At 37.6% G+C, this 72089-nt stretch overlaps 2 protein-coding genes and 1 pseudogene across 3 annotated transcripts; all 3 read left to right on the forward strand.

Moving 5' to 3' along the window:
* The first annotated feature begins 10042 nt into the window (after window positions 1-10042).
* On the forward strand, window positions 10043-10142 carry LOC127099117 (uncharacterized; annotated as a pseudogene).
* Window positions 10143-26962: 16820 nt separating this feature from the next.
* Window positions 26963-34232, forward strand: LOC127097944 (probable ubiquitin-conjugating enzyme E2 23). Of its 2 annotated transcripts, none has more exons than XM_051036441.1 (9): window positions 26963-27112; window positions 28086-30089; window positions 31189-31326; window positions 31832-32290; window positions 32645-32711; window positions 32829-32968; window positions 33140-33451; window positions 33570-33825; window positions 33919-34232. In XM_051036441.1, exons 2-8 carry the CDS (start codon window positions 28086-28088, stop codon window positions 33819-33821), a joined length of 3372 nt encoding a protein of 1123 aa, XP_050892398.1. In that variant the 5' UTR covers window positions 26963-27112; the 3' UTR covers window positions 33822-33825; window positions 33919-34232. The 2 variants fall into 2 exon arrangements, with proteins under 2 accessions (XP_050892398.1, XP_050892399.1); XM_051036442.1 differs by lacking the exon at window positions 26963-27112 and adding an exon at window positions 27172-27348.
* A 19233-nt stretch (window positions 34233-53465) lies between these two features.
* On the forward strand, window positions 53466-54506 carry LOC127097945 (basic blue protein). Its single transcript, XM_051036443.1, has 2 exons — window positions 53466-53715; window positions 54082-54506. The coding sequence occupies exons 1-2, from the start codon at window positions 53529-53531 to the stop codon at window positions 54441-54443; spliced, it is 549 nt and encodes a 182-aa protein (XP_050892400.1). The 5' UTR covers window positions 53466-53528; the 3' UTR covers window positions 54444-54506.
* Window positions 54507-72089: the final 17583 nt, after the last annotated feature.

Here is a 72089-nt window from a genome sequence, read left to right on the forward strand (position 1 = left end):
TCTAAAAGCTAAAAACGGGAAAGGTAAATTTGCAAGGGAAGAAGAAAATAAAACTTGCAAAAGAAATAAATAAAATAAACAATATTAAATCTGCTGGAAAAAGAAAAATAAGCAAAAGCTTGAACAGAAAATCGGCAGAGCTTCGGTGTGTGTAAACGGCAAAGAGAGGAGGGCAAACGAGAGGGATTAGGGTAGCTATTTATAGTAGTGCTACTAACTGCCTTTTTCTTCTTTTCCACGAGTCTTCAGCGTGCTAAATTCACGGCTTGGGAATAGGACACGAAGTCCTCAACGTTACTTCCATTCTTCTGAGAGCGTAACTTGCGCCAAAAAGCTAGTGGACTGGTGTGACGCTCGTCACACCATGTGTGACGTCCGTCACAAGGCTACTTCGCGTGACGCTCGTCACGCGTCCTGTGACGTCCGTCACAGGCACAGCATTGGTGACTTGTGCGCTTTGGGCTGGGCTTTGGCCTTTGGTTCCTTTTCTCTCCTTTTTGTTCCTTTTTACACCTCCTTTTCTTCTTTTCTTCACTTTTGCTTCAAAATGGGTACCTGATATAAATAGAAGAGGAATACTGCATAATATCTGATAAAATGAGATAAACTAGCGTAAATGATAATATAATTTAATTGAATTAAGTCTTAAAAAGCGATATAATTTCGCGTTATCAAACTCCCCCATACTTAATTCTTTGCTTGTCCTCAAGCAAAATTCAGTATAGAACTTGTTAAAAGTTTTAGCCAGATGAAATTTTAAAGCACACATCAATTCGTACTAGGTTGCCAATGGATTTTTGTTTAGGAGGACTTGAGTTTAATCTTGACATCAACAACTACCGTTACAACTTAGATAACCCTACCTTATGCCAATCAGTTCAAGTACCCTATGATAGCTATCCTGGTTCCTTTAGTCTTATTTTACCCGTTTTCATTCTAGCGAAATCACATTAAGCCCTTTATCTTTTCGCGCACATAGTGGAGTAACCGGTTAGTGATTATGATCCGCTTTTAGCTAGAAGTTCTGGTACATAAGTCGGATACCTTCATTATTCAGTCCATTGCAAATTGCGGGGGATCGAACCGTAGTCCGCCCTACCGAGTTCAGTACCAGATTCCTACTGAACCAACTCGTAATGGATCTTTCGTATTGTGCTTTTGCATGATCTGCAACCTTTAGATTAAATGATCTGGTAAGGATCACCTAATTTAATTAGTGCATTTCTTGATATATTCGTATATTTCATGTTACTTTGGGGATCATTCACTTATATTCATCGGCTCTCCACGTAGTTTGCTATTAAGATGGTGCTGACTTCTGTATAAACTACTTGGGGTTACCATAGAACTAAAAGTTCAAGGAGTTCTGTATAATAGGTACTTATCCTGATCTAACATATTGCGGTTCTCAGAGCGTTGTTATGGTAATGATTTTGTTTTGATTTCACTCAAATTTTATAAAGTAAGCAACCTTTATACTTATTGGGTGTGTTAAAATTTTTGTTATGGCTCAAGAAAGTTGAGGGAAATAGATAATAGAAAATTTTTCACATTCAGGACTTAACTTAAAAAAATATTTTGTTTTTTTTTTATAGGGAAATAACAATGAAAAGGGAGAGTACATACTTGAAACAAAGATGAGAATGGAAAGAATAATGTTTCCCCCCCATACTTGAACTAAACATTGTCCTCGATGTTTTAAGGGAAAGAAATACAAAATGGAGAAGAAAAGAAAAATACAACTAAGGCTGCCTTCCACCTCTGGTTCTTGGTCCTGGTGATCTTTGACGTATGTCTAAGCTGTCGAATCTGCTAAACAACTCAATAAACCGCTGGTCGGTTATGGCATTCCGAGCATCCTGTTGCTGTTGCATTTGACGCATCATCTGCATCATGTCTGCATTCTGTGCCTGCATACCATCGATAGCATCCATAATGTCGTCGTTGGTCGCAGGTCGTCTTCGTCGACGACGTTGGGAGGATGGGCCGGCTGCATTACTGGAAGGGTTTAGCGGGACTGATTGTTGTATTGGCGGATGATCACCTTGTTCCATTTCTTCAAACTCATCTGTTTGCTGGTTTGTTTGTGAAGGCTCGGTGGTTTCAGGAGCGCTGAGATCATAAAGGTGGCGGTTCGGGTTTGTGACATCCGTTAGGGTGGTATTGGGTAGCACAACACTTGGGACAGCTTGGTTGTTCACCATAAGATAGTATCCTCCGCCTACTCTGTTTTTAATCAGGCGGCTGGAGCGACAATAGCTGATATCCATAGACAGGGGTGGTAGGGATTCTAAAGTTTGGAGTTTATCCCCTAGGTTCAGGCCAAGTGCTATGGAGGTTATTAATCCACCAATTATGAATGGTTGCCGGCCTCTAGCACATAAAGTGCGGATATGATGAAAGAGAAAAGAGGCGGCGTTTACCTTAGTATCCGGTTCGAAAACGCACTGGAGGAAAAATAACTCCTTCGAGTTAACCTTACTGTTGTTTGGTCTTCCAAAAAGTGTGTTTTGCAGGATACGGAGAAAATAACGGATGGTGGGGTTATGGATGTGGGAGAGAAGGAGTTCTTCCCAGTTGTAGGTATTTATACCGGAAATTTTCTTAAAAAGGTCGAAAACTAGAACTGTGTTCCAGTTTGAGGTTGGAGGGATTCTGGCATGCAGCAGACCTTCTGTGGGAAATTGTAGCATGGCACTCAATTCGCGTTGGGTTAGAGAGTACTCGGTGTTAAACATACGGAAGGTTGCCGTACCGGTTAGAAATTCACCTTCACCGGCGGGAGTGGTGTAGTCGTAAGAACTTAGGAATTCTAAGGTTAGGGAAGGGTAGGTGGGTTGGTTATGAGTGCAAAGGAAGGTTAAATCGGCTTTACGGAGCATCCACTCGATACCTTGGAGTAAGCCTAATTGTTGCAAGCAAGTTAAATCGGGGTACCTGGTGGGAGCGACGCCTCGCTGTTGGAAGCGCTCGAATTGCTCTTGCTGATAGTTGTCATCTCCGGATCGGAAGATGATATTTCCGAAATTTTGATTTCCCGCCATTGTAATGAATTTTTGAAGGGATGATTTGGAAAGAAAAAGAAATGTATTTGATATGAGAGAATTGTTTTGTGGTGAATGAAGGAAGTTTTGGTAGGTATTTATAGGAGAAAAATGTGGGAGGTGAAAAGAAAGAGTGGTTGAAAAGTAATTAAATGTGGTAAATGAAAAATGAATGGGGAATGTAAAAAGGTAGGGGTGTAACGTTCGTCTCCAACGGCTCCCTAACGTTCACATGTCTGAGAGGCGTTACGCTCGTCACAAGGGTGTGACGCTCGTAACAAGAGTGTTGCGTGCCGTTCGTCATGGATTGTGTGACGCTCGTCACACAGTTCTTTTGGCAAGGCTTCTTCAGTAGCGCTACACAGACTTAATTAGGAGATGAATATATTTTGATTATTTTGTTTTTGTTTTATTTGGTTTTTTAGATTGTTCTAATTAATTTAGCTAATTAATTTGTATTGCATGCTATTCTACTTCACATAATAATAATTCATTCTAAGTAACAGTAGAGAACATAGCCATTGCATAAAATAAAAGCTTTAATAAAATTGACATAATGTAATACACGAAGGGAAAACAATGAAATGAAAAGGGAAAAAAATAAATGCGAACATGAATTCAAATAACATTAATGAAAAATCTAACCTAAAACTAAATAACTAAGAAAGAAATAACTAAATTCCATCTATCTTCGGATCTCTGGCCGGAGGAGCAAAAGAGTTAACATGATGCCGTAACATACGTAACTGACTTGCCGTGCTGCTCATGTGTTCTAGGACTGCAAGTCTCAAGCTGTGGAAATCTTCCCTGAGGGCGTTTTGTTCTGACATCAAAGCTTCAATGACGGTTTTAATATCTGTTCCTGGCATATGATGTCGGAGATCAGGCATAGCTGATTCTTCGGTCAGGACAGGCTGAGGAGGAGGATCAATATCATAGTAGCCGGATGGAGTCTGAGGGTCAGATTCAGCAAGAGAGATATGGTCAACATAGTGCTCATAGTCATCACAAATCTCATAATCCTGGATGGATTCAGTGGATCCAGCAGGAGTTGGGGTTTCATTCAGGTTATAGAGCCAGTTCCTTTGGTTATGAATACTAGTTCTAGGATCGGGCATGGTGAATAGGCAGAGAACCTGGTTACCAATAATAAGCTCGAACTCATCAGACCCTATGTTTGCTATAAACATAGTGTTGAAGAGGAAAGGTATACTCAGAGTAGTAATGCCACAAAAAGGGTTCAGGTCAAGCATAGGCTGACGTAATCCAATAGCATTACCTATCATAGTTATCAGGCCACCTATTCTAATGGGTGCTCGCTCATCCTGGATAAGGTGGTCCAAATTAGCTAACATAAAAGTAGCACCGTTTACTGGACGGTTCTGGGAAGCACAAAATATGATGAAGAGTTCATCACGTGAAACTGAAGTACTATTTGGCTTCTTCCCAAATAAAGTGTGGGTCAGGATCTTATGGAAATAGCGAAAAGCCGGGTTATGTATGTTTCCAGAGAGAAACTCGTGTTCTTCGGGCTCATCATTTCCAGTCAGCTTACCCCAAAAGTGTTCCAGCTCTCTATATTCAAAAAGTTCTTCCTGGCTTATAGTGAATGTATCAAAGGAGGTAGGAAAACCCAAAAGGTTGGTGAAGTCTCTAATATTAAATTGGTACTCCATATTGAACATTCTGAACTGGATAAAACCTCTGGTAATTCCTTTTCCATGGCTAGGTAGATAGATTAATGAACTAAGGAATTCTAGTGTGAGTCTCCGGTAGGTGGTGAAATGTCTCAGGATAGGGGAGGTCTCCCATCCTATCTGATTCAGCAAAAACAGGACACTCTGTCTCAGTCCAAGGGCAGTCATAGCCCAATCATCAGCATATAAACTAGGTAGCATCTCTCTAGCGGCTAGTTCTTCAAACCTTCGTTTCTGAGCCATTCCTCTGAACTTGATACCCATACGGTCAAAATGTCCCATCTGGTTAGTGTTAACTAGAGAAAAGAAAACATGAGTTTAAGTCAGGATTTGGCCAAATGCCGAAAGAAGAAAAGAATTATTATTATTATATGGATATATTTTTTTCTTTTTTGAATAAATCAATAATGAATACTAAATAGAAATTAAAAGAATAATTAAGAGAAAAATAGAGAAATGATAATAATAATAGAATAATAAAATAACAGAGTAATTTGTGGGTTGTCTCCCACTAAGCGCTTTGTTTAAATGTCGCAAGCTCGACAAAGAAACTGTTAAATATAGTCTATGAGTCCTGGGGGCGTTTCGTCTAAGTGTAGAATTTGCGAATCTTCGTTGGTTTCCGCATAGTGATAATGTTTCAGACGTTGCCCGTTTACGGTGAACGGTTCTGTAGATTGTCCTTTTATTTCTACCGCTCCACTGGGAAAGATTTTAGTGATATGGAAAGGTCCTGACCATCTGGATCGTAGTTTTCCCGGGAATAATTTTAGTCTGGAGTTAAATAAAAGTACTGCGTCGCCTTGCTTGAAGATTTTCCTTGATATACGCTTGTCATGGCATTGTTTTGTTCTTTCTTTATAGATTTTGGCATTTTCATAGGCGTCTCTTCTGAGTTCCTCTAATTCGTTTATGTCAAGGATTCTCTTTTCACCGGCGGCTTTGTAATTCAGATTTAAATTTCTAATAGCCCAATAGGCTTTATGTTCTAATTCTACCGGGAGGTGACAGGATTTTCCATAAATGAGCTTAAATGGGGTCGTCCCTATGGGAGTTTTATAAGCAGTTCGGTATGCCCATAAAGCTTCTGGTAGTTTCAATGACCAATCTTTCCTTGAAGTGGCGACCGTTTTCTCTAGTATTTGCTTGATTTCTCTGTTAGATACTTCCACTTGTCCACTGGTTTGAGGGTGGTAAGGTGTTGCTATCCTATGTCTCACTCCATATTTAAGTAGTAGTTTTTCGAGTACCTTGGATATAAAGTGCGATCCACCATCACTGACTACTATCCTTGGGATGCCAAATCTCGGAAATATTATATTTTTAAAGAGTCTAGTTACTACTCGGGTGTCATTAGTTGGAGAAGCTATAGCTTCGATCCACTTTGATACGTAGTCAACCGCCACGAGTATGTATTTGTTACCGAAGGAGGGTGGAAATGGTCCCATGAAGTCTATCCCCCACACGTCAAAAATCTCTACTTCCAAAATACCTTTTTGTGGCATCTCGTCACGTCTAGATATGTTTCCCGTGCGTTGACATCTGTCACACTCCTTAATAGCCGCATGTACGTCCTTCCATATAGTTGGCCAATAAAAGCCAGCTTGTAGGATTTTAGAGCAGGTCTTGGATGTACTTGTGTGTCCACCATAAGGCGCAGAGTGACAGTGTTGGATTATGTTTTCTACCTCTTCTTCGGGTATACATCGACGGAAAATACCATCGGGGCCTCTTTTGAAAAGTAAGGGATCATCCCAGTAATAGTGTTTTATGTCGTGGAAGAATCTTTTCTTCTGCTGGTAAGATAAAGTAGGTGGAACTATTTCGGCAGCTAAATAATTGACTAGATCAGCGTACCATGGTATGACAGATATAGCTAAGGTGGTTTCTACTTGCATGTCGGAGTTGTTCTCTTCCAAAGTAGCTATGAGTTTGTCATACGAGAAATCATCATTAATGGATGTTCTTTCTGGTTCAAGGTTCTCAAGTCTAGAGAGGTGGTCTGCTACTACGTTTTCAGTTCCTTTCTTGTCCTTGATTTCTAAGTCGAATTCTTGTAGTAACAAGATCCATCTTAGGAGTCTAGGTTTAGCATCCTTTTTTGTTAGAAGGTACCTGATAGCAGCGTGATCGGTGTAAACTATTATTTTGGCTCCTACCAAGTAAGAACGAAATTTATCTAGCGCAAATACCACTGCTAGGAGTTCTTTCTCGGTTGTGGCATAATTCATCTGTGCTTCATCCAGGGTTCTGCTAGCATAATATATAACATGAAGCTTTTTATCCTTTCTTTGTCCTAAAACAGCACCTACAGCATAATCGCTGGCATCGCACATTATTTCGAAAGGTTCATTCCAGTCTGGTGTCTGCATAATGGGTGCGGAGATCAATGCTTGTTTGAGAGTTTGAAATGCTTTTAAACAGTTATCGTCGAATATGAATTCAGCATCTTTCATTAATAGTCCGGTTAAGGGTTTAGTTATCTTAGAGAAGTCTTTGATGAATCGTCGGTAAAAACCGGCGTGTCCTAAAAAGCTTCGTACTTCTCTCACGGTTCTTGGGGGTTGAAGATTTTCGATTACCTCTATTTTGGCTTTGTCTACTTCAATTCCTCTGTTCGAGATGATGTGTCCTAAAACAATTCCTTCTTGTACCATAAAGTGGCACTTTTCCCAATTAAGTACTAAGTTTACTTTTACACATCGCTCAAGAACTCTTTCCAGGTTTTCAAGGCATTCTTCGAAACTTTGTCCGTATACAGAAAAATCATCCATAAATACTTCCATGATGTTTTCGAGAAAGTCGGCGAAAATTGCCATCATGCATCTTTGAAAGGTTGCAGGGGCATTACACAGACCAAACGGCATTCGTCTATAAGCGAAGGTACCAAAAGGGCATGTGAATGTTGTCTTTTCTTGGTCATCAGGGTGAATTGGTATTTGAAAGAAGCCTGAATAACCGTCTAAATAACAGAAATGTGAATGTTTAGCCAATCGTTCTAACATTTGGTCAATGAATGGTAAAGGGAAATGATCTTTTCGGGTTGCTTTGTTTAGTTTCCTATAATCAATGCACATTCTCCATCCCGATTCGATTCGTTTAGTTATAGTTTCTCCTTTTTCGTTTTCAATAACGGTTATGCCTCCTTTCTTTGGTACAACGTGTACAAGACTGACCCATTTGCTATCAGATATAGGATATATAATACCTGCTTCCAATAACTTGGTTATTTCTTTCTTTACTACCTCACTTAGGATCGGATTTAGTCTTCTCTGGTGTTCCCTAGAGGTTTTACCGTCTTCTTCTAACATGATGCGGTGCATACAAATAGAAGGGCTTATTCCTTTAAGATCGGTTATGTGGTATCCTAGTGCGGTTGGATATTTTCTTAAGATATGTAGGAGTTTTTCTGTTTCGAGTCTTCCTAGATCTGCATTGACTATCACAGGTCGTTCAAGTTCTAAGTCTAGGAATTCATATCTCAGATTTTTGGGAAGTGTTTTCAAATCAGGGGTTGGTTTGTTAAGACACTGCGTAGGGTCCGGTGTTATTGCTAAGCATTGTTTAGATTTGTCTTCTAAAAGATAGTCTGATGATTTGTCTTCTCCTGACTCTGCTTCTTTTATGCATTCATCGATGATATCCATGAAGTAACATGTATCTTCTATTGCAGGTGCTTTCAAGAATTGGGAAAGAATGAATTCAATTTTCTCTTCACCTACTTCGAAGGTGAGTCTTCCTCGTTTTACGTCTATGATTGCACCGGCAGTTGCTAAGAATGGTCTTCCTAGTATAATAGGTGTAGTATCATCTTCTCTAATGTCCATAATTGTGAAGTCAGTGGGAATGTAAAACTGACCTATGCGTACGGGAACGTTTTCAAGGATTCCTACAGGATATTTGATGGAACGATCTGCTAATTGCACAGACATTTTGGTCGGTCTTAATTCTCCCATTTCCAGTCTCTTACATATGGATAAAGGCATAACGCTAATTCCGGCTCCTAAATCGCATAAGGCTTTGTCGATGACAAATTTTCCTATGTGACAGGGTATAGAGAAGCTACCCGGATCCTTGAGTTTAGGGGGCATGTTTTGGATTATAGCGCTACATTCGGCAGGGAGTGTAACGGTTTCGCTATCCTCAAGTTTCCTTTTATTAGAAAGAATTTCTTTTAAGAATTTAGCATATGAGGGCATCTGCGTAATAGCTTCGGTAAACGGAATTGTAACGTTTAATTGTTTAAGGAGATCGACAAATTTTCTAAATTGGCCTACATCTTTGGTTTTAACAAGCCTTTGAGGGTAAGGTATAGGTGGTTTGTAAGGTGGTGGAGGTACATAAGGTTCCTTCTTTTCTAGGGTATCCTTATTACTCTCTTCCTTTTCCTTAGGTTCACTTTCCTCAGTAGATTTCTTAGGGTTTTGGTTTTCTATCCTTGGATCAGACGGTCCTTCCATTTCCGTTCCACTTCTTAATATAATTGCATGAGCTTGGCTTCTCGGATTAGGTTGGGGCTGTCCAGGGAATGTACCAGTTGGTGCAGCAGTAGGTGCTTGTTGTTGAGCTACTTGAGATATTTGTGTTTCTAACATTTTGTTATGGGTAGCCAAGGCATCTACTTTGCTTGCTAGTTGTTTAAGTTGTTCGCCAGTGTGTATGTTCTGGTTTAAGAAATCTTTATTGGTTTGTTGTTGGGAAGCTATAAAGTTTTCCATCATGATTTCCAAGTTGGATTTTCTAGGGGTATTATTGTTAGGATTCGGTTTCTGATATCCCGGAGGTACAGATGGGGTTTGATTCGGAGACTGTCCAGGTGCGTATAAAGCATTATTACTCTTATATGAAAAGTTTGGATGGTTCTTCCAATTTGGGTTATAGGTATTCGAATAGGGGCTTCCTTGAGCATAGTTTACTTGCTCTGTTTGGATTCCAGTCAAGAGTTGACATTCCGCAGGAGTGTGGCCTTGGATTCCACAGACCTCGCAATTCTGAGTTATAGCAACCACGGCGGTTGGAGGTGATACGTTTAAACTTTCAATCTTCTGGACCAAAGCATCCACTTTTGCATTAACGTGATCAAGGTTACTTATCTCGTACATGCCAGTTTTCGGTTGAGGTTTTTCCACTGTTGTTCGTTCGGTTCCCCACTGATAGTGGTTTTGGGCCATGCTCTCGATAAGCTGGTAAGCATCAGCATAAGGTTTGTTCATTAGTGCACCACCTGCAGCGGCGTCTATTGTTAACCTTGTATTGTATAAGAGACCATTATAAAATGTGTGAATTACTAACCAGTCTTCCAAACCATGGTGTGGGCAAAGTCTCATCATGTCTTTGTATCTTTCCCATGCTTCGAAAAGAGACTCGTTGTCTTTCTGTTTAAATCCGTTTATCTGGGCTCTTAACATAGCTGTTTTGCTTGGTGGAAAATATCGGGCAAGAAAAACTTTCTTCAACTCGTTCCATGTGGTGACTGAGTTGGAAGGGAGAGATTGAAGCCATCTTCTAGCGCTATCTCTTAATGAGAAAGGAAAAAGACGAAGTCGAATTGCCTCTGAAGTGACACCATTAGCTTTAACAGTATCAGCGTATTGGACAAATACGGATAAATGAAGGTTTGGATCTTCGGTAAGATTTCCAGAGAATTGGTTCTGTTGCACAGCCTGCAACAACGAAGGTTTAAGTTCAAAGTTGTTTGCTTCGATTGCGGGCGGAGCAATACTTGAATGCGGTTCATCTTGCGATGGAGCGGCGTAATCTCTAAGAGCACGAGCTGGTTCTGCCATCTCGGTTAAAGAAGGAAAAATGTTTTTGATATCAGGAAGGTTTATAGGAGGGAGATTGTTTTCAGCACGATATTCCCGAATTCGTCGTAAGACTCAGAGATATAGTTCGATATCGTTGATTCGTAAATAGAGCGGTTCGCCTTGAGAGCGAGTGCGTGGCATACAAATCAACGAAAGAAAGAATAGAAGGAAAAAGAAACCTAGTCTCTACAGCGTAACGGAAGAGTTACGATATCGATTGAATAAAAGTCCCCGGCAACGGCGCCAAAAACTTGATCGCTCGACTGTGTGAGTCGAGAATGGGATACAAACTGCAAGTGCACAGTTCTATCGCGTAGTTTTAAAAGATATCGATCCCACAGGGACTTATGAATCGATATACCGTTATCTAAGGTTACTTCGTAAAGCTAAGGTGAATAATAGTTGATTGTTTGGGGAAGGAAGCTAAAAACTAAACTAATATCTAGATTAAATATTAATAAAACGGATATCGGTATGTAGTTCGTCAAAACTAGGGAATCAATTCCTTGTCGGTCTCTCGGTCTTAAAATAAATCGTTTCGATTAACTTTATTGGTTAAAGGTTTTATCTCAAACTCTCGCTCTGTTGAAGAAACCATGATCTTATATTAATGTAGCTGTCACTTATAATTAAGTCAAAAATCATATTTTGAAAACAATAAAGTTGCAGAAACTCTTTTTAAGAAAATACTGACCGTTTTAAACACCCTTATCTCAAACTCTCGCTCTGTTGACTTAGGTTATACAATTAAATCTAAATGCTTAACTCTCGTCCTCACATTCAATCTTTAAAAATACTTTTTGGAAAAAAGTCAGAATTTAATTAATTCTAAAACTTGCTCTCGCCCTGAGATAGACTTAATGACTAACTTACACTGTCCAGTTAAAACCTCAAACTCTCGCTCTGTTGGTTTCAACTTCTTTATGTCTTTTACTTTTGTAAAAAATCTTGTTATTAAACCTGTAAGTTAAGACCATAAAAAGATTGATTCTAATTTTAAGTTTGAATAGACCGACTTAGTCTTGATCCCTTTTTCTGCTTACTTTACATACCGATACCTAGGCGAATTAGCCAGACATGCTAACTAAATAATAATTATTATCATGCATACACAGATTCATTTCAGGCAGGCAATGTAAATAAACAATAGAATAAAACATTAAATATTAAATAACAATTAGAGAACCTGAATGCGTAATACAATGGTCTTGAACACTCCACCACAAGCCGGTAGGATTTGTTCTTCGATTCTTCAATTAAACAGTAAATTAAATCAAGGAAATAAAAAAAACTCGAATATAACGTAAGGTTAAATCCGGTATAAAGTTGCACAATAATTTCCGGTGTAGAAACTATTATGCGAAAAATATCTAAAAGCTAAAAACGGGAAAGGTAAATTTGCAAGGGAAGAAGAAAATAAAACTTGCAAAAGAAATAAATAAAATAAACAATATTAAATCTGCTGGAAAAAGAAAAATAAGCAAAAGCTTGAACAGAAAATCGGCAGAGCTTCGGTGTGTGTAAACGGCAAAGAGAGGAGGGCAAACGAGAGGGATTAGGGTAGCTATTTATAGTAGTGCTACTAACTGCCTTTTTCTTCTTTTCCACGAGTCTTCAGCGTGCTAAATTCACGGCTTGGGAATAGGACACGAAGTCCTCAACGTTACTTCCATTCTTCTGAGAGCGTAACTTGCGCCAAAAAGCTAGTGGACTGGTGTGACGCTCGTCACACCATGTGTGACGTCCGTCACAAGGCTACTTCGCGTGACGCTCGTCACGCGTCCTGTGACGTCCGTCACAGGCACAACATTGGTGACTTGTGCGCTTTGGGCTGGGCTTTGGCCTTTGGTTCCTTTTCTCTCCTTTTTGTTCCTTTTTACACCTCCTTTTCTTCTTTTCTTCACTTTTGCTTCAAAATGGGTACCTGATATAAATAGAAGAGGAATACTGCATAATATCTGATAAAATGAGATAAACTAGCGTAAATGATAATATAATTTAATTGAATTAAGTCTTAAAAAGCGATATAATTTCGCGTTATCATTATCGTACTTCGGTACGAACTTCGACAGGGGCAACTCCTTTCTCTTTAGTCTACGGAATGGAAGCCGTTTTACCAGTGGAAGTTCAGATTCCCTCTCTAAGGATCATGAAAGAGGCGGGCTTAGACGAGGACGAATGGATTCAGACTCGACTCGATCAGATACATTTGATTGATGAGAAGAGACTTGCGGCTGTATGTTGTAACACCCCAAATAAAGTAAAAGAATTATTTAATTAAGTTAATAATATATTTAATAATTTAATTAAATAAATTGAATTATTGGATTATTATTATTATTTTGGAATAATAATTATTATTGGAAAATATATAAGTGGAATAAGAGAAAAGGTTTTCATTTTTGGAAAAGGTTTTTACGTGAAAACTGAGAAGCTGCAGAGAAGAGGAAAAGGGCAAAGAGCTGTAGAGCAAAGGTTGGAGAACGTAAAAGCTTGAAGCTCGAAGAGTTGCCGGATTGTTAAGGTAAGGGGGGTTTATCGTCGGTTAATGGGTATTATAGATTAACATGTCATGGGTAGTGATAAGCCGTTGATTTAACCCTAATTGGGACTGTATATGCTGAAATTGACGTTGGATAAACCGTGTTAAAAACTGCAAATTGAATTGATAGTTGTGTGAGTCGTAAATGTTAGACTATAGCACGGATCACAATTAAAAACTTGATTCGACACTACTAAATTAAAGACAAATTAGGTTTTCTTAGAAAGGGTTTTAGATGCGGAAGCGGCCGGAAAACCTGATCTGCGTGAAGCTGACGGAACTTGGAATAACTCAGAAAAATCTGAGTCTGCGCGCGAGCGGTCGACCATAGGGTCGGCGTGCGCTGACCCGTGGGGCATGCGCCGACTGCATGCGTCGACGCAAGGCATTTTGGCGCCGACCCGTGAGTTAAGCGTCGACCCCATGCGTCGACGCAAGGGGTCTTTGCGCCGACTCCCTCCAGTTGAGCAGAGCCTTTGCGCCGACCGCGAACTTTGAGCTGACCCCTACGGTCGACTCAAAGCCTTCAATTTTGTTCGTAGACGTGCATGATGGTTTTTTTGTCAGCAGCGAAACTTGATAATACTGTTGCAGTGTGGAAAATAGTTGATTTTTATGTTGTAAATGCGATTGGTAGTTGCCTTATTGCAGTTAAATTGATGAATAAAAAAATTGTTGGGTTTGTGTTGTGAAATGTTGATGCAATTATGTTGAAAAGTTAAATTTTAAGTTGTGTTGAAAAATACTGAGTTGTAGGCTGATGAGCCAAAGTTGATTTAAGTTGTTTTGTTGAAAAGCTGTTGTGTTGCTGTTGCTATTATGTTGTTAGAGTTTCAAGTCGTACATGTCATATACATCCATATGCATTAAGTCGGAGCTTGTCTCACACCACGTTGGCCTGGATTGGCAAAATTATGGGGCTTTTGCTCACACCACGTTGGCCTGGATTGGCAAAAATTTTAAGTTGAAAGTTGAAGGCTTATGCCTTGATGCCCACTAAACTGGCAATGATTTTAAGTTGGGAGTTTTACTCCAAATGGTACCACATGCATGAAGAGTCGAGTCTCATTTGAGTTGCATTTACGTTGTGTTTGGATATGATGTTGAGTTGAATATGCTGCTACCGACTGCATGATATGATGTGGGTGATTAACGTGTAAAGTTACTTAACATAACATGATGATTTATAATATTTGTTATATCGATTGAGGAACTCACCCTTACAGTTATATTTTTCAGGTAACGAGCAGTGAGTTGAGTAGAAGCTAGTGCTTGAAGTCTAGAGTGGTTTTAGTGGGTCATGCTCTGATAGATGTAACATCGGGACGGGATGTTTTATTTGTTGAATAAATGTTAATTTTAAGATATTACAGATGTTGAATGTTTCTATCCGCTGCGAATTTTTAAAGAAGTGTTTATGTTGAATTAAATAATGAGCATGACTGATTTTTACGGTGAATTATGTGAAGTATTATGTGACACCCTTGGTGCATGATTACTCTGATATTGATTTATATGCTGTTGTTTTAATTAAATATTTGGGGTATTTTAGAAGGGTGTTACATTAGTGGTATCAGAGCAGGTCGGTCTGTCCGGCCAGTTGTCGTGTCGTACTGTCTAACAATTGTGTAATTGTTACTAGTCTAACTTTTAAGTTGTGTTGTAGTGATAAGTTGAGATGGCTGGAAGGAATGACGCTGCAATGGCTGCCGCAATGCAAGCAATGGCACAAGCGGTGCAGAACTTGCCAAATGCTGGTGGTGATGCTGGGTCACGTAGCTTGGCGACTTTTCAGAGAGAGAATCCGCCGGTGTTTAAAGGGAAGCATGATCCAGATGCAGCCTTGGGATGGTTGAAAGAGATTGAGAGAATCTTCCGTGTTATGGATTGCACTCCAGCTCAGAAGGTTCGGTATGGTACTCACATGCTAGCAGTCGAAGCTGATGACTGGTGGCTAGAGACTCACGAGAGGTTGACCGTGGCAGGTGAAGACATTACTTGGGATGTATTCCGTAGGGAATTTCTGAGGAAGTATTATCCGGAAGATGTCCGTGGTAAGAAGGAAATCGAGTTCCTTGAGCTGAAGCAAGGAAACATGTCTGTCACTGATTATGCTGCGAAATTTGTGGAGCTGTCCAAATTTTATCCTCATTACACTGGTGGTGGTGCTGAATTTTCGAAGTGCATCAAGTTTGAGAACGGATTGCGCTCTGAAATTAAGAAGGCTGTTGGGTATCAGAAGATACGCATTTTTACTGATTTGGTTGATAGCTGCAGGATATTTGAAGAAGACAATAATGCTCATTACAAGATTGTCAGTGACCGCAGAGGCAAGCAACATCAAAACCGTGGCAAGCCGTATGATGTTCCAGCTGGAAAAGGGAGACAAAGAGCTGCTCCGGCTCAGAGAGCTAGTGGGGGAGGTGCTCCTACTGGTATAGTTTGCTTCAAGTGTGGTCAGGCTGGTCATAAGAGTAATGTATGCACTGCTGAAGTAAAGAGGTGTTTTCGCTGTGGTAAGATTGGCCATGCAATAGCTGATTGCAAGCACAAGGAAGTGATTTGTTTTAATTGCGGAGAAGAAGGGCATATTGGAAGTCAGTGTCAGAAGCCGAAGAAAGGGAATCAGTCAGGAGGCAAGGTCTTTGCTTTATCGGGTTCTGAGACTTCTGCAGATGATCGTTTGATCCGAGGTACGTGTTATATTAATGGCTTTCCTCTTGTAGCTATTATTGACACAGGTGCGACTCATTCCTTTATATCTTTGGATTGTGCTGTGAAACTTAAGTTAGAGATATCTGAGATGTTTGGTAGTATGGTAATTGATACTCCTGCGAAGGGTTCAGTGACTACTACTTCGGTTTGTTTAAACTGTCCTTTGAGTATTTTTGGTAGGGACTTTGGAATGGACCTAGTGTGTCTTCCACTAGTGCAGATTGATGTTATTCTGGGTATGAACTGGTTGGTGTTTAACCGAGTTTCTATCAATTGTTTTGATAAGACTGTGATATTTCCTGAGAGTGAGGAAGGAAAGAGTTTGTTTCTATCAGCGAGACAAGTGGATGAGGAAGTAGCTGATGGGGCAGAGTTGTTTATGCTGTTAGCGACTTTGGAGGCTAAAGATAAACTGGTGATTTGCGATCTAGCTGTGGTGTGTGATTTTCCTGATGTGTTTCCGGAAGAAGTGAATGAATTGCCGCCAGAGCGTGAAGTGGAGTTCTCGATTGATTTGGTACCTGGTACTAGACCGATATCGATGGCTCCGTATCGTATGTCTGCTGTTGAGTTAACTGAATTGAAGAGTCAGTTGGAAGATCTGTTGGATAAGAAATTTATTCGTCCGAGTGTGTCACCGTGGGGTGCACCAGTGCTATTGGTTAAGAAGAAAGAAGGTACTATAAGGTTGTGTGTGGACTACAGGCAACTGAATAAAGTGACGATCAAGAATCGGTATCCTTTGCCGAGGATTGATGATTTGATGGATCAGTTGGTTGGTGCAAGTGTGTTCAGTAAAATAGATTTGAGATCTGGGTATCATCAGATCCGTGTGAAAACAGAGGATATTCAGAAGACTGCTTTCAGAACAAGGTATGGACATTATGAGTATTCTGTAATGCCTTTTGGTGTGACTAATGCGCCTGGAGTATTTATGGAGTATATGAATAGGATTTTCCATCCGTACCTAGACAAGTTTGTTGTGGTGTTTATTGATGATATTTTGGTGTATTCGAAATCTGAAGAAGAGCATGCTGAGCATTTGAGAGTGGTTTTAGAAGTCCTCCGAGAAAAGAAGTTATTTGCTAAACTGTCCAAGTGTGAATTTTGGTTAGAAGAGGTTAGTTTTCTTGGTCATGTGATTTCAAGAGGTGGTGTTGCTGTTGATCCTTCTAAGATAGAAGCGGTGTCTAAGTGGGAAGCTCCGAAGTCAGTTTCTGAGATAAGAAGTTTTCTTGGACTTGCAGGTTACTATAGGAAGTTTATTGAGGGATTCTCTAAGTTGGCGTTACCGTTGACAATGTTGACCAGAAAGGGGCAAGCGTTTGTTTGGGACTCAAAATGTGAAGAAGGTTTCCAAGAGCTAAAGAGAAGGTTGACTACTGCTCCTATTCTGATATTACCGAGTTCGTCGGAATCATTTGAAGTTTACTGTGATGCTTCATTGTTGGGTTTGGGTGGCGTGTTGATGCAGAATAAGCAGGTTATAGCTTATGCTTCAAGACAGCTGCGGGTTCATGAGAGGAACTATCCGACGCACGATTTAGAGTTGGCAGTTGTGGTATTTGTTCTGAAGTTATGGAGACATTACTTGTACGGGTCAAGATTTGAGGTTTTCAGTGACCACAAAAGTTTAAAGTATTTGTTTGATCAGAAAGAGCTGAATATGAGGCAGAGAAGATGGTTAGAGTTTCTGAAGGATTATGACTTTGGGTTGAATTACCATCCGGGTAAAGCAAACGTAGTGGCTGATGCATTGAGTCGGAAATCATTACATATGTCTATGTTAATGGTTAAGGAATTGGATTTAATTGAACAGTTTAGAGACTTGAGTTTGGTGTGTGAGAGTACTCACAATAGTGTTAAATTGGGAATGTTGAAGTTGACGAGTGGTATTCTGGATGAGATCAGAGAGGGTCAAAAATCTGATATGCTTTTGGTTGATAAGTTGACTCTAGTGAATCAAGGTCAAGGTGGCGAATTCAGAGTTGATGAGAATGGTATTTTGAAGTTTGGTAGTCGGGTGTGTATTCCGGATGTTACCGAGCTTAAGAAGAGTATTCTTGAGGAAGGACATCGTAGTGGTCTGAGTATTCATCCTGGAGCTACGAAGATGTATCATGATTTGAAGAAGTTATTTTGGTGGCCGGGAATGAAAAGAGAAATTGCGAGTTTTGTCTATTCTTGTTTGACTTGTCAGAAGTCAAAGATTGAGCATCAGAAGCCGTCTGGGCTAATGCAACCGTTGGCTATTCCAGAGTGGAAGTGGGATAGTATCAGTATGGATTTTGTTTCTGGTTTACCGAGGACAATTAAGAATTTTGAAGCCATTTGGGTGATTGTTGACAGGTTGACAAAGTCGGCTCATTTCATTCCGATTAGAATGGATTATCCGTTAGAAAAATTGGCTGAGTTGTATATTGAGAAGATTGTAAGTTTGCATGGTATTCCGTCGAGTATTGTTTCGGACAGAGATCCTAGATTTACATCGAAGTTCTGGGAAGGTTTGCAGAGAGCTTTGGGAACTAAGCTGAGATTGAGTTCTGCATATCATCCGCAGACTGACGGTCAGATTGAGAGGACGATTCAGTCATTAGAAGATCTTTTGAGAGCTTGTGTTTTGGAAAAAGGAGGTGGTTGGGATTGTTATTTACCTTTGATTGAGTTTACCTACAACAATAGTTTTCATTCGAGCATTGGTATGGCGCCGTTTGAAGCTTTGTATGGTAGGAGATGTCGGACACCGTTATGTTGGTGTGAGTCCGGTGAGAGTGCTGTGGTCGGACCGGAAATTGTTCAACAGACTACAGAAAAGATTAAGATGATTCAGGAGAAGATGAGGATGGCTCAGAGTCGTCAGAAGAGTTATCATGACAAGAGGAGGAAGTCACTTGAGTTTCAAGAGGGAGATCATGTGTTTCTTCGTGTTACTCCGATAACAGGTGTTGGTCGGGCTTTGAAGTCGAAGAAGTTGACACCTCGATTTATTGGTCCTTATCAGATTTTAGAGAGGATAGGAGAGGTAGCCTATCGTGTCGCTTTACCGCCGTCACTTGCGAATTTGCATGAGGTTTTTCATGTGTCTCAGTTGAGGAGGTACATTCATGATCCGTCGCATGTAGTCCAAGTAGATGATGTACAGGTGAGAGATAACCTGACTGTTGAAACATCACCTATGAGGATCGAGGATCGAGAGTTGAAGCAGTTGCGGGGTAAAGAGATTTCCTTAGTGAAGGTAGCTTGGGGAGGACCAGCAGGTGGCAATGTGACTTGGGAACTGGAGAGTCAGATGAAGGAGTCCTATCCAGAGTTATTTGTTTGAGGTATGTTTTCGAGGACGAAAACTCTTTTAGTGGGGGAGAGTTGTAACACCCCAAATAAAGTAAAAGAATTATTTAATTAAGTTAATAATATATTTAATAATTTAATTAAATAAATTGAATTATTGGATTATTATTATTATTTTGGAATAATAATTATTATTGGAAAATATATAAGTGGAATAAGAGAAAAGGTTTTCATTTTTGGAAAAGGTTTTTACGTGAAAACTGAGAAGCTGCAGAGAAGAGGAAAAGGGCAAAGAGCTGTAGAGCAAAGGTTGGAGAACGTAAAAGCTTGAAGCTCGAAGAGTTGCCGGATTGTTAAGGTAAGGGGGGTTTATCGTCGGTTAATGGGTATTATAGATTAACATGTCATGGGTAGTGATAAGCCGTTGATTTAACCCTAATTGGGACTGTATATGCTGAAATTGACGTTGGATAAACCGTGTTAAAAACTGCAAATTGAATTGATAGTTGTGTGAGTCGTAAATGTTAGACTATAGCACGGATCACAATTAAAAACTTGATTCGACACTACTAAATTAAAGACAAATTAGGTTTTCTTAGAAAGGGTTTTAGATGCGGAAGCGGCCGGAAAACCTGATCTGCGTGAAGCTGACGGAACTTGGAATAACTCAGAAAAATCTGAGTCTGCGCGCGAGCGGTCGACCATAGGGTCGGCGTGCGCTGACCCGTGGGGCATGCGCCGACTGCATGCGTCGACGCAAGGCATTTTGGCGCCGACCCGTGAGTTAAGCGTCGACCCCATGCGTCGACGCAAGGGGTCTTTGCGCCGACTCCCTCCAGTTGAGCAGAGCCTTTGCGCCGACCGCGAACTTTGAGCTGACCCCTACGGTCGACTCAAAGCCTTCAATTTTGTTCGTAGACGTGCATGATGGTTTTTTTGTCAGCAGCGAAACTTGATAATACTGTTGCAGTGTGGAAAATAGTTGATTTTTATGTTGTAAATGCGATTGGTAGTTGCCTTATTGCAGTTAAATTGATGAATAAAAAAATTGTTGGGTTTGTGTTGTGAAATGTTGATGCAATTATGTTGAAAAGTTAAATTTTAAGTTGTGTTGAAAAATACTGAGTTGTAGGCTGATGAGCCAAAGTTGATTTAAGTTGTTTTGTTGAAAAGCTGTTGTGTTGCTGTTGCTATTATGTTGTTAGAGTTTCAAGTCGTACATGTCATATACATCCATATGCATTAAGTCGGAGCTTGTCTCACACCACGTTGGCCTGGATTGGCAAAATTATGGGGCTTTTGCTCACACCACGTTGGCCTGGATTGGCAAAAATTTTAAGTTGAAAGTTGAAGGCTTATGCCTTGATGCCCACTAAACTGGCAATGATTTTAAGTTGGGAGTTTTACTCCAAATGGTACCACATGCATGAAGAGTCGAGTCTCATTTGAGTTGCATTTACGTTGTGTTTGGATATGATGTTGAGTTGAATATGCTGCTACCGACTGCATGATATGATGTGGGTGATTAACGTGTAAAGTTACTTAACATAACATGATGATTTATAATATTTGTTATATCGATTGAGGAACTCACCCTTACAGTTATATTTTTCAGGTAACGAGCAGTGAGTTGAGTAGAAGCTAGTGCTTGAAGTCTAGAGTGGTTTTAGTGGGTCATGCTCTGATAGATGTAACATCGGGACGGGATGTTTTATTTGTTGAATAAATGTTAATTTTAAGATATTACAGATGTTGAATGTTTCTATCCGCTGCGAATTTTTAAAGAAGTGTTTATGTTGAATTAAATAATGAGCATGACTGATTTTTACGGTGAATTATGTGAAGTATTATGTGACACCCTTGGTGCATGATTACTCTGATATTGATTTATATGCTGTTGTTTTAATTAAATATTTGGGGTATTTTAGAAGGGTGTTACATATGTCACGGGCAGATATATCAGAAGCGCATGACCAGGGCATTCAACAAAAGGGTCAAGAGACAAGTGTATCAAATGGGCGACTTGGTGATAAAGCGTATCATCCTACCACAAACTGATCCCAGAGGCAAATGGACTCCCACATACGAAGGGCCATTTGTAGTTAAGAAGGTATTCTCTGGTGGAGCCATGATACTTGCTACAATGGATGGTGAAGACTTCCCACATCCCGTGAACGCGGACATAGTTAAAAAATACTACGCATAAAAGAGACCCGCTAGATCGACGTATCTAGGCAAAAGTAAGGGCATCCCGGCGAACCAAAAGGGTTCGGGCAAAAATTAGGGATATATAAAAAAAATGTACACCCGGCAAGTCGAAAACCTGAAAAGGCGGCTTGGGCAAAAAAGGGTATCCTGGTGGACTGAAAACCTGAAAAGGCGGTCCAGGCAAAAATTAGGGATTAAAGCGTATGACTATGTCCCGTTCTCAGTCAACTTTCATCCAAGTTCGAGGGACTGACCAAGCCAATCACTTCTATCCGACAGCAAGGGATGAGATGCTCGAAGACATAATGACAGTAGTAGGCTTAAAATCAATAGGACTTCTTCCACATAGCTTTCTCTTTGTTTTCGACAATTTCCTCTTACTAGGATTTCTGTCTCCTTGTACACAAATTGCCTGTTTATAGGCCTCCTTTCAAAATCAATACAACCCTCTTTCAAAAAAAGATGCTTTTGTTTTTACTTTTCTGTTTTGGTTGCGTAAATGTCCATTGATTTAATTTGAATTAATATGTGCATTTGAATATGACTGATGTTTACCAAAAATACATGCATAGAATAGCAATAGCAATTACTACCCGACTTCAGGATCAAGGAAAAGGTCTAATCATGCTTCCAATGAATCCGCTACCAATTCTCTTCCCCAGCAAGCTTGTTTTTTTTCCTCAGAAAATGGCAGTATCCCCAGGCACAGCCAGTTACTCCCCAACAGAGGTCGGCGTCACCAGACAGATTGATCATCTCATCCATCCCCAGCCAGGCTCTGTTGAATATTTCCACCATCAGACAGAAATCAAGCATCCCCAGCCGAGAAAGGGTCATCGACACAAATGTCTCAAATCAGTAGATGGGGATTTATTTTCCCCAGTAGAGTCCCCAAGCAGAACTTCTCATACGCATAACTCATTCATTACATCCTTTCACAGCATACGCATGCATACAACATTCACATTTATTTTAGCATAACACGAAACATCTCATGCATCATGACATAGCATGAAGCTAACTTTTTCTTTGCAGGTTAATTATCCTCCTGATATAGTCAAAGTAGAAGGTTCATTCAGACAGACACCTTTATCAATCACATTCAAGATTCAGATACATATTTCAAATACAGTTCATGGGAACATTCATTCTGACAACACTTCGATATCCTCCTAACGATGGCATCTCTAAGCCCATCCCAGACATTTATTGCAAGTACAACATATACAGGTTATCAGATACAGCCTAACGTACGGTTCATTCTGATTCAGCCCAACATATGACTTCTTCAGCAACTCCAATGTGGTCTAACGTACGACCCATTTGGACCTTCAAATCCTCAGATGCTGCCTAGCGTACGGTACATTCAGGGGTGTAGTCTAGCGTACGACTACTTTCTTTTTCAGATGCAGCCTAACGGACGGCTCATTCTACAACTCGGATACGATCTAACGTACGATCCATTCTGAACTTCAACAACCCCAACGCGGTCTAACGTATGACCCGTTTGGATCTTACAACCCTCAGATGCTACCTAACGTACGGTACATTTCTGAAGTGTAGTCTGACGTACGACTACCGCTTTCATCATCAGATGCGGCCTAACAGACGACTCATTCTGCGACGGTCTAACGTACGACCCGTTCAGATGTCCATCCCATCAGATGCTACCTAACATACGGTACATTTCTGAAGTGTAGTCTAACGTACGACTACCCCTTTCATCATCAGATCCTACCTAACATACGGTACATTTCTGAAGTGTAGTCTAACGTACGACTACCCCTTTCGTCATCAGATTCAGCCTAACGTACGGCTCATTCTGCAACTCAGATACGATCTAGCGTATGGTCCATTCTGATCCTTTATCCCCAACAGCATATGACACACTCCGACTCCCCAGCGAAGTCGGCAGCCTAATGGATGACTCATTATTCGGTCTAATGTACGACCCAGTGTGGCACCCATGTCTTCAAATTGGCCTAATGTACGGCTCGATCTGAAGCTTTCGTCATCAAACCTCCCGGATGGCATCTTTAAGCCCATCTCCATCAAGACCAACTGTCGATTCTCAAGTGCAAATTTTTGGGGCATTCTAGTGTTCAATAATCTTCCACCTCCAAACCACGAATGGCATACACGCCATCCTAACTCTCTCGGTTCAAGAATATTGAACAGGGGCAGCTGTCATACCCCAAAAATTACCCATCATTTTTCCTAAAAAAAAAAAAAAAAAAAAAAAAAAAAAAACGAAAAAAAAAAACGAAAAAAAAAAAGAAAAAAAAAAAGAAAAAAAAAAGAAAAAAAAATTTAATTAATTAATTAATTAATTAATTAAATAATTAAAATAAATAAATAAATAAAATATAACAAATTATTTTGGACTTGGGTCTCCCTCATTCCAAGCCCATTACCCACGAAATTAGTCTATAAATACTGAAGTTTCAGTAGGGGAGTGAGACTTGGAGTTTACACTGGGAGATTCACTGGAGAAAGAAGGAAGAGAAGCAAAACACTCTGAGGTTTCCTTGGAACAAAACCTTGAGGAAAAAGAAAGAGAGAGAACAGAGAAGGACGGATAGAAACTTTGGCATAGGAACCCTGCCTACCCGGAGAATTCAGAGTAAAGAAACCCTGAAGGCAGCCCATCTGCACCGAAGCCATCGCCGTCCAATTCCCGCTGCCTAACTTATTCCGATACTACAAGTGGTCAATCCCTTCAACCTTGAATTGGCAAACAGGTTTGCGTATCTCTATTGTTTATACTTTCAATTGGCCATATCTACATATATAATGCATCATGATTAAATGTTGATATATAATTTGCTTTCGTATGGGAATTTAAATATGCCTGAATACCCTGAATGTTTGACCATGTTATTCCTGTGATAAAATGCCATAAAATTCAAAGTTCCTAACATGGGGCTGTTTTCAAATTCAAAATCCGTGGCCTTCGCTAGGCGAGGCAGAGGCGAACGAGACAGTAGCTGACTTTTCTATTCTGTTTTTTTTTATGTTTTATCATAGCCATGCATTATTCATCCTATCCTATTTATTGTTGTGATATTTCTCCGGTGTAATCTTCGATTGCACCCTGATTTGGTGTTCTGACATGTTTCTTTTTTTTGAGTTTCGTAAAGGTTCACATATCCCAGGAAAAGGTTATTGGCTAGGTATTCCACTTTATTTGTGGGATACCCTTGTGGAGTTTCACCCTAAATTAATTTTTTAATGTATTAATTTCTAATGTATTAATTTTTTAATATATTATTTTTAATAATTTTAATGTGGAGTTTCATCCTAATTATATAATTAATTGTAAAACTTTGCCTTTGAATAAGTGATCTTGGACCTCTCTTTGTTGCCTTACGATTACGATATTACGGTCATGTCCCGCGAACGTGGGGATACCCTTAGCAAAGACCCTTCGGTTAAATCATCATAAAATAAATTATAGTCCCTCGGATGTTGCCTTCGAATATACAACTTTGTCCCTCGATGACCCTCCGATGTTGCCTACGGTTAAAAGATGATAGTCCCTTCGAATGCTAAGGTATCCTCGTAACTGTTGCCTTCAATGACCAATCGATGACCCTACGATGACCCTTTTGCATCCAAAGGATAAAACTACTTATTTCTCAATAATAAGGACAGTTTTACCCTCATAAGGATAGAAAATACTCATAAAGACCTTGGGTCGGTATAACTCTTAATTGCTGGCTCACAACCTAAAACATTTTTTCACACCTCACACCTTTCAAAATACCTTCAGAAAATCACCACTTGGTATACATTCATACTAGAATCATTACCGAGTTATATTCTTCTAAACAATTTTCAAAACTAAACGAGATAATCACTTTGTATACATTCATACAAGAATCATTACAAAGTTAAATTCTCTTTTCAAAACAATTTTTCTAAACAATTCACAAACACTTTTTTTTTTAGACAAAAATAATATAAGTGATCGAGCAATTAAGAGCCCATGGATAACCATGGATACAAAGGGTGCTAACACCTTCCCTTTGTATAATGTACCTCCCGAACCCAAAATCTAAATTAAGGTCTTTCCTGTTCTTTTCCACCTTTCCTTATTGGATAAAAGAAAAGTCGGTGGCGACTCTTGCTAACCGCGACATTGCGATAAAAAACACAAAAAGTCCAGTTCACCGTATGACATCAACATATACATACCAACTTCATGTGATTTTTATGCTGCACATTTCATGATGGATCTATGTCGTTTAGTTGTGTCACTATTGGTGATCATAAAAGTGTTTAATTATGATTAATATGGGGAAAATCACACTGGTTTTGTATATTGACATGCCTAATGGATGAGATATTTTGGAATGCTTAAGGAATATAATGATAAATTTTGAGCTCATAAAGTCTAACACAGGTGTATAATTACATATGTGACCAGTGAAGGATTGTTAGAATTTTTGGGTCACAATTGTAATATTACATGTGTTAGGGCCATTATATAATTATGCAAAGCTATAACGGTCTAATTAATAGTAAGTTTGTGGCTAAAAGTATAAATATTATGAAAGATAAGATTAATGTGTAGATACCATAAGTCAATATCTAATTTGATGAGGGGTCAAATTAGAATATTGAATACTAACAAATAACCCTAAGGTTATTTATAGGGGCTATGGCCCCCATTTGTAGACAACATGAAAACGACTCATCAATAAATTTTTTCTCTTCATCCCTATCACAGGAGATTCGAGGAGTCATAAGGAACTCTACAATTGGAGGATCACATACCCGATAACCTTAAACTATTTCCATTGACAAAATCAGATACGCTACCGCTTTCATTCTCATAATTGTATTCAGGTATGAGTATAAAGGATATGAGTCGATCTATTCATAAGATTTGTTTATAGTTCTGTTTTTGATTTCTATATCGATAGAAATCATAAGGTTATAAATAAATCTAATAAACACACACACACACACACACACATATATATATATATATATATATATATATATATATATATATATATATATATATATATATATATATGAGATCATGATCAAATGACACCTAGGTGTCAAGCTTAATAACATGACACATCCCATAACTTATTACCGCATATTCGTATAATAAAATCAACATTTGGATTGAAAGTTGTTATCATATAGATAATGTTTATAAAATTTAACATCAATCAAAAATCATTTGACATGTCAATGAGATGTATAAAATCTAACATCTTACAAAACTTCATGAAAATCATCAATTTTTATCATTCTCTTTAATATATCAAATGAATTTTGATTGATGTGAAATTTTATAGATGTGATCTATATGATAATAGCTTTCAATCTAACAATGGATTTTGTTATAGAAACATGTAATGAAGAGTTATCAAATATGTCATATTACTAAATTTGATACCTTATTATCATTTGATTATATATATATATATATATATATATATATATATATATATATATATATATATTAAATTGTTACTATTTGTCGAAGATAAATAGAGATTTGGAGACAAACCATTAGTTTAATTAATTAACTTACTTTTATATTATGTCATAAAAATAAACATGTAATTGATTTTGTTGATATGTGAAAAGAAATAATTGAATTTAGGTTAATTGAACAAAGTGTTTAAAACGAACGGCCGCGATCCGATCAAACAGGACATAAAAAGAATGGAATAAAAGCAACTAGAATGACGAAAATGTCCTTACGCCACTGCAACAAATATTCTCGTTCTTCCATCATTCGTTTTCTTCTTCATCTGATACACGCGAGCTCCTTCTTCTTTCTTCGTAAGCTTCACTTTCATTTTCTCTCTCTTCTCTTCTAACCCTAGCTATAGGTTTTCTCTATTCTTTTTATCTTTTCAATTTTCACCTAATATTCATTTTTCTTTCTCCATTTTCGAATTGTTTTTCCTCAATGATTAACCTCTCGCAACGCCGATGCTACATCAAAACCTAGCTTATTCGTTTTTAAATGTTGAATCAATTTTTCAATTTCTTTTGATTGTTTGAGCTACCTTAGGGTATGTTAATTAATCGGCGTTTTTTTATTTAGATTTTGATTGTTGTTTTGTTTAGGGTATAATCTATTAGGTTATTGTCTGATTTAAATATACCGGTTTATTGATGATGATGATGATGATGATGATAATGTTTGTTTGCGTTTCAAATTGAATTCACAAACTGTGTTATGATTGGGAGGTAACCTGTGTTTTTGTTTGATTCTGTCACCTGATTTCAGATCCAGAATCAATTTGGAGTTTGTTTAACCTATTAGGGCCTGTTTGGATAAACAGCGTATTTGCAGCTTATAGCACTAGTGCTTATCAAAATAAGCTCACATAAGCTATTTTTATAGGAAAAGATAAAATAAATTTGAATTGTTTTTATATATGTTCTAAGTTGTTTTCATTAGCTATCTTGAAGGATTTATAAAAAAAAGTTGGAAAAAATTAATGAAGAATGTCATAAGCTGTTTTGATTAAGTCTCCCAAACGGTGTCACAAAAAATTTATGGCAGAAGATAAGCTCAAATAAGGCCATCCATACAGGCCCTTATTGTTATTTAGTTAAGGATATATTTTTGAACCATGCTGCTAAGTACATTTTAAAATTATGAAAGAGGTTAAACTTTTTTATTAAAAGTATAACTTGGATTTGGTAATTTTTGTTTTGTTTTGTTTGAATTGCTGAACTTAAGTTGAATATGAAGACTAGAATAGAACGGCAATCTTATGTTATTGATATTTTATAATTTTAGATGGAAGCTCAACAACATGAAGCACTTTCTGAAAACAATGAGGCGAAACCGGATGAGGTTTCTTGTAAGAAAAGTAATACCATGCAAATTTATAGACAAGATGTTGTGAAGAATAAAAGCAGTGGGTTAATTGGGATTGTGACGGAAGTTAATGGTGATTCGGATTCAGATTCGGATTCAGATAGCGGAGTCACGGATGATGAGGATGATAGTGAGGATGAGGAGGGTGATGTTGAGGAGGGCGATGAAAGTAATAATGGTCGCAGAAGTTCTGATAGGAATGACGGTTCTGTGCATGGTAAAACTGCTGCGCTTCAGGCTAACGAGCTACGTGTACTCTGGAAGGATGAATCTGAGTCCACACAGAATTTCAGTGACGTAGAAGTTATTGATCGTGGGTTTTTACATGGTGATTTTGTAGCTGCTGCCTCTGATCCTACTGGGCAAGTGGGTGTTGTGGTTGATGTCAATATAACTGTGGATTTGTTGGCCCATGATGGATCTGTAGTAAAAGAGGTCTCATCAAAAGACTTGAAGCGTATTAGAGATTTCACTGTTGGTGATTATGTGGTGCTCGGGCCTTGGTTAGGAAGAATTGATGATGTTTTGGATAATGTGACTGTCTTATTTGATGACGGCTCAGTTTGTAAAGTCTCCAAAGCAGATCCAATGAATCTTAAACCCATTTCAAAGAATATTCTTGAAGATGGGCATTTCCCTTATTACCCCGGGCAACGTGTAAGGGCCAAGTCTTCATCAATCTTCAAGATGGCTAGATGGCTGTCTGGCTTGTGGAAAGCAAACAGGTTAGAAGGCACTGTCACCAATGTTACAGTTGGATCAGTGTTTATTTATTGGATAGCATCTGCAGGTTACGGGCCATTTTCTTCTACTGCCCCTGCTGAGGAGCAGAGTCCAAAAAACTTAAAATTGTTGTCTTGTTTTGCTCATGCAAATTGGCAATTGGGTGACTGGTGTCTCTTACCCTCATCTGCGCTGTCATCCTCTGTTTCCGTAAACAAAAGCAAATCAAAATCGAAACATAATGACTCTGTTAACATTGAATTAGATTCTAATCAAACAGAAAGTGGGTGTGATTCAGAAGAAGCTACAGTTGAGGAATCATATGGGAATAAGGATGCTATGGACCTTGATACAGCAGGTGCTTTGATAGGGAATGGTGGAGATGATAGAAATAATCCCTCACACGAATCTAGCTCATGCGGTAGTTCTATCTCAGTATCAAAGGACCCTGTCCATGAAGCTTGGCCTCTTCATCGCAAGAAAATAAGGAAAGTTGTCATCAGGAAAGATAAAAGAGCCCGGAAGAAAGAGGAAAGCTTTGAAAAAGCCCTTATGATTGCCAACACTAGGACACGAGTTGATGTTTCTTGGCAGGATGGAACGATAGAGCGTGCACTAGATTCTACAAGTTTAATTCCTATTGATAATCCTGGTGATCATGAATTTGTTTCAGAACAATATGTTGTAGAGAAAACCTCTGATGTTGGTGAGGATAATTGTGAAACTAGCCGAGTTGGGGTGGTTAGGAGTCTTAATGCCAAGGAGCGGACAGCTTGTGTGAGGTGGATAAAACCAGCTGCCAAGGCAGACGATCCCCGGGAATTTGACAAAGAGGAAATTGTAAGTGTCTATGAGCTAGAGGGCCATCCAGATTATGATTACTGCTACGGGGATGTGGTTGTTAGACTATCACCTGTGTCTGTCGGTGTAGAAGCTTCTGTTGGAGAGTCAACTGAGAAATCAAAGCTGGAGAATGAGAAGAGTGGAATTATAAAGGTAGTGTCAACCCAGTCAACCCAAACAATAACTTTGTCAACCCAGTCAACCCAAACAGTAACTTTCTCAACCCAGTCAACCCAAACAGGAACTTTATCTGGCGAAACTGATGTGGAGTTCTCAGACCTCTCTTGGGTTGGAAATATAACTGGCCTTAAGAGTGGTGATATTGAAGTTACTTGGGCTGATGGGATGATATCGACGGTATGCTCATTTCATATATTAACTTTCTCATTGTTATCTGTAATTTCTTCTCAATCTTTTGAAAAAGATAAATGCATGTTTACTAATATTAAGTTTTTTACACATATCATTAATACAAGACTCATAATCTGAATGCGGTGTTTCTGTCAGTGGAAATGTCAAGTTTTTACAATTGGTTTGATTATAACATAATCAGGATGTTCAATTTCTCAGTGATTGAGATATTCTACTAAGTGCCTTAGTGTTGCAAGTACGTTATGCATAATAAATGCAATCCGTGAAGGTATCTTTCAGTTTATGTGAAGAGTGATTCAGGAAGACCTTTGTGAAATGCTGGCAATTGGAATAGGATTTTTTGTTGGGATGCCTGTGGGGTTGGTAAAATCTGGTCCAGCTTTTAGAGTTCAAATCAATAATGATTAGATCTGAAAGTTGTCAAAACTTATTGCAGAAGTTTGAACTTGTATTACTTGGGAAAAGGAGGGAAAAATGAATCTGTGTACTTTAGTTGTAGGTATTTACCAACCTAAAGGTTAAGAGTGGTGGAGGGTTTTGAGTTAGGCTTAAACCCCGATTTCTAAGAGAATATTTGACCCTTAAGGTAGAGTTAATAGAGTATAAAATAAAGTGGAGTAATAAAATATAGTCAAGGAACCCTTGTTGACTGTGCCATAATATAAAATCAAAGTGGAGTTCTATCATTGTTTGGCAGTCATTTATTTTGAGTGGCTGATCTTTTTCTAAATGTTTTCTCGAAGGTTTTATATCAACTACATTGTAATTGGTATGTTGTGTTTGTTTTAATATCTTTAAGCTTATATCATGTAATAGAAAAGCAGTGACTATAGAAATAAACGAAGCATATTCTTTTTTCTACCAAAGTTACTAAAAATCCTTTGCTAGCATGTTGAGCAGTTTTTGGTGCTAAAATAGATGAATTCTGGTTTATGGTTCTTTCTCATTCACAACCTTAAATGATATTTGGTTTAGATTCATAATCAAAACTTTTTCGTCTGCATAATCTAAGAGGCAATATTAGAGATTGAGGTCAGTATACAACATTTCCATTTTCACCGTCTATAATTTTCATTACTTCCAGGTTGGGCCTCAAGCAATTTATGTGGTTGGTAGAGATGATGATGATGAGTCAATTGCTGCAGGGAGTGATATAAGTGATGCTGCAAGTTGGGAAACCGTCAATGATGATGAAATGGAAGTCCTAGAGGAATCAAGAGAGGTTTGTTTCTTTTTCCAACTATAATGTGGTTATTAGTAAGTTTTGAACTTTTTTTCCTAAGAAGTAACCTAAAGGAAAATCTATCACCTAGTACTGTTATCAGGAGCTCTATCAAAAAGTAGCACCTACCCGCTAGATTTGACTGTTTTACAGCTTGCTAGGTAAACCTAATATTTGATGAATGAAGTGGTTGCGGAACTTATCATAATATAAATAAATGGCAATTTACCCTTATTTCAGAACTGAGTCAGTTTCTCCCTTAAAAAAGTAGCTCCTACCCGCTAGATTTGAATGTTTTACAGCTTGCTAGGTAAACCTAATATTTGATGAATGAAGTGGTTGCAGAACTTATCATAATATAAATAAATGGCATTTTACCCTCATTTCAGAACTGAGTCAGTTTCTCCCTTCAATAAATGCATTTGTTTTATGGTAGACTTATCATGGGCCAGCTAGAGATGTTAATAGTTATTCTTAGTCTATAATTATGCAAGATTTCATGCAGGATGTTAATAGGGAAAATTCAAGCAACATCATTTCTGAAGCAGATGAGAATGGAGAGAGAGACTTGAGTAGGACTGCAGCACTTTCTGTCCCACTGGCAGCAATTCGATTCGTCACTAGACTTGCCTCTGGAATATTCTCCAGGGGACAAAGGAGCTCAGATCATATTCACGTGCCGTCAAATGGTGTAATTGAATGTCTGTCACCAGTTAATGTTTGTGAGACCAGCTCTCAGGAATGTATTGCCATTGATGATGGTGACAATTCAGTCAGCAAGATTTTTAAAATGGAGGAGTCTGTTATTCCAGGAGGATCTGAAAATGTGGAAGCATCTGAGACACTGTGCAGCTTGAAGAATGAAGATGCTCCTGCAAGTTGTGACGATGATGCTTGCAGTTTGAAACATTTTGACATGGTTACAGATCCGTTAGACCATTATTATATTGGTGCAAATGGACAGGTACTGCTGCTTCTGCCTTATTTCTAATCATAAGTGAAGTAAGGAAATGAAATAATGAGTAGGTAGTTGCATGTTTATTTTACCCTTCATCTTCCTTTGATGAATATTAACCAAGACACAACTATCCTTGTAGGTTAGTATTATTATTGACAAACGATCCTTTTAGGTTAGTATTATTATCGTGCGTTAGGTTCTTATTTTTATATTTAGCTAAATCAAATATTAACACTTGAATATTGATCATCTTGGTGCATCAAATATATGAGTATTAAAATGCTTCATTCTTTCTTTTAATATAATTTCCTTTTATTATATCATACCGAGGTCACTAAATGACTTCCACATCCCTTTCAGAGGAACAACCGAAAATGGTATAAGAAGGTGCAACAAGATTGGGGAATACTACAAAATAACCTTCCTGGTCAGTGAACTATGAATATATAGATTTATTCATACCATCTAAGTTTTGTATTGGGCTGCACTTACGCTGTTTATACACCATTTTTAATAAATGTAAACAATTTGAACATTTTGACAGAGGAAATTTTTGTACGGGTTTATGAAGATAGAATGGATCTTTTGAGGGCAGTAATTGTAGGGCCATTTGGGACCCCTTACCAAGATGGGCTGTTTTTCTTTGATTTTCACCTTCCGCCGGAGTATCCCGATGTTCCACCGGTAAGACATTATTTTAATGCTGTAGTGATGTGCAATTTATTATGTCCCTGCCATAAAAAGGAAGATGTTTAACTTTTAAATGTAAATAATGTATTCCCTTGTATAAATTTTATCCGTGTGATTGTATCTCATGTCTTTCTGTGTTTTTTGTATGGGCCTCAAATGATGCAGTCAGCATACTATCATTCGGGTGGTTGGCGGATTAACCCTAATTTGTACGAGGAGGGGAAGGTTTGCCTTAGCCTTCTAAATACATGGACAGGCAGAGGAAATGAAGTATGGGATCCAAAATCTTCTAGCATTCTTCAAGTTCTAGTTTCACTACAAGGGCTAGTACTCAACTCGAAGCCTTACTTCAATGAAGCTGGATATGATAAGCAAACTGGAACAGCTGAAGGAGAGAAAAACTCGTTGTCATACAATGAGAATACATTTTTACTGAACTGCAAGACCATGATGTATCTCATACGGAAGCCTCCAAAGGTGATTATGAATAATCCTGAGATGTTTTACTTGATCCTATCCATTTGTTGAGATTTATGTTGCTTCTTTTAGTTGTGCAAAGTATATTTGACTGTTATCTTCCCAATGAATTCTTTAGGATTTTGAAGTACTTATTAAAGAACATTTTAAGAGGCGTGGTCATTACATCCTCAAAGCTTGTGATGCATACATGAAAGGTTACTTGATTGGTTCGTTGAACAGAGATGCTTCCGTGAGTAATAATAGCAGTCCGAATTCAACCTCGGTTGGTTTCAAGCTGATGTTAGCCAAGATAGTGCCGAAACTTTACTTGTCACTTAGTGAGGTTGGGGCCGATTGCGAGGAATTTAAGCATTTGAAAGAGTTGTAACAAAGTAAACACATCAATTCCTTAAAATTTGAAAGAGTTGCATCGTATGTGTTCTATTTCTACTATTAAAAACTTTTATTTTTTTTTTCTTGAAAAGACCGATTCATTTCTGGGAGCTTGAAGGAATAGAATTGATGGCAAAAGCATGAGAGAAGCAACCACTAACAGAGCAGGCTGGATATCCCTTTTCACTATGGTCACCATTGTAGAGGGGAGGCAATGTTTGTTACTAACTTTTACGTTATGAACTTTATTATTAAATATTGGAAAGAGGGTTGGCAAGGGTTGGATTTGGTATTGGTATGTAAAACCATTTGTTAATGGTCTTGCACTGGTTTATTAACTTGTGTGTGAGGATTTGATGAATTGAATATAATTGAAGAATATCCAATTTTGTTTTTCTTCCTTTCATTCTTTACTTGTCACCATAATGGATTCTATGCCCACAAGTTTCGTTTTGGCATCTTCACGTTTTTACTTTCATTGATGCCGACTCGGTAAGGCTTGTGTTAGATTCGACCCATTCTTTTTGTCTAGTAGTCTAAAGGCTAAAGGTTCACCCTTAAAGTTGTAAAGGTGAATAAATGGGCTACTGCAGGTTCAAACATGAAATGATTCAATTCAAATTCTAATATCAACAAGGTTAACATATAAATTCTCATGTGTATCTTAGCTAGTAGATGGAATCACAAATGAGAAACACAAAAGTGTGGACAAGGTGGAAATCACACAATCTTAAAAGGTTTTAACAAACTCAAATATTTAGTAGGAGTTTTCTTTTATTTAAATTTATTCTCTTCATAAGAAGACTCCTTTTTGGCTTAGATTGACAAAGGGAACAAGAATGGAGGGATTGGACCAATAATTTTTAATAAAAGTATCAATATATGTTAAGCACCCATTGATCATGTAACCTACACATGTTTTTGGTTAAGAATATTTTAAGAAAGTAATAACTTCTTTTCTAGAAATTTATTTTTCTTAAAATCAAGTGATTAAAATTAAGTCTTTAATAATATTTATTTAAGTTTCAATCAACTAAGAGCATTCAAATTTGATCATTGACCAGAAACATTAATTTTTAGACTTGGTTTATTCTAAAGTACTCTTTCAAATATTTTTATTAGAATCCTTTTAGAGTTGTAAATAAATAAATAAATTCAAAGTATTTGTCTTTCTCATAGTTTAATCCTTACATTTCATTTATCAAATTTCATATTGTTAATTTAGACATTGTTTTTTTTAATCTTCAAGTGCTGTTATATTGATGGTGATTATTAATCTTAATGGTAGAGATTTATTTGTGAGTAGTATGACTATCATGTTAGTATAGATAATGAGTGTGAGGTATAGAGTTTTAGAACAATGTATATCTGAGTATGAGCAGTTAATTAGCTTCTATAGTTATAATTTTGAGGTTTAGAAACAATGGTCTCATAAGATACATGTGTTATGCAGGGATCTTATGATTTTTTTATCTAATGAATTGCTGAAGGTTGTTTATCCAGGATCCTGTGTGTTTATAGGGTGTGTCCATTCTTCGATCCTTCGTGCTTCGTGAGGTTAGGATCGCCGAATCTCAAATGGATAAAACCATTGTCTAGTCCATAACAGCTGCCCTTAAGTTTTAGCCAACAGACCATGTTATGAATTTGTTTTGGAACTCCTTATAATTTATATGAAGTTGTTCTTCTCTAGACGATGTTCGTGATTGTAACCTTTAATGGTATAAGACAAACGATATCTTGACAATTATTCTGGACAATGAGTCTATTTTGAGGTTTCTCTCTTGAGACGCATACCATGGATGCCAATTATTACTTATATTTTGAAATTTTTTAGGGTCGTGATGTTTGGTTAAACCGCGCTGTACATTTGCATTTATCTGTCGTTAGTGGGTGTCGGGGACTCAACCCAATTTTTGTTCTTCCTTCTTTTCTCAAGTGGACCATAGCCTTGAGGCTAAGTAGTTTAGGTTCAAACCTGTGTTGATTATCTTGCATAATCCATAAATGCAATGCCAATACTTATGATAATACAATGCATATGGGAGACAATTATAATTACTTTGGCAACTTTTTCATCCTTATTTGTTAGCGTTAACAACTCTACCATACTTAAAACTTCTAGAATCTTCACAATTTTACTGTTTGCTTCAAGTATCACAACATTAACCAACATAAATGGAGTGTCGTGACACCACTTATCAGAATAGATAATCACGAACAACAAAAACAAGTGAAATTGAAAGATGGAACCCCTAATGTGATCCAGTACAAAACAATCTTAAATACCTAAAAACAAATCATCTAAAAAAACAAATGATGAATTCAATTATTTTTGGACTTAGATAACTCACATAAATGGAGTTATTACCTATATTGACTAAGATCACTTCCTCAAATCCATAAGTGAGACAAAAAGGATTTTCACCGATGGATGAGTAACAAGTGGTCATATAAGGCCATATAACACGAAGGAGCTTTTCGACCTAATTCTTCATTGCTTTGTCAAGTTTCCTCCTAAAGATCCACAATAAGAACTTGTTGGCAGATTCTGCTTGATCGTTAGTTTATGGGGTTTTTCACTAAAGTGAAGTGTATATATGACATAATGTTCTTTTAAAAAGTGACATAGATTGTGTACCATTTTCTATGACAAAAACATATAGGATACAAAACCTTGTAAGTATGTTTCTCTTGAAGAAATGAATGATGATGTTGGCGGTTATCTTAAAAAGGTTATCTTAGAAAGTGCTTTGGACTCGACCCATTTTGGCACGGTGTCATTGGAAAATATCATAAAATAACCATTCTCCACCAGAAAAAAGAAAAGGCGACGAGAGCGTGTTCGTCTTAACGGGTGACGCCACATATACTTTCTTGTTCTTTAGGAATTTGGCACATATCTTCACATGCTCCTCTGCATTTTAGTTCATTGTTGGCCAATAACACCCAACCTTTAATGCTTCTTCCGTAAGGAACACCCACCCAAATATTTGCTGACAGGGACCTTCTGAATATCTCCAATAATGTATTTACCCTCCTCGTGGGTTAAAAACTTCATCAATGTATTTGAAAGCCTTCTTCGGTACATGCCCCCCTCCACCAAGGAGTACGAATAGGCCCTTCAACAAGGATTAATGGCTTATTATTTATCCTCTTCTTACAACCCATGATAAAGATGTATCTGGCTATTGGCGTCATCCACATAATGGATGGACAATTGTGTTGGGTGAGAATATGGAATAGAGAAACGATCTAGAGGGGGTGAATAGACCTTTTTAAAAAATGACCAATTTTCAAAATGAAAAGTCAGATTTTGCATTGCGGAAAGCAAATTGCGAAAATAGAGAAGTTATGCTTATCTTGGAGGAATCACAATGTAATTATACTACAATTCACAGTTATCCTTAGATTATTCAAAGACAATAACAAAAAGTTACAAACTATATTGAATTGATAAATTGCAAATTACACGAGACATGTTCTTTAAAAAAATTCAATTTCTATAGAATTCTAACACCTCCGTTTGCAGATTTCAATCAACATTAAAAAACAAATAGGTTATGATTCTAACAAAACCTACACACCTATGTAATAAATCGCTACAAACAAGAATTAAAGATAAACTACACTCTGAAACAATTACCTAACACATGAAATGACCTGCGAAAATTAAAATGCAAGATGTATATATATATATATATATATATATATATATATATATATATATATATATATATATATATATATATATATATATATATATATATATATATATATATATATATATATATATATATATATAGAGAGAGAGAGAGAGAGAGAGAGAGAGAGAGAGAGAGAGAGAGAGAGAGAGAGAGAGAGAGAGAGAGAGAGAGAGAGAGAGAGAGAGAGAGAGAGAGAGAGAGAGAGAGAGAGAGAGAGAGAGAGAGAGAGAGAGAGAGAGAGAGAGAGAGAGAGAGAGAGAGAGAGAGAGAGAGAGAGAGAGAGAGAGAGAGAGAGAGAGAGTACATCGAAATGTATAATGGTTAAGCTCTATCGTATTTGCTAGAGCCTACGCCATTCTCCAATGGTTTCCTATTGAAAGTTATCCTTCTACTATATTTTGACAATTATTACACAAGTTCATACAATCACATAATCCACAATAATGCTCAGAAAAATAAATCTCCTATCTGGATCTTCACTTGTATACAACCTTGATGCTGAACTCTCTGCAAAATCTTTACTCGACTATCGCTTCTTGAATCTTCTAGCTCCACCAATATGCTCCAAGTTTTTGTATGTAGCAACCCCCTTTGATCCCACCGGTTTCTTGAGCGATGAGTTGTCTGAAGATTAAGAAGAACTCCTACCTTGTCTGTAGATTTCCACATAGCACTACCAAGGTCATCTTAGAGAGAAGAACCTCCTTATTTTCATTGGAGTTTGTTACCACCAGTCATAACTACCAAGATCTTGCAGGCCTCCTGAAAATCTTCACACACTATTTAAAGAAACTCTAGTTCCAAGACAAGTCTTCCACAAAAATCACAAATCATCTTAATCAAGATTTGAATCCATTAAAAAATGAATAAAACATGAGGTTTAAGATGTAAGAATTTCTTTTGCAAGAGTTTTCAAAAATGGAAGTTGTTATCAAATAGTTACGTATGTTATGCTTGTTGTTTTATAAATGTGAGTTGACAAAATATTTATAGGTATTGGAGATTAAGTACAAAAATAGGTAAAAATAGGTGAAAATGGTTGTTTGATTTGAGTCAAGAACATTGATTGATTTGAGTCAAGTTAACAAGTATAGTGGAACAATATCAACATAAAGGAAGTGACCCATTTTGCTGTAATTCGAGTCAAGTTATAATTGTGATTCGAGTCATGAAAAGTCATGATTTTAGTCATTTAGAACCTATGACTCGAATCAAATTGGATAGTGGCCAACATGAAAATATGAGAAACTTTGTGATTTGAGTCACATGTATGTGGTGTTTCGAATCAAATTGGGCATATACTAACATGAATCGTGTGATTCAAATAAGGTGCAACTTGTGATTCGAGTCACATTGTTGCATGACTAAAATCAAGTGAAAGTTGTGATTCGACCCACATATGTAAAATCCTTCCTCTTTTCCTCTATTTGATTTGATCCAAATCAAGTTTTGTGAGTGATTTGAGTTACACACATGAAATCTTAATCTTGCAAAATTTTCAAAATAGTTTGAGATTCCACTTTCCACATAACTTGAACCAACATCAAATATGGTTCTTTTTCCACTACCTAAACCAATTGAATTAAAACATAATAATCATAGTCAAAAGGAAACATTTGAATTATGCATGCTAAAATGTGAGATTCAAAATTTAATCCAAAGATTTAAAATTGAAGAGGAGTCTCAATAAACAATAATAACGAAACGAAAGCTTAAGAGATGAGCAACAAAATCGTATTAGGATTCTCCCACTTAATGTATTGGAGACATGTAACTTCAGTCTCCCCCTTTTTGATGTTTAACAAGCTTTCACTTGGAATTGAGTCGACTTAGAGCCAAAGAAAATAAATTCTTGTGCTCCACCTGAAACATTGCACACACACATTAGCACAAAACTCATAAAAAAATATAAATTCACATTACAACTTCCCCCCTTTAATAATCTAAAAAAGAGATAGACACGAGTCTAAACACCAAATAACCAGCAACAAAATAAAAATTTCAGATGAACACATGAGCTAAAAATCTAAGAAGAATATACAACACCTGATATCAGATACAAAACACGAAGATAGACATGATACATGCAACAAACACACAAATAGACATGCAATAACATATCAACAAAAATTAGGTGATCAAAACTACTAAGAATGAAAGATTAAATAATGCATGAACAAGTATATGAATCTTCAAATGCACATAATTAACAACACACATTTAAAAGGACTTTAAATGCAAAGATGAACCGTCATAAGCGTGCTAGAGATGAATGCATGGAATAATGAATGTAATAAGAAAACCAATGAACATATGCAGAACAAACATACACACAATGATATAATTGTATACAAGAGTTATAGAGACATGACAATGGAGTTGGTGAAACTATGATTTTCTACAAGAGAATGTTAGTGAATAAAAAAAAATATAAATAACAAAAGAAACTAAACATAAATCCCATTCTATTTAAAGCACGAGGAATCCAAGATTCCCAATTTCCTACAAATCTTGTGAAAAGATTCCGATGATAATGATTTTATAAAAATGTCAGCAAGCTGATTTTTCGTATCAGTGTATTAAAAAACAACACCCCCTTTTTCAACATGATCTCTAAGAAAGTGGTGTCGAATTTCTATGTTTAGTTCGTGAGTGAAGTACCAGATTCTTAGCGAGGCTTATCGCGCTAGTGTTATCACACTTGATTCGAATGCAACCAAGTTTTAAATCATGCTCTAGAAATTTTTGCTTTAGCCATAAGACTTGTGCACAACAACTACCAACAATTGCACATTCAGCCTCAGTGGTACAAAGAGAAATGTTATGTCGCTTCTTACTGTGTCAAGAAACTAAACAGTTTGCAAACAAGTGACAAGTACCACTAGTGCTTTTCCTATCCGACTTGTACCCTGTAAAATAAGAATAAGAAAAACCTACTAAGCTATATGCTCTACCCTTGGGAAACCAAAGACCATGCTGCGAGGTTCCATTAAGATACCTCAAAATTCTTTTTACGATCTTAAAGTTGAATTCCCTAGGTGACACCTGATATCTAGCACACATACACACACTAAACATAATATTTGGCCTACTCGCCGTTAAATAGAGTAAGGTTCCTATAATACCTCTATATTTGGTGATGTCAATTTCCACTCCATTCTCGTCTTTGTTAATCAGCACATTTGAAGCCATGAGTGTTGAGATGCTCTTTGAATTTTTCATATCGAACTTCATGAGAAGCTCCAAGCAATACTTTGTTTGGCTTATGAAGTTTCCTTCTTTGACTTGCGTAATTTGCAATCCCAAGAAAAATGTGAGCTCTCCCATGAGGGACATTCCAAAATCACCGCATGATACTAGCAAGCCTATTGCAAAGAAAATAACCAGTGATGCCAAATATAATATCATCCACGTAAATTTGAATTAAAAGGAATCTGAGACTTCTTATGATTTTTTTAATGCGAAAATCATTTAATGCAAGGTGAATTTAATGAAAAAGATTTTGATGTAACTAAAACATTACTTTGATGCAGATGAAGAATAATTTTGACGCATATGAAAAATAGTTGAATGACTATGATACAATCAAAACAATTAAGAGCCATTAAGATAAATTAAGTGCAACTACACGAAGATAGAGAAGAAAAGAACAATAATACCAATTACGATGATCTAGGACTTAACTTGATGCATAAGTAAAGTTAGAAAACAACAAAACTAATATAGAAAAATCACAAAACGATCAAAAATATGATTGAATACATCTTCCTTCACTTCTCTTGAGAACCCATTACGATTCCAAGTCACTGTTGCACAAAATATCAATAGATAGAAATATGTACCCAATTTTTGTTGGGACCTTGAAGGTTAGTTAAAGAACACTTAGGTATCCATGCCATTTTACCATTAGGAACTCAGACATTCCTAATATGACAAAGAGGCCTAATGTGACCTTTATCACCACAATAATGACACACAACTTTAGATGAAATACTTTTTCTATTTCTTCTAGTAACATGAGGTTTTTCTTAAAAATGATCCCTCTATCACTTGAAGAAGCATAACTAGTAGCAAATATAGAAATATCATATGTTAATTGTCCTTTGATATTTTCAATTTCAAATTTTAAAGTTGAACAAGTAACACACTCTACTTTTGCTACCTTTTAAACTAAAGTGTTAGAAATATTAAAATGCTCATCAACTAGAGATTTATGCGCTTCATTTAAGGAATCTAAAGCGCTATTAAGATCATTAATCTCCTTTCAATTTTTAAAAATAATTTTATTTTGGAGATAAATTTTCTTAAAAGCATTTAAAGATTATGCCTACATTTTATCAAACGCTTTCGATAAATCTATATATGAAGGTTCATTTTCAGGATTAGAAGGGTATACCCGTGATTCTTCACTTTTCTTTCATGCCATTGAACATAGGTTAGCACATTCATCATTCAAGCTTGAGCAGGAATCTAAGGAGGAGCTCTCATACTCTTTTTCTCACTCGATATAGGCTCTATAATCTTTGGCATTTTTGCCCTTCGTCTTGTAGAATTTCTTACCCTTCTTTTTATGATGCTTAGTTAGACTTGGAGGAGTAGTTCTATAATGCCCCGATTTTCCGCACTCATAACATGTGATATCATCATCCATTTTCTAACGTTCTCTTTTAGGCGAACAAGTCTTTTTTAAATTTATCAAACCTTTGTTGAATGATTGAGCTTGTTTCTTTTCAATTATCGATTGTAGTGTCTAACGAATAACCCCATCTTCTCTTCCTTAGGAGATTCTTCGTCAAAATTATCACTTTTTTCCTTATATTTCTTTTCCTTAGATGACGAAGCTTTCAAAGAAAGACCCATTTTCTCTTCTTTACCTTTCTCTTTCTTTTTCGACTCCACTTCACTATCCGCGATTCATTTAAGCTCATTCTCATGTTCAGTGAGTTTCCCAAGCAACTTTGTGATGTCCAATATTCTTTTATGGTGGTAAACATCGGTTGCCATTTCCTGCACACTGACCTTAATATTTTGTTAGCACAATTTTTGTTAGAAACAAACTTTCCTAAGTTGTTTACTTTGTTGATTAAATGAAGGAAAAAAGCCTGAATAGATTTCATGGATTATTCGGGTTCCATACGGAAAAATTAGAACTCCTCTCTTAACACACTGATCTTAGAATCCTTAACGTTTTCAGTTCCCTCGTAAAGGATTTGAATATTTTTCCATATAGCTTGTGCGCTCTTATGATGTGAAATAGAGTATAATACTTTCACGCTTAAAGATGAGATAAGTATATCCTCGCTTTTAAATGATTTGAAGCCTTTTTGGTTTCATCATCTGACTAATCATTTGGGTGTTTAATAGCATTATCAACTTCGTTTCTAGGGGTGAAAGACCCATTAGTAACTGCTACCCATACATTTTTGTCATCTGATAGTAAATGTATATACATATTTTCTTTTCAATATGCATAATTATCACCTTTAAAAATTGGTGCTTTATTATATGCTCCCTTTAGATATTCGTCACCCATATTCCCAAACTTTCGAGTCGCTTAGACCTGATCAAAAGACCAGCTCAGAGGCCAGTTGTTGGGTGAAAATATGGAGTAGAGAAATGGTCTAGACGAGGGTGAATATAACCTTTTAAAAAATGACAGATTTTCAAAATGAAAAATACGAGTTTATAACGCGGAAAGAGATTTTCAAAAATAAAGATATTATGCTTATCTTAGAAGGAATCACAAATGTAATTATACTACAATTCACTGCGAAATACTTAATCGATTACCGCTCCTTGAATCTTCCAGCTCCACCAATCTACTCCAAGTCTTGAGAGATTAACTGCTTGAAGATTGAGAAGAACTCCTACCTTATATGTAGGCTTCCACCCAACGCTACCAAGGTCAAACTAGAGAGAAAAACCTCATTATTTTCATTGGAATTTGTCACAACCAGTTACAGCTACTAAAATCTAGCAAGCCTGCTAAAAATCTTTACACACTTTCCATAGAAGCGTTAGTTCCATGATAAGTCTTCCTCAACAATCACAAATCTTCTTAATCAAGATTTGAATCCATTAAATAATGAACAAAACACGAGATTAAAAATGAAAGAATTTCGTTTGCAAGAGTTTTAAATAATGGAAGTTGTTATCACGTAGTTATGTACTTTATGCTCGTTGTTTTCAAAATGTGAGGTGACAAAAGATTTATAGGTGTTGGAGATTGAGCATAAACATAGGTGAAAATGATTGTTTGATTTGAGTTAAGAAAATTTGTTGATTTGAGTCAAGTGAACAAGTAGAGTGGAATAAGATTAACATAAAGGAAGTGACCCTGTGATTCGAGTCATGAAAGTTCATAATTTGAGTCATTTAGAAACTATGATTCAAATCAAATTGGATAATGGCGAACAGGAAAATGTGAGAAACTCTGTGACTCGAGTCATGTGTAAGTGGTGCACTACTATAAAATATACCTTTGATAACACTAACATACAATGGTTTGACAATTAACCGTGGTAATACCTCATTTATGGAAGCATTTTATTTTTTTATATTTACAAAAAGACATTGCATTACGGTCAAAACAAATAATCATGGTTATACATCCATGGAGTGACATGGTTTGAATCCCAACTCCAACAATTTTCTACTTTTTCGTTATAATGAGTGTTGGCCTTATAATATGATGTACATATTAAAATTAAAATACCTATAACCACTATTGGTAATGTCAACCATTGTGAAAGTCATTACATTTCATCACGGTTTATGAATACGACCGTGGTGAAATTGTTTTCCATATATAAGTGAATTAACTCTCGCTTCTTGACAGTATCACCGTATCTCTCACAACAAAACCCCAACACACATTTTCTCTCTTTTTCTTCGTCATTAGTTTTCCTATTCTACACTATTGCCCCAATCTTGTTTTTCATACATAAATGTATTCTTCTTATTCCTTATTCTCTCATTTTCGTGTATGTTGTTGTTATGTTTCACAGATTTTCACATAATTTTCACATGAACTTCACATGACTTTCTTTTTGTTGTTGTATGTTGTGCTGTTGTTGGTAAATATAGATAAATGTTATATGTTATTGTATGTTTTTGTTGTTTTATGTTGTTGTTGTTATTGTTGTTGTTGTTGTATTATGTTGTTGTATGTTGTCGTGTATGTTGTTGATGTTGTTTTGTTTCAAATTTTGCTTATATTTCAATAGCTTGTTTCATAAATGTTGTTGTATGTTGTTGATATGTTATTGCTGATAAATATTATTCTATGTTGTTAATGTTATTGTTGATAAAGATTGTTGTATGTTGTTGTTGTGTTGTTGTTGTATCATGTTATTTTCGTGTATGTTATTGTATGTTGTCGTGTATGTTATTGATGTTGTTTTGTTTCAAAATTTGCTTATGTTTCAATAACTTGTTTCACAAATGTTGTTGTATGTTGCTGATGTGTTATTGTTGATAGATGTTGTTCTATGTTGTTGATGTTGTTGTTGATAAATGTTGTTGTATTTTGTTGTAGGGATGTTTGTTTCCAATAACGAGGATGAAGCTAAAGTGAGCGCTGCAAACTTGTGTGAAAGGCCCAGAATGCCATCTATTCAAAATTAACACACGTTTGCAGCTCTCACTTCAACTTCACCCTTCTTTCATTATGGATGCCATTATGAGAGACATGTATGTTTCTGAAAAATTCTATGAGTTGATATATATATGTTATTATTGTTATTATTAATAAAAGTGTTATGTTGTATGTTGTTTAAGGTTTGTTGTTTAGGATGAGTTTATTATATCTTATGTGGTTTGAGTATTTTTCCAATCCCTTATCGAATATATAATTCTTCATATTACATTAGAAAGTTATAACATGATAAATAAAGTTATATAGAAAATAAGTACACGTTCAATTCTAGACAAGAATTCTTCACACCATTATCTGCATTTCTTTCTTTAACAGTTAGAACTTTATTTAATGCTTGTAGTTCTTCAAACCGCCCATTTCTCCACCTCTAATTTTGTTTGCAAAGTAAATGATATTTTTCACTAGAGGTAAAGGATGAAGAGGTTGAAGAACTAGGAGCATTAAACAAAGTTCTAACCATTAAAGAACAAAATGCGGATAAGGAGTTGAAGAATTTTTGTCTAGCATCGAACATGAACTTGTTCTTCTAATATAACTTAACTTTTCATATTATAATGTTCTAGATCAGATTGAAAGGTTATATATTTAGTGAGCATTGACGAAATAATCATTTCACATAATTTATAATAAACTCAGTGTATATATCACAACAATTGTTTATACCAACCGTTGTTAAATGTTATGCGTTAAGAATATTACAACAATTGTTTAAAGTAACCATTGTGATAGGTAGAGCACTACATAGCTTATAATCACGGGTGCACGATCGTGGTGGAAAGTATCATACATATAACCACCCCTACTTCATAACGGTTGGTCAGGCATGGTGGTATCCCTTTTCCAACCATTTTGAAATGCCTTTTCTGTAGTAGTGGTGATTTAAATCAAACTGGGTAGAGGCTAACAAGAATTCTATGATTCAAATCAGGTTCAACTTGTGATTCGAGTCACATTGTTGCATGATTCGAATCAAGTGAAAGTTGTGATTCGAGTCACAGATGTAAAAGCCTTCATGTTTTCCTTTTTTTGAATTAATTCGAATCAAGGTTTTTGAGTGATACGAGTCACACACATGAAATCATAATTTTTCAAAATAGTTTGAGATTCTACTTGCCACATAGCTTGAACCAACATCAAATATGGTTCTTGCTCCATTAACTAAACCAATTGACTTAAAACATAATGATCATACTCAAAAGCAAACATTTGAATTATTCATGCTAAAACCTGTGGATTCAAAACTTAACCAAAGATGTAAAATTGAAGAGGAGACTCAAAAAACAATAGTGAAGAAACAAGCTTAAGAGATAAGCAACAAAATAGTATTGGGGTTCTCCCCTTAATTATTAGATACATGCAACTTCATGTTGTCGTCTTCATTCAAAACTTTCCATTTTCAGTCATAAAGTCCATTTTCATAGAATCATTAGGTCCTATGGGGTATCTGATTATAGACTGAATAAGAATCCATGAATGAGAATATTTTGAAGTAAGACGGACCTTCTAAAAACTTTTCTATGTTAAGAAGAGGTATTTGGGATATGCTTTGTTGTGATTAGAGTAATTGACACAAATTCCCTTTTTTTGTTGACAAGTACAATGTTCGACAACCAAATGGTATACTTGGCCTCGGTCACGAAGCCATATTTTAAGAGGTCATTTACATTCCTTTTGAGGGATTATAATTTTTGAGCGACTACTTCTTGCAACATTTAGACACATAAGGGAAATTCTTCTAGATATATAGGTAATGGTAAGCTACTTCAGGGGTTAATGCCATGCATTTCCTCTGCAGTCTAAGAGAACAAATTTTAACTTTTGTGTAAGCATTGCGTGAGTTAATATTTTACCTCTTAAGGTAGATTGGACTTAGTCTTGACTGTTTTTAATGGATGGATTTTTATATGAGCTTTTAAGAAATCTCCATTTGGATCTGGACATTCAACCTCCCTTCTTACCTCCAAGGGAAACACCTGCTTGTCTTTGCTAACATCACTAATTGGTTATGGCTCTAGAAGAGCATCAAAGTCTTCCAATTTTATATATATGAACTCTATGGGTGTGTACTTTCATACTATTTCAAAACTCCTATTTTCCTCATTTCCATCATACATCTTTATTTATGAAAGTAACTAATAGAGGCATGGATCTATGTGTGCATTAATTTTTTCTACATAGTCCTTCTCACTATGGTACTTCATATTTCAAATGAACTTTCAATGATAATGCACCTAAATCTCTAACACGGGCCTCCCAATAATGACTTGAGCGTGTTAGTGTGTGAGACACTTTTAGAGAGGAGAGAAAAGAGAGAGAAAAGGAAGAATAAGGATTGTTATTATAGAATATGATTATATAAAATTGAATTATAAAGTATCTATTTATATATAACTAGACTTGACTACTAAGTAACATACCCTAACCCTAACTAACTTGGGTTGCACAACTTGGATTATACTCTCGACATACCCCCTTATAATCCAAGTTACTAAGCACTAGCTAATCATAATCAATCTAAACTATTCCTAATTTCTTTCTTAAATTTAGGAATATGTCAATCTTCAATCCTTTAGTGAAAATATTGGCCAACTGTGCTTCACTCGAGCAATGCCTAACTTCAAGTTCACCATAGTTTACCTTCTCCCTTAGGACGTGAAACCTAGCCTCAACATGCTTACTCCTTCCATGCAGAACCATATTCTTTGCAAAATTAATGGGTCACTTGTTATCGATATGCAACACTAGAGGTTTCTTCACTTCGACCTCCATCTCTTCGAGCACATATCTGATCCAAATTGCTTGACAATCATCATAGAATCCTGTTATATATTCAGCCTCACATGATGACAATGGCACCACATGTTGATTTATCGAGCTCCATGAGATTGGGGCACCAAATACTTGAAAGAATAACCATTTGTGCTTCTTCGATCTTCCTTGTCTCCATACCAATCAACATCTGAACAGAAATTAATCACAACTTCTTTACTTTTAGAATCTCTTTGAAATAGAATTCCATAGTTTCTCGTTCCTTTTAAGTATCTTAGGATTCTTCTTACAACCTTCATGTGTGACACCATTGGTTCACTCATGTATCTGCTCACTAATCCGACTGAGAAACCTATATCAGGTCGAGTGTTGCACACAGACCTCGAAGATTCGACAATTTGTTTGAACAATGTGACATCGACTTTGTCTTCCTCTTCATGCTTCTCCAGCTTCAAATTTGGTTTGACAGGTGAGGATACATAATTCAAGTCTTCCATCTTGAATCTCTTTAGTATCTCTTTGACATACTTTCTTTTATGTATCACCACACCTTGCTTCTACATTTTAAATTCCATGCCTAGGAAGTACGAAAACTTTCCCATATCCGATATTTCAAATTCATTCTTCATCAGCTTTTTCAACTTCGATAAGTTCTCCAAGCTATTTCCAATTACTAACAAGTCATCGAAATATAAGCAGATGATTGTTATATCTTGTACCACAACTTGAACATAGACACCATACTCAGATTTGCATTTGACGAATCCTAATTCGACCAAGTATGAGCCAATCTTCGTGTTCCATGCCCTAGGTGCCTGCTTGAGGCTATAGAGCATTTTGTGCAGCCTATATACTTTTCCTTGCCTCCTCTTGTATCACAAACATAGGAGGCTGTGTGACATATACCTCTTTATCTAGAGGACCATTCAAAAATGCTGATTTCACATCTAAGTGAAATATCTATCAGTCTTGCTTGCATGCTAAGGCTACCACCAATCAGACGATCTCAAATATTGCTACTGGTGCATATACCTCAAAGCAGTCGAGTCCTTCTCTATGAAGAAATCCTCAAGATACTAATCTTGCCTTGTGTCTTGCAATCGACCCATCATGATTGTGCTTCAATTTGAACACCCACTTCACTTTGATAGATTTTGTGTGTGTTGGAAATTCGATTAACTCCCATGTACTGTTTCTTTCAATCGCTTCTAACTCTTTAACAATAACTTCCTTCCATTTTTTATATTTGAAGGCATTGCTATAGTTGATTGGTCCAACACCTGCAAGTAAAGCAAAATGAACCAAATCTCCATGTGGCGTGACTTTATCATCACCAACCATTTCACAATCTTGAAGCCTTGCTGGGAGTACTCTAGTTCTTTGAGGTCTTTGGCTTGTGCTAGCCACGCCCTCTTGATTTTCTGCTTCTAATTTGACAGTGATTGGAACATTATCGACTGGATTTTCTTCGTGCCTACTACTCTCTTCATCAACTTCATAGCCCATCAATGGCTTGTTAGTCGCATCACCTAAATTCCAATCCCAACCAGAGTTCTCATCAATCATAATGTCTCGACTCATCATGATATTATTGTTCATTTGATTGAATAACATGTATGCTCTAGTATTATGATATCCTACCGGAATCATATGTTCACTTTTATCATCAAGCTTTACTCTTCTTGCATCAAGAACATGCTTGTAACGAATAGAGCGAAACACCTTCAGATGACTCACTGATGGTTGTTTTCCACTCCAAACTTCTTCAGGAATCTTGTTCTTAATCTTCTTAGTAGGGAACCTGTTCAGAATATAAATAACAGTGGTGACAACTTGACCCCATAAGGATGTTGGCAAACTCTTCTGCTTCAGCATGCATCTCGCCATATCCAATATGGTCCTGTTTCTTCTTTATGCTATTCCATTATGTTTAGGCGTGTAAGGAGCAGTTACCTAATGATCAATACCATGTTCTACACAGAACTATTCAAATATATTGGATGTGTATTCGCCACCTCCATCTGTTCGCAGAACCTTGATCTTCTTTTCACTCTGGTTTTTGATAAGCATATTGAATCTCTTAAAGATTTAAAATACTTCGTCCTTTCGCTCTATCCCATAGATCCAAAGCTTTCGACTATACTCATCGAAAAATGAGACAAAATACATGTTTACTCCAATGGTATGATCTTTAAACATACTACATACATCTGAATGTACTACTTCTAGTATGCAGGAGGATCTCATTGGCATAGTCGAAATGAAAGACTTTCTGGATTGCTTCCTTACTAAGCAACCTTCACAGAGTTTGTCGGGGATCTCAAGATTTAGTATACCAGTTACCAAATCTTGAGTAATCGGTTGATTGAGTGATCTAAAATTCATATTTCCAAATCTTAAATGCCACAACCAAATGTTCTTGTGGTCGACAACTGTTTTTAGGCATTGTACCTCAGTCGAATTGATCACGGTCTTAAATTTCCTATTCTTCGACAAAGGAGATTTTAAGACCAAATTATTTTGAGTGTCAAATAGTTCTAAAACTCCATCTTTCATAACCACTGATAAAAAATTTTCGACCAATTGTCCAACACATAGTAGATTACACTTCATTCCAGGTACATAGAGTATATATTTGATCATAGATTTTGCGTTATTGTTCCTTTGAATAACTATGTCGCCAATACCTTCTGCTTGCAACAAGCTATTATCAGCAAGTTCGACCTTGCTCTTTTTCGACTCGTCGAAATCTGATAACCACACTTTTTGACCAGTCATGTGATTCGAACATCCTGTGTCGAGGATCCGGATTTTGGTATCGACATGCTCATCTAGAATTGCAGCCATAACCATCATGTCTTAAAAATCACCTAAATCTTAGCGTGCAATGTTTTCTCCTTCATTCTTGGCTTTCTTGTACGAACAACTCTTAGCCAAATGACTCCATTTTTCACAGTAATAGCACTCCACACCTTTTTTCTCTTATTTTTCATTTTGATAGGAGTTTTCTTCTCCTCTTTTGGAGGATTCAGAATCTCTATCACCGACCTTAGGCTTTTGAACGTTCGACAAAGACTTCTTACTTTGAGTCTTGTCTCCTTTTCCCTTGAACTTGTTGGAACTACACTGTTTCTTCCATGTCTGAACCTGTAGTACTTGTAGCGAATATTGAACACCTTTCCTTTCGAGAATCCTCATATCATGTGCCTCCAATGAGACAACCTTTCATGAAATGAACAAGCTTCTTGACGTTCAAGACATGGCCTACAATCTTTTCTTCTTCTCCCATATGTAATAATTCATACTGACTCTGCAACATCTGCAATTGATGACTTTAACCTTCCCACCTCCTTCGTAGTACTTGACAATAATATCCCATGCCTCCTTCGCCGATTCAGCATGAGGAATCTGATCAAAGTTCGCCGCATATACCGCCGTTTGAATATAAAACACAACCTTGCAGTCTTTCTTCTTGGCCTCCTTGTTCGCGACTCAGTAAGCCCAAGGACGCCATTAGTAACCACTTTTAGGGTTTCATGAAAGCCAAATAGAGATTGCATCTGTTTTCTCTATCGGATCCAATTCTTTCCGTCAAGAATTGGAAGAGAATTCAGAATTCCATTGTTACCATTCATATTTGTAGAAAATGCGATTAACAACCCAGGATCCCGGAAACATGATCACCAATGTGTGATTCTTAAAAACACGATCAAGAAACTAACCAGAGCTCTGGATACCAATTTATTAGTGCGTGAGACACTTTTAGTGAGGAGAGAGAGAGAGAGAGAGAGAGAGAGAGAGAGAGAGAGAGAGAGAGAGAGAGAGAGAGAGAGAGAGAAAATGAAGAATAAAGATTGTTATTATTGAATGTGATTATTTAAAACTGAATTATAAAGTATATATTTATATACAACTAAGTGACTTGACTGTTAAGTAACAAACTCTAACCCTAAATAACTTGAGCTTGGGCTACACAAGTTGGATTATACTCTCAACAAAGCGACCCCTAGATGAATACAATTGCTTACTTGTCTTCCCCGAAGGCGTTGGTAGAGAGACTTTCCCATGATATGTAGAATAGTCCAAGGGTATTCATGACGACAAGAAGATAGTCCCACCAACTGAATACTCCTTCAAACACCTTTTTTCGTGCAATGATAAAGACACCCTCAAGCTTTTTCTAAGATGAATTGGTTATGGATTTGAAAGAAATGTGTATGTCAGTTTTGGGCCATAAATATGAGAAACTTCGAGGATGCAACCATTTAATTACTTTAGTGATGGAAACACTTCTAGCTTGCTCCTTCGTGCTAGGTTATATCTCTATTTTTTATGTATATTTGTGTAAGGCGATCATTCTGCTCATGGATGACTTATGACTACCTTTGAAAGCCAGAAGACCTCTGAGAAAGTCATTGACTTCTTGGCCGGAAGGAGATCTATCTCCTTGTGTTCATAGGGGGTTCATCGTCTAATCTGAAATAAGTGAAAATATTGAACAAATTTTTTCATATACAACACAAAATAATTTGAGAAGACCTTTATCTTCAAATGATTATGGTGATGGTGACAATGATGAACTCCTCAACGACGATTGCTGCCGATTGATCTTGACAGTGGAAGATGTATTTACAAATACTCTAATGAATAAGTTAGTAAAGACCTTGAGCATCAAGTTATAAAGTTTTAGAATAACGTGTAATTAAGTATAAATCATTCGTTAAACTTTAGCGTTATGGTTTAGGGTTTAGAGATCCTAAAACATTCTTTGGGACAATAATCTCGTGGAATAACAATCGAGGGATCTTACCATTTATTTCTAACAAATCGTAGGAGGCCATTAAGCCTATATCTCATGCATCTTTAGACTAGTGTCTATTTTCTGATCCGTCATATCTTTTGAGATCCAATTCGTTGACTTTCAAATGGATTGAAATTGACTTAGTGCTAAGACCCATTATGAAACAAGCATCTTATGAATGGTGAAGTTAAATTATCAAAATCCATGTAAAAAATAAAATAGTATTTTTTTAATAAGTCCGTTTTTCTCTCTTAAGAATACCGGGACCTAAATAAGTTGTTGGGCATTTTATGGATTGTTATTAAAATTAAAAGTACTTGTTGCTACTCCACCAAGTATAATCAAGTCATGAGTGACATCTTATCTTGGGTTCAACTGGCAGCTATATTATTCAATAAGGATTTTCGACAAATTTTCTTAAAAAATAGTATTTGTACAGAAAATTTTACTAATGTTTGGCAAAACAGAAAATATGATAACTTGGCTTATCTTGGGTGTGAAGTTAATAATCATTTCAGCTAGGTCTCTCCTTCCAACTTTGAAAGTGTAAAACCTAATCATGTTTTTGGGTCCATTAGGCACTTTTGTATTTTGTTAAGCAAAGTTTTAAATGTGTCAATATCAATATTTAATTTGAGGTTGATAATTTGACCAAATGGTCTTCCATATTTGAGCTGTTTCTTCAAACACAAGCAAACTTGTGAAAGTACCAACTCATCCTTATTTCATCCACTTTCCATCATCACATCTTCTTACTTTTTCAGAGAAATGGGGGTCACACTTTTTTTCAAAAACTGTACCTTCATACTCTCAATTCTTATTTTACTTTGTTGTTTTTTCTTGAAATGTATCATGGCTAGTGTTTATGCTGTTGGTGATGAAGATCAATGGAGTAGCCAAACAAATTATGCTACATGGGCAGACAAACACAACTTTAGCCTTGGAGATGTTCTTGGTATTTCTCTACTCAATCTTTACTTAATTATTGTATTTGAATTAGGGCATATTTGTTTGAGTTTCTTTTAAATGATTTTTATATGTTCTATATTTTTGTTAAAAAAAACCTATTATTAAGAATTTTTTATATAAAATTCAAATAAAAAATTAGTTTAAATAATTATTCTTAAAATATTATACATTTCATCTTTTTACTATAAATTTTTTGAATATATATTTTTTTAAAATCAATTCAAATATAAAAAAAATTGATTTTTTTTTTCATATTTTAAACAATATTTTCATAAAAATCATTTAAAAAAAATCTATCTTTGAATGTTTTGACATTAGATTACAAATAACTTTTGATGTTGTATTGGTGTAGTTTTCAAGTATGTGAAGGGGCAACATAATGTGTATGAAGTGAGAGAGAATACTTTTAGATCATGTGAAACAAGTAGTGGAGTATTGGCCAAGTATGAGAGTGGAGAAGATCAAGTGGTTCTCAATAAGGTGAAGAAATATTGGTTCATTTGTAATATAGTAGGACATTGTCTTGGAGGAATGAGGTTTGGAATTGAAGTGAAAGAAGATAGCAACAATGTAATTAGTTCCATGGATGGTGGATTAAATCAAAATATTCAACCAACTCCATTGGAGAATTCTTGTATTTCTCAAAGATGGAGCGTGGTTGAGAAGTTCTTTCCTTTTGGAATTGGATTATTATTGTTCAATTTGTATTTTTGATTAAGACTTTGGTTAGGTATGTGGACTTGTTGTTTTATATTTATTTTTGTATATTGTGATTTTTGTTGTCTTGTCTTTACCCTTTTGGTTTTTGAAAAAAAAAAGAAAAAAAGAAAAGGGATTTTGAGATATGAAATCCAACAAAATTTGATCGAAGTAAGTAAGGTCTTTGGCTAAAAAATTCAAGTTTTCTTGAACATATCGCATTTTTATATGATAATAGTTAAAAATCCGTGCCACACATGTAAATTAATTTTGTTTCGTTTCGACCAAAGTTTCAAATAGACTGCCCCACCATCGAAAGTTCAATTTAGAATTATCTTTATAAGAGAGCAATGAATAAGTATATTCTCGCAAGAAGACTGCATATTAGATTCGAGTTTAATTAGACGATCTCCCGCACCTTAAGTCGGATTAAAAAAAGACAACTTGAATTGTCTATCATATGTAACTTGGCACGCGTTATAATATGTATTCATTCATTCACTTTTGTAAAGTCACATCTCTATGATTTTAATGATACGAGTGTTGAAGTGCTAACCTTTTAGGTGTACCCCTGCTCCAATGTATTAAAGACGCGTACCACCGTATCAGAAGAACTCATTCTCTTTAAATCACCGATCTTCTATTTTGCACTAGGATAATGATGCAATATGTGGAAATCAAATTCGGATTCCTGTGAAATTCCATATTGAATTCACCAAGTCCTTAGCATCACACAATTCCATCAACGATATCGTTGGTTGACAATGGCAACCTTCGAACTTGTTACCAAAATCACCACCTAGGTTTCGGCGTTAGAAACATCGCTAAACCATGTCGTTTCCTTAATCACCGGAGGATCCTCCAACTTGAAAAAGTTAGTCAAGAGACCTGTGTAGAAGAATGCCCCAAAATCGCAGACGATCGAAGGAGAAACAAAGGACGAGAGACTGATCATAGGGTTTTGAGACAACACAAAAGTAGATGGAGTTTCTAACAAAGTTCTTCCGCTAGTGATAACCTCTACTATAATAAATCACACGGTACCAAGGATTTTGATTGACGTCAAAAGTTCATGCAACGTCATGTACGCGACCTTTTTCAAGGAGTTAATAAAAAAGAGTTTGTCGCCCTACAAGAGCATGGATCTTCAGGCGTTCAATGATTCCATAACCCACTTTTGTGGTAACATAGAGTTACCAGCCGCGTTTGAAAAAGAAGAGTCCGAAAGAATCTGTCGTTGCAACCTAGGAAGACCTTCCTTTTTGGCACTTGACATAGTCGCTTCAACCATCCACCTAAAGATGAAATACCATAACGACCTCAACGAACTAGTTACCATCCAATATGATCTATTCGGATCCCGCTTGATACCTAAGACTTGCTAAAAGATCCAATGTCAACCACCATCCTACCTGAGAGAAGAATGAGAAGGGTCGTCACCCTTATCATCAACGCCCCAAATTTTGATTCACACAAAGATGAAATTATGCTTGAAGGTGAGTTCCACCTCCCATTTTAGGAAAAGATTAAGACTCTAAGGATGACTCTAGATGGAAAGTTCAAATCCATGTAACTCGAAGATAACCAGGCAAAACCATCAAGATAGAAGCTGGTCTACCAAACCTAGTGAAAAGACCTCATTCGGTGCCTTAGATCCAACGCAAACCTTTTTCGATATCACTATACAAAATGCTTGGTATTGATCCAAATGTGGCTTGCCATAAGTTGGATCTTGACCCCTCTATCAAATATGTAGCCCCAAAAAGGAGATAGGCCGATGCCACTAGGAGTACGATTCAAGGTCTACTATAGACCAATTTCATTTTCGAGTAGAAATACACTGAATGTCTATCTTACATTGTCTATGTTAAAAAATCATAAGGCAAATGAAGGATTTGCGTAATTTATACCGACCTTAACCGGGATTGCCCCAATGATTTATATCCTCTTTCTAACATTGATAAATTGGCTAATAATTTATCCGAGTACAAACAACAATCATTTATGGATGTCTATTTCAGTTACAATCAAATTTCTATCCATGAGGTAGATAAAGACAATATTACTTTCATGATAGAGCATGCAAATTACCAATATAACATCGTGTTCTTTGGCCCAAAGAACGCATGTGTTATGTATCAGAATGATGAATAAGATTTTTGAAGAGGAAATCAGAGAGACTTTAGAAGTTTACATGGTAATATGATCGTAAAACCCAACAAAGATAAATTGCATGAAAAACATCTCACCAATGTATTCAAACGAGTTCAGAATTTTAACATGAGACTTAATCCAAAGAAATGCACCTTTGGGATCAAAGATAGAAATTTCCTTGGCTTTCACTTAATAGAGATGGGAATAGAAGCCAACCGTGATAAACATGAAGAAATTATCGAAATGGAGATCGTATAGTTCTGGACCGGCCAAAAGGACCAAACAACCATGGCCCAATCGTCTCATGCCCACTCTACTCGATCAAAAATATAAAAATAGTTCACACGTTATGAGAAAGTCCACAATCTATGATCTCCAATTTCACTTTACTCATGTAGAATCTTAAACTGTCTTGGGCTTTGGAGTGCTAACCATTCATGTTCACCCCGTGCCAATGTAAAGAAGATCGAAGCCACCATCCCAATCAATAATTTTTAACCTCTCATCATTTCTAGTTCCTTCGCGAAGCTGAAACATCCATTTCTGGTTCCCGAATGGACAGTGGCGCCGTATGTGGGAATCAACTTCCAATTCCTATTTTTTTACGAGAATCACGATTCACTTTGCAAACTCTATCGACAAACTGATAAATTCCAAATCTAGATTCTAGTGGTTCAGATCCATATCTCATATTTTCCATCTTACAGCCTCCTCAAACCACCGAATCAAGAGTGAAACAACTTTCGATTCCTATGTTTTCCTTCTTCTCCTTTCGTAGTCTTTTCAAATTTCAGAATTAAGGAATGTTTGCAGGCGTACACAGGGATCCTCCGCGGCCAATCCGATAAACTACCGCTTCCTTTCTAGTCTATCAAAGATCAAATCTCCCATTTTCATCAATAACTATGCAAATTAGCAAGAAGAAGACTCTCAGACACCAATCTAGAGTAACGCCAATGTATAAAGGTAAATTTCATGAACACCTGACCATAAATTCACAACCCGCCTCCCGACCTAGAGTCTTTCTCTTATTTCCCTTCTACCAGAGCTCTCTCCAAGGAAACAATTTAAAGATACCATAAGTTCATAATTAATGTTGGGAACCGATCTAATACTGGGGTGCATCATGAAGATGCTGTAGAATTTCCACCGGGTGCACCACAATTTCCACCGATCGGATTATAAAGCAGGGGTCCAAGAGTGAAACAACTTCCGATTCCTATGTTTTCCTTCTTCTCCTTTCGTAGTCTTTTCAAATTTCAGAATTAAGGAATGTTTGCAGGCGTACACAGGGATCCTCCACGGCCAATCCGATAAACTACCGCTTCCTTTCTAGTCTATCAAAGATCAAATCTCCCATTTTCATCAATAACTATGCAAATTAGCAATAAGAAGACTCTTAGACGCCAATATAGAGTAACGCCGATGTATAAAGGTAAATTTCATGAACACCTGACCATAAATTCACAACCCGCCTCCCGACCTAGAGTCTTTCTCTTATTTCCCTTCTACCAGAGCTCACTCCAAGGAAACAATTTAAAGATACCATAAGTTCATAATTAATGTTGGGAACCGATCTAATACTGGGGGGCATCATGAAGGTGCTGTAGAATTTCCACCGGATGCACCACAATTTCCACCGACCGGATTACAAAGCAGGGGTCCAACAAGAGTGCTCAAAGAAAGATACCCTAAATCTCAAGTGCAAGGAAACCGACTGATAACAACTTCCAATTGCCACCCTGCACCTTTGTTTCAAAGGAAATACTAGACAAACCTATCAAGGAATAACACCCCCATTCAACCATGATTATGGACCTGAGTAAAGTCGATCAACAAGCCAAAGTCACCATAGGAAAACCCCATACCTGCATGAGGTATACACCCATCCAGAGGCCGGCTACTTAAGGTACCTCGCTGCAGCATCAGACAGAGCAATTTGGTGAACCTGGAATCAAAGGATAACTACAAACTAAACTCCCTGAAGTAGACAACCTCCTAAACATGCATCAACATTCAAAGGCAAGGCAAAACACCTCAAACACTATTCGACCAAGCTGAGGTCACCGTCGAGACCCGACAATGATTTAGTTAGTTGTAGCAAGTGTAATTCATTATTAACCTGAATATATATATAAAGTGTCTGAATACATCTCTAATATGGACTTAATGCATTTATGCAATTTTGATACTGATAAAATAAAATCCTATACTCGATTGTGTATCCGATACAGACTTAACACATTTATGCAATTCCAATACGACTTAAATACACTATGTGCCTCAATGTGTATTCGATATAAACATAACACATCCATCCCATTCTGTTTAGGCTTAAGCATATTCCATGTACAACTGTGCATCCGATACAAATGTAACACAATTTTGCAATTCTAATACGGTTCAAATGCACACCTTGCATCCGAGGCCTAATAAACACACTTTTGTGTAGCTGACGCACCCCCATCGGATCTAGCCAGTCCCTAGGCATAGGCGGTGGAGCATGGAGATATCTGACTTGATCCGAGCCAAGCCTCGAGGGAATGGATATGGGTCCTACCATTTCTCAAGGAATGATGCTCGGTGACACGAAGCACAATACAAAATGGACTACCTAACCTCAACTTTGTCAGTCCTAGGCATTACCCGAAAAAGAAACCAAAGATGGTAGCCGACATCTGTTGATGCACCAAATTGCCAAAAATAACAAAAAAAAATCCAGATACACTCTCGCCGTCTCTTTACAGTGAAGTGCATCATTTCTTCCGTAAAGTAAAATAATATAGGCTTTCACGACCACAACAAATATTCCACCATCATTGATGAACACCGGTATTAATATATAAACCCTAAAGTTGATTAAGACTTTAGAGGATAAAAGAACAAGTTTAGAGCTGCAAATATTCGTAGACCAAAATAAGGTTAAAGCAAAGACTGACACAAAGCTTTAAAGCCAACAATACTTGTAACACCAAGGTAAAATATTTCATTAGATGTCAAAGTTATTAAACTCGTGGCATAAAATCTAGGAAAAATTACAAGAAATAAATAATGTACATAAAATAAAAATTAAGCCGAGGCATTTGAAGACAAGGTCCCAAGACCATTTCCTTGAGTCACACCGGGGATAAACTTAAAAGGATTCAGCGCCTTGGCAGAAATTACGGCACCAGGGAAGAACTTCCTTGCCTACTCCACAACTTGCTCGTGAACTTCGAGTACGGCCCACATTATCTGTTGAAGAGAATCATGGATTTCCTGCCTCATACCGGCCACTTCATCCTGAAGAACTTTCAATGTCTCATCCGCATGAACAATGGTTTTTCGGTGTCCTCCACATGACAAGATTTTTCCTCAATAGAATAAGAAGAAACCCATTCCCACTTCTCTGCATCTTGAAGAGAACCTTCTAGTTTAATCACACGAGCCGCAAGAGGTGAACGAGAGCCAATTATTTGCATTGCCTTTTGCAAAGAGTGAGTAACTCTAACACCCTTTTGTAGTGTAAAAAGATCTGTTTGAAAACTGCTTCATTTCAGCTCCAAGGTCTCAACCTTCCTTTTCCAAATATGCTTTTCTTTGAGAAGATTACTCGGGACCAAGATTTCAACCCGTCCACCAGAAACAATTGAAAAGAGAGAAGCAACCTTAAATGTATTGTGAGTGATCTCAGAAGCAATTTCTATCTTATCCTCTCGGGAGTACATTTGACAAAGGATAAATTTGACGTCAAAACAACAATAGAAACCTCCTCAAGAGTGTGTAGAAGCCAAGAAGATAAATTGCATGGTATCTTTATAAAAGGATTACCTCCCCATAATAATTGTCCTCAGTGACGCGAGTCCACTTTGGGGAAACCTCCATCCAAGGAGATTGTTGTTCTTCCTCTAGGGATTTTTTTTTTGAAATCAGAAGCAAAATTAGGCCCCCATAGTCCAGGTGGCCATAACATTCGCAAGACGATCTACCTTAAGCCCAAGATCCGAAGCTTATACAACCAGGGTGAAAGAAGAGTTCGGAGCAGTAGTGGGGGTAGGACAAAGAGTCCTAGTACTCACTGCAACTCATATACCTTGGACTCCTGCAAGCCTGTGGAACATGTTCAACTTGCTTATTTTATCCATACTATCTATAAAACACATTCATGCGCGTTAAAAAAACATGAAGACTTCGTTCTCACCAAAGATATCATGAGTATCAATCTCCCTGGAAAATATAAACCTCCCCATAAAATAGTCTCAATCCAAGGTAAATGGGTGTTTACTGTGAAATTTGGTAAACAAAAACAAGTTTGATTTCACTTAATAAATTAAACTCGAAAAGATCCCAAGACATGTTTGTAAGACCCCAATTTTGTCCCTAAGATCCCTCATGACATCATAACATTTGCATTGCATAGCCTCAAGGATCATTGAGCATCTTGGCTCCCTTTCCCTTTGGGTAGGGATCTCTTGTGAGTGGTTTGAGATCACCAAGCATGCTTGAATTGTATATCATTGCTTTTCTTGTTTTGTTTACTAACCAAAAGCACAAAAATATGTCACTAACATCTTTTGTTTGTAGCTTAAGCAATCATCAGGTCAAGAGCTTCAAGAAGATCCTTTGTGCAAGAGATGAGGTATTTTATTGGGATGAGGATCAAATGATCATCATAAGGAGCTTACATGATCTAGGGTTTCATTTTGAAGCAATTTCACCAAGTGGTAGAGACTCAAGTTAATCAAGATATTTCAAGGTCATCTGAGGACCAAAAGTCAACTGTGCAGTCAACTGAGGGCTATGAGGTGGGGAAATGAGTTGAGACACCTCAATCATGTTAAAATGGGGTCTATTAATCATTCTAAACATCCATCTTGAAGATTCAAAGGTCATGGCAAAAGTTACTAAAAATGGAAAATGACCTATAATTCAAAGTTTCCAAATTTGGCAAGTTTTTGGTCCACTTTCAACTTGACTTGTCAATGTCAAAGAAGTTTCAAATGGATTTTTGGTGAACATGAAAGTTGTATATTTTTGTCTCCCCTTTCCAAAACGTCCTAATTCATGTCCATATGATGATTGGTTGAGAAGTTATGGTCATTTGATCACAAAGTGTGCATTGAAATTCAAAATGGCATAACTTTTGATGTAATGCCTCAAATTGGTTCATTCTTTTTGCAAAATGCTTCTCATGTTCAAGACATCTCAAAATGAGCTTTACCATGCATGGGAAAAGTGTGTATGCTCATTATTTCACACATGTTCATTTTGAAGTAAATCTTCACCATTCATTTTTGGCTTGAGATGCAAGCAAATTAATATTCAAATCATGACCCTTGGATGTCCATAAGTGAATTGGAAGCTTAACATGGGAGGGAACACGTGTATTATGGCCTTGGAAGCTCATTTTGCATTTTTGCAATTTGCTTCATATCTCACTAATCATGATTAACAAATGGAAAAGGTGATTAGCATTGTCATTAGCAAGGAGTATAAGTAGCAAAACCCTAATCATAACTGCAATAACAAGCATTTTTCAGATCAAAAATTCAAGAACTCTCTCAAAATTCTCTCTCTTCGATTTGCATTTTTCTTCACATAATTCTCAAAGATCCTTGCATAATCTTGATCCTCATGCTTCACTGAGCAAGATTCATCCATCATTTCGTGCAATTCAGTCAGAATTCGAGCAGACCAAGAACATGAACATGGCAATGGAATTTGGAAATTGAAGTAGATTCAAGAGGATTCAACCGTTCATTTTTGCTTAAAGCTTCATAGGAAGATCATAGGAGAAGATCTGGAGCTGTAGCTCCGGCGTCTGCGTGTGCCTAGGGTTTGTGTGATGTGGATTCCATGTGTGCGCTTGCTTGGACGATTGATTGGATGTGATTCCTTTGACTGGAGCCACGCGTGCGTTGAAGCGCTGAGTGGCATGCTGACTGGTTTAAGTGAAACGGTGTGTTTCACTGTTTGAATGAGGAGCGTTGGATTGATGAGCGCGCCAGATCGTGTGGCTCATTTTTTCTGATTTGATTTGAATATAATGCTTTTCCCTCCATTTTCATTTATTATTTCATTTATTTTGTTCATTTTGTTTAATTCATAAAAAATGCAAAAATGATCCAAATGAGTCCCAATTTTTTTCATAGATTTGTATTGATGTCTACCTTTTTATGATGTTAATTTCATGAATTGTTGATGTCTGGATTTTTATGTGTGAATTTTTGAATCAACATTGTGTTAATTGGACCTAGTGTATTCAATGTGTTGTGAAATTCTCTATGTTGAGCCATTTGAGCCAATCTTTTGCATACTTAACATTCATACATGACATGAATTATTGGTCACTGGTTTGGAATTTTTCTCACTTGTTATCATCATTTTTGATACATAGAGAAAAGTGTGACAATTTGTGTCACATTTTTGACATTGAATTGGTGCATTTTTGTTCACATAGCATTTGCATCATTATGGATTTGATCTTTTTCATATTGAATATCCATGACATGACGAACTTGTACAAGAAAATCCCAAAGTCATTGCATGCATTTCTGATTTGATATGAATTTTCTAAGTTGGAAGTTCATTTTGTGCATATTTTTGGTCCTTGCATTACATAGGCCATTTGAGGCACTTGATTATGGATTTGATGCTGGTCCTTTTAAGGACATTTTGAGGAGTGTTTGAATGTGTAATGTGTAGAAGATTGGGTTCTGTTTTGGTTATTTGGTTAGGTTTTGAATCTTGTCTTTGTACTAGGGTTTTGTACATAAACTAACTTGGTTTTGTGTTTCAGGTTTGGACACTTATCATTGATGGTTGGATTTGGTCTCACCTTGTGGGATGCAAATGCATTTGAGTTCTAACCTATATTTGTTTTGTAGGGTTTTAAGTGATGTGGTGAACTCATGAGCTCATTTGAGTGCTAGGGCACTTATGCACTGAATTGTGTAACTGTTAGAGGGTTTCACTGTTTGTCTGCTGGTTTTAGGACTGAAGTACTAACTGTTTAGTCTTTGTACAGGTACCTTAGTTGCTTGCTTGCTTTAGCTCTTGCTTGAGCATTGGATTGTGGTTGACACACCACTCAGGTAGTTAGCTTCTTACTTCATGTAGTTTGAAGTCCTGTCAGCTTTTTGGTAGGCATTTTGTTGGCAAGTCCTCTTTCAGAGGCTCTGTTTGTGTTTGTTTAAAATTGTGCCCAAAGACCTCCAATAAGAGGCATGTGTTATTTGATAAGACCTCCAAGAGAAGAGGCAATTGACGGATAAAAGGGATTAGTAGCCAATCCCTTGTTATTCAATGTTTCGTTCTTTATGCTCGCACTACGTGCTGATGCTTCTGAACATGTGCCCCAGATCTTTGTCCAGAGTCTGTCAAGTGGAAAAGGATCCCACTTTCTGGATCCCCACGCTTTCTTTGTCATGAGCTCACCCTGGCCAGGGTTAAGAGCATGAGGTCTCATCCTCATTTACGCTTTGATCAGCTTCACCCTAACGTTCAATGTTAGTGGTTAAGAGCTACAGATTACCCTTTACAGTTTGGCTTGTTTGTCGAGGTTGACATGACCCCTATTGACTAAAGCCCACCCATTGTTTGAGCCTTTTGTATGGATATAGCGTGTGATGTTTGTTTACTTGTGAGTTAAGTTCTTGTTAGAGACCTCAACTTAGGGATGTTGATTGCATGACAACTATTAGGCTCGAGTCTTAATCTCCCTATTAGTTTGTTGTTTCCCTGGTCTCTGGTTAGGAGAGTGTTTTACCCCATGGAATTTTTGAGGTGTGTGCTCTTGAACTAGGAGTTTCCATTTGAGCTTAATTGGAGGATCATTACCATGTTCATCCAAGTGGAAGATACAAGATACATTGAGGATCTCTTATGAGACTTATTTGATTGCTTATACTTTGTGCTTGCTTATTCCAAAGGATGGGAGCTACTTGGATCATCAATATGATCTCAAGAGAGGAACTCCTAGTGTGGTTTCATTTCTTATCCCTCATCTTTTGTTTTCCTTAGGACTTAGCCCTTCTTCTTCATCCCTCCACACTAATCCAAGCCAAAACTTTTGTGCAAACATAACCTTTGTTTTCAACATTAGAAACCTAAGCCTTATGCTTTTAATTTTCAAACTTTCTTTTCATAACACTCATTTTGAATTGAATCTTTAAGTCAACTTTGACTACTTTTGTATATACTTCTAATTGGTAAATATAACCCATTCAAATTTCTTTTGTGGTTCCAATGGCCGCTTCTTAATCAAATTTTCCATAACCTTTAGCTATTAGGTTTGAGTTATCTTTGTGGTAGATGTAATACTCACCTTTGTCCTTAGTGATGGACAATGAGCCTTCCATGCTTATTATAAGGTTAACCCCTCACTAGCATGTTGAAGCTATCCTCACATGGTGGACTTATGGTTTTAGGTTGAGTTTTCTCCCTTTGATAACAAAAGACCTTAAGGCTTTTGGACCAATCAATTCATAAATTTGTTTTGAGATTTTTACCCCGAACTACGAGGTTTTGATCCTAATATTTTTATAAGATGGTACGTAGGCAATGGGTTTATCCATCCAAACACAAAATGTAAATAACTTGTACATTCTCTTCTCTTTTCTTCAATCATGTTTGCACAAATAAAATTTTCACAAAAAATAACAACCTTTGCAACAAGTATGAAAAGGGCTCCCTAGAAGTACCTAGGATGTTTTGGGTGCCTAACACATTCCCATTGCATAACCAACCCCCTTACCTAGATCTCTGTTTCTTTTACTAGTTTTTGTTAAAACTTTTAGGTTTTTGTTCGCTTTCTAACCATTCCTTTGGATAAATAGAAGTGCGGTGGCGACTCGACTTGTATGATTTACCTTGGATTTAGTCAATATCTCCAATGGTAACGAATACCCCGCTACAGAAAAGTGGCGACTCTGCTGGGGAAATCCTAGTGGGTTTTGCCTACTTTTCATTTTTGTTGTATTGTATTGTTTTGTGACATATTTTTGTGCAATTTGGGATTAGTGTATTGTATGTAATGTATGAATTGTTTGATATATTAATTGCTTGTATGCTTGGTGATCTTTGTGAGATGAGTTCTATACCCGAACTCGAGTGCACTTAAGATAGGAGAATGACATAGTCTTGTCGACTTGTGTGGAGTTATTCCTTAGAAAGTTGACTTGCAAGTCCATTCACTTGGTGGAGGTCATGTTGGGATCAATAATGTCACACAAGTAAGTTGTGGTTAGACATTACTCTTTCCAATATAGAACTTAGAAGCCAAGGACCTTAGTTTACCAAGCCCATCTTGGCCTATTTTTAGGATGTAGTGCGAAAGTCGTTCAAATGTAAGATTTGATACGATTGTTACGCGATACTACACTCATAAGAGTCTCTCTTGAGAATATTTTTGGAATACGAGTAGTCGTTTCTCCGATGATATCCGAAAGATGGGATGATGACTATGGGAACCTCTTGTAGAACATGTTTGGCAGGTTTAAACCCTAGTACATTCCCTTTGGGTGGTCCTTAACCAAAACCCCATGCTCGTGACTTGCAACAAACCCTTGATTCATGGTTGATCCGTTCATACATCCTTAATATCAATGGAACTTGGGTGTTGATAAGGTGTAAACCATAATCCACCAAAATGGATGATTGATATTAAGGATGATATTGTCCATCCCATGACCTTTGTTTGGTGTGCTTTGCTTGATCCTTGAGTGTGATTGTTGCATTCATGCATTCATGCACTCATTTGCATCCATATCATCAATAATAAAGGAAATTTTCAAGGAACTTAAGGGGTTTATTTGCAAAATTTTCAGACATGGAAAGACAAAGAAGGAATACAAAGAAGTACAGCTTCAGACAGCCAGATTTGAAAGAGTTAAGGAATCTGACATCCTATGTATTAGATCCCTTGAGTTTCAAAGCTCGTTTTGGGAAGCTTCTTCCTCTTCTGACTACTCAGGTGGATGAAGGGCTGATGAGTGTATTGGTGCAGTTTTATGATCCTTTGTACCGTTGCTTCACTTTTCCGGACTTCCAGCTTTTGCCTACCCTTGAGGAGTATGCTTATCTTGTGGGGATACCTATTCTGGATCAGTTGTCGTTCAGTGGCTTGGAGAGTATTCCTACTTCTCAAGAGATAGCTGACATGTTGCACATAGATGAATCTCTGATTGGTGCTCATATGACTACCAAAGGTGGAATTCAAGGTCTCCCTTCCGAGTTCCTCATTGCTCAAGCTACTGCCTATGGGAAGGCCATGAGTGAGGACGCCTTTGAAGCCATATTTGTACTTCTCATCTATGGGTTGGTATTGTTCCCCAACATCGATAAGTTTGTGGATGTGAACGCTATTAGGATCTTCTCTGCTCTTAATCCCGTTCCGACTCTGCTGGGTGATACCTATTTTTCTTTGCATATGAGGAATGCAAAGGGTGGTGGCGCTATTGTGTGTTGTTTGCCTCTGTTGTATAAGTGGTTTATTTCTCACTTACCTCAGACGGTCGCTTTCAAGGAGAACAAGGGATGTCTACGGTGGTCCACGAGACTTATGTCTCTAACTAATGATGATATCTCCTGGTATAACCGTGTATATGATGGTGTGCAGATTATTGACTCTTGTGGTGAATTCTCCAATGTGCCTCTTCTTGGTACATGTGGTGGGATTAACTACAACCCTGTTTTGGCACGTCGTCAGCTTGGGTTCCCCCTAAAGGATAAACCTAATAACATTCTGTTAGAAGGTGTGTTCTTTCAGGAGGGTAAAGATCCCCAAGGCTTGAAAGCCAGAATGGTTCGCGCTTGGCGCAAGGTTCATAAGAAAGGAAGGAAGGAGTTGGGTCCTAAGAATTGTGTTGCTTTGGAGCCTTACACTGCTTGGGTAAGGAAGAGAGCATCTGAGTATCTCATGCCTTACGAATATCCGAGACCTACACCTTTGGTTGTGGCTGGGCCTTCAACCCTCCCTAACCAAGGAGTAGAGGAGTTGAGAGACGAAGACCTATCACGTGCCTGGATCCGTGAAAGGGAAGAGTTGCTTCAACAGATTAAGGAGAAGGATGCTTTGATTGAGTTCCTCGAGCATCAGGTTATTGATGACCCTGATGATGCATGGACTTCTCTACTTCCCCAGTCTTCCAAGTTTTGGAAGAGGAAGTACGACCGACTCGCCAAAGAGAAGGCAAATATGGAGGCAGCTTATGAAGAAGAGGTGAAGAGGCTTCATGCATCTTATCTTCCTGTGTCCCGAGCATTAAATGATTGTTTCTAGGGATCCATAGGATGACTATTTTCCTTTTCTCTTGTATATGATTGACAATGCTGTACTTCTTTTCCCTGATATTATTTGATGAGATGTTTCCATATGTGATAAACAGTTAATATTTCCAAAATTTGCAAATAAAACCCTAGAGTTCCTTTGAAATAAAAACAAATCATATGCACACGCATTGCATGCATCATATGCATAAGCAGGTTTTGTTCTCGGCTTCTGGTCCTGCGGTCTAACTCTGTGTTCTTCATTTATTTTGAAGACAAGCTGACTCACCGGTACTACACTAGAGCCAACTCTTCAAGACTGATGGATCATCTAGAGCAAGAGACTCGTGAACTCAAAGAAGAAGTTGCCAGACTGAGTGCTTTGATGGAATCATTCTTGGCTGCCCAGAGCCAGTCTTCTCCAACACCTTCAACTCCTCCCCAGAGGACATCCATCTCTGAGATTGTTTCCTCTACTGTGCCTGCAGCCAGTGCACATTTTGCTCCAACAGCCATACCAACCGGGTTTCCGTGGGGGATGCCTCCCAACTTCATGCCTGAAGGCCCTGCTCCAAGTTTTGCTTCTATGCCAGCATCTAGCTCGGTCCTTGTTGTTCCTCCTCCTATCGTGCATACCATGCCTAGGGTAGACGACACCACCTATCATTCTGAGCCATCTGAGGGCCCAGATGTCCATGAGAAGATGGACGCTATGAACGACCAATTTCTTGAGCTTCGCAAGGAATTGAAGACTCTTAGAGGAAAGGATCTCTTTGGCAAGTCTGCTGCCGAATTATGCCTGGTTCCCAATGTGAAGATTCCTGTGAAATTCAAGGTCCCTGACTTTGAAAATACAAGGGGAACACCTGTCCTCTCAGCCATCTGGTCATGTATGCCATGAAGATGTCAACTCAGACTGATAATGACCAATTGCTCATCCACTACTTTCAGGACAGTCTGTCCGGTGCCGCTCTACGTTGGTATATGGGGCTGGACAGTGCGAACATCCGATCCTTCAACGACCTTGGCGAGGCCTTCGTCAAGCAGTACAAGTACAATATGGATATGGCTCCCGATAGGGATCAATTGAGGGCCATGTCCCAGAAGGACAAGGAAACATTCAAAGAGTATGCCCAGAGGTGGCGAGAGGTGGCAGCACAGATCGTGCCTCCGCTAGAAGAGAAGGAAATGACCAAGATCTTTCTGAAGACTTTGAGTTTATTCTACTATGAGAGGATGATTGCTAGCGCTCCTTCTGACTTCACCGAGATGGTGAATATGGGGATGCATTTAGAAGAAGGGGTTAGAGAAGGACGTCTAACCAGAGAAGAAGGCTCTTCTGCCAAACGTTATGGGGCGTTTGCGAAGAAGAAAGATGGAGAGGCACATGCTGTGACCTCCCATGTGAAATCTAGAAGACCCTCTGTGAGGAGGAAGACTGTGCGTCCCGCCAGTAACCAGCACCAGGTGGCTCATATAGCACCTGTCTTCAGAGACAATCAACAGTATCAGCATCACAATAACAATCAACAATCACCTCAGCAATATCAGCAACAACAACACCGTCCGCAGCAGTAGGCCTATCAGCCTCGAAACAATAATCAAACTAGCACGAGTTACGAGAGGAAGAAGATCGCATTTTATCCTATTCCAATGACGTACGCAGAACTATATCCCTCTTTGATAGAGAGGAAGTTGATTACTCCGAGAGACCCACCATCTATACTTGCTAACCCTCAGTGGTGGTATAAGCCGGAATTGCTTTGTGTTTATCATTCGGGTGCTCCCGGCCACGACGTGGAGAACTGTTACCCGTTGAAGACCAAGGTTCAAGACCTTGTGAGGTGTGGCATCCTGTGTTTTGAGGACGTAGGTCCTAATGTGAAGAAGAACCCATTGCCCGAGCATGGGAAATCAGTCAACATGGTCCAGGGCTGCCCTGGCAAGTACAAGGTCAAATATGTCAGTCACATTCGGCAATCCCTCGTCGAGATGCATCGTTTGCTGTGTGATTACAGTCACTATGAGCAAGATCATGATAGGTGTCGAGTCTGCTCTGTTAACCGATTGGGTTGTCGCCAGGTGCGCAAAGATCTTCAGGAAATGCTGGATGAAGGAGTTATTGAGATCCTTCAGAATAAGAATGTTGAAGAAGATGAACCTGAGGTCAACGTAATTTCCCCAGTGTTCCGGATACCCGAGCCTGTTATTATCAAGTATGATGGTAGCAAGCAGAAGGTTTCTCCTTCTCTGATCATCAAACCTGCCGGTCCTGTGCCCTATTCTTCCGAAAAAGCAATTCCCTTCCGTTACAATGCTGTTGCTGTAGAAAATGGGAAAGAGGTGATTTTGCCATCCTCCTCTGTGGTGAATATTGTTGATGTAAGTGGGCTGACACGCAGTGGTCGTGTGTTTTCAGCACCACCCAAGCCTCAGGCTAATGCTGATTTTGTTGAATGCCCGATTGGGAACGCTGTGAATTCTCCTAATCCGGCATTTGCTGTTAAATCCTCCTCTACATTGATAACTCTTGCTTCTGTTGGCCCGAGTGGCAATATGAAAGAAGACTGTGATGAGATGCTGAGGCTCATCAAGAAGAGTGAGTACAATGTTGTAGACCAACTTCTACATACGCCATCCAAGATATCCGTGTTATCTTTGCTTCTGAATTCAGAACCACATAGAGAGGCTCTGCAGAAAGTTTTGGATGTGGCGTATGTAGATCATGATGTCACAATAGAACAGTTCGATAGCATTGTTGCAAACATTACTGCTTGTAACAATTTGAGTTTCTGTGACTCTGATCTCCCTGAGGAGGGAAGAGACCACAACTTGGCTTTACACATATCCATGAATTGTAGAGACGACGCCATGTCCAATGTGCTGGTGGACACTGGGTCATCCTTGAATGTATTGCCAAAATCCACTCTCTCTAGACTGTCTTATCAAGGGCCTCCCATGAGGCAGAGTGGAGTTGTTGTGAAAGCTTTTGGTGGGTCGCGTAAGATCGTGATTGGGGAAGTTGATCTCCCAATCAAGATTGGACCAAGTGATTTCCATATTACCTTCCAGGTTATGGACATTCACCCATCATACAGCTGTCTCTTAGGCAGACCATGGATTCACGAGGCTGGCGCCGTGACATCCACCCTACACCAGAAGCTGAAACTTGTGAAAAATAAGAAACTGGTAGTGGTAGGGGGAGAAAAGGCTCTCCTGGTTAGCCACTTGTCTTCCTTCTCATACATAGATGCTGAGGATGAAGTTGGAACCCCTTTCCAAGCTTTATCTATAGCTGAGCCTGTTGAGAAGAGAACTCCTTCATTTGCTTCCTATAAAGATGCAAAGTTGGTCATTGAATATGGTGCAATTGCTGGTCTAGGAAAAATTATTGAGCTGGAAGACAATAAGTCCTGGGCTGGCATTGGCTTTTCTTTTGGGGTCTTCAATGAGAAAGGGCTGTTCAAGAGTGGAGGTTTTATCCACACTGGTCAGGATGAAGAAGCTGCTGCTGTCTTGGAAGAGGATGCAGAGGACTCTGGCAATTTTGTTATCCCTGGAGGGATCTGCAACAATTGGGTCGCTGTGGATGTGCCTACAGTTATCCACAAGTCAACATAATGATCGCTTTGTTTAAAAACCATTCTCCCGTGCCAAAAGGAGGAGTGATGACATTGTTGGCAACATAAATACAATGATATTTCCATTCAATAAATTCATGATTAATGTTTGTTTTTCCAATTATTTTCCATTTTCGCTTTTTACATGAAATTGGTGATCACATAAAACCCTAAAAAATAGAATAAAATCAATCTTTTCATCTGCATAATGATTTGCCTTGTTTGATTTCTAAAAGCTTTTCAATTCCAAAATCATTATGCAGGTTGATCAAACCCATTGAACATAATGATCCAGCACCATCTCCCAATTTTGAGTTCCCTGTATTTGAGGCAGAGGAAGATGATGTTGAAGAGATTCCTGATGAGATTACCCGTCTACTTGAGCATAAAGAGAAGATCATTCAACCGCATCTTGAGAATCTGGAAACAATCAACTTGGGGTCTGAGGATTGTGTGCGAGAGGTCAAGATTGGGGCACTCCTGGAAGAATCTGTTAAGGAGGGGTTGATTGAATTGCTACGAGAATATGTCGACATCTTCGCCTGGTCATATGAAGACATGCCTGGTCTAGATACAGATATTGTGCAACATTTCCTGCCTTTGAAGCCTGAGTGCGTGCCTGTGAAGCAGAAGCTCAGAA

This window comes from Lathyrus oleraceus, chromosome 6 (genome assembly GCF_024323335.1).
Source record: "Lathyrus oleraceus cultivar Zhongwan6 chromosome 6, CAAS_Psat_ZW6_1.0, whole genome shotgun sequence".
Classification (NCBI taxonomy): domain Eukaryota; kingdom Viridiplantae; phylum Streptophyta; class Magnoliopsida; order Fabales; family Fabaceae; genus Lathyrus; species Lathyrus oleraceus.

What these genes read in the sequence shown, in the direction of transcription:
- LOC127097945 (XM_051036443.1), top strand. Translation starts at nt 53,529, where the DNA reads ATGGGGGTCACACTTTTTTTCAAAAACTGTACCTTCATACTCTCAATT. An exon ending in TAGCCTTGGAGATGTTCTTG is followed by an intron (nt 53,716 to 54,081) that starts GTATTTCTCTAC and finishes GTATTGGTGTAG; the next exon opens with TTTTCAAGTATGTGAAGGGG.
- LOC127097944 (XM_051036441.1), top strand. Translation starts at nt 28,086, where the DNA reads ATGGAAGCTCAACAACATGAAGCACTTTCTGAAAACAATGAGGCGAAA. An exon ending in ATATTGGTGCAAATGGACAG is followed by an intron (nt 32,291 to 32,644) that starts GTACTGCTGCTT and finishes CATCCCTTTCAG; the next exon opens with AGGAACAACCGAAAATGGTA. An exon ending in TCATACGGAAGCCTCCAAAG is followed by an intron (nt 33,452 to 33,569) that starts GTGATTATGAAT and finishes TGAATTCTTTAG; the next exon opens with GATTTTGAAGTACTTATTAA.